Raw genomic sequence first — 72,089 nt, forward strand, 5'->3', positions numbered from 1 at the left:
ATCAAAGACAAAGAGAGAATCTGCAAGGCAGCAAGGGAGGAGGAGAAAGTAACATACAAGGGAGCCCTGATAAGGCTAGCAGCTGAATCTCAACAGAAACACTACAAGCCAGAAGGGAATGGCAACAAATATTCCAATTAATGAAAAGCAAAGGCCTACAACCAAGGCTGCTCTACCAACAAGACTCTCAATTAAAATAGAAGGGGGAAATAAGAACTTTCCCAGACAAAAGAAGGCTAAAAGAATACATCTCTACCAAACCAGCACTACAAGAAATGCTCAAGGGAGTGCTTTAAGAAGATGAAGGAAAAGAGTGAGAAACAGAAAAACACAGATACAAAGAGAAAAAATGAATTGGTTTCTATCAGCAATAACTCTCAATGTAAATGGACTAAATGCCCCAATCAAAAGACACAGGATAGCTGAACGGATAAGAAAACACGACCCACACATATGCTGCCTACAAGAGACCCACCTCAGAGCAAAGACCTACACCGATTGAGAGTAACGGGATGGAAAAAAAATATTCCAAGCAAACAGGCAAGAGAGGAAGGCAGGAGTAGCAATACTTATATCAGACAAAATAGATTTCAAATCAAAGGCCATAAAGAGAGACCCAGAGGGACACTTTATAATACTTAAAGGAAGAATCCATCAAGAAGACATAAACATTGTAACCCAACATAAAGACGCACCCACCATAGGGGCACCCAAATATATAAGGAAAATCTTGGAGGACTTCAGAAAAGATAGAGACAGAAACACACTGATAGGAGGGGATTTCAACACGCCACTGTCAAAAATGGACAGATCTTCCAAACAAAACATCAACAAGGATATTGTGGAGCTGAGTTATGCACTGAATCAAATGGACTTAACTGACATATATAATACCTTACATCCCAAAGAAGCAAAATACACATTCTTTTCAAATGCACATGGAACTTTTTCAAAGATAGACCACATGATAAGACACAAAGCAAGCCTCAGCAAATTCAGGAAAATTGAAATAATACCAAACTTTTTCTTGGACCAGAAGGGCTTGAAACTGGAAATCCACCTCAAAGAGAAACTTCAAAAACTTGCAAACTCATGGAGACTGAACAGTACACTATTAAACAATGAATGGGTTAATAATGAGATAAGAGAAGAAATCAAAAAAATTCTGGAAACAAATGAAAATGAACAGACAACAGTCCAAAACCTATGGGACACAGCAAAGGCAGTCCTGAGAGGAAAGTTTATAGGAATACAGGATTACCTAAAAAAGATGGAAACATTTCAAATAAAAGACCTAACACTACAACTTCAAGAACTGGAGAAACAACAAATAAATCCCAGAGCAAGTAGAAGGAAAGAAATAGTCAAAATTAGAGCAGAACTGAGTGACATAGAACAATTCACAGAACACGAAAAGAACAACTCAAAGGATAAACCAAGCCAGAAGCTGTTTCTTTGAACAGATAAATAGAATCAACAAACCTTTAAGCAGACTCATCAAGAATAAAAGGGAGAGGACCCAAATGAATAATATCAGAAATGAGAGAGGAGAAATAACAACTGATACCACAGAAATACAAAGGATTGGAAGAAACTACTATGAACAATTATATGCCAAGAAATTTGAAAACCTCAACGAAATGGACAAATTTTTAGAAAAGTATAATCTTCCAACACTGAAGGAGGAAAAAGCAGAAAACTTGAACAGACCGATAACAGCTGGGGAAATTGAAGCAGTCATCAAGAAACTCCCGGCACACAAAAGCCCTGGGCCAGATGGTTTCACAGGAGAATTTTACAAAACATTTAAAGAAGAACTAACCCTTGTCCTTCTCAGACTATTCCAAAAGATCCAAGAAGAGGGAAGACTCCCAGACTCTTTTTATGAGACAAACATCACCCTAATCCCAAAACCAGATAAAGATCCTACAAAGAAAGAAAACTACAGGCCAATTTCTCTGAGGAACATAGATGCTAAAATCCTCAACAAAATATTGGCAAACCGCATCCAGCAATACATTCATAAGATTATCCACCATAATTAAGTGGGATTCATCACAGAGATGCAGGGATGGTTCAATATACGTAAGTCAATCAATGTAATACATCACATAAATAAAAGAAAAGACAAAAACCTCATGATCATCTCGATAGACGCGGAAAAAGCATTCGATAAGGTACAGCACCCATTTATGATCAAAACACTCAGCAAAATGGGAATAAATGGGGCATTCCTCAACGTAATAAAGGCCATATATGAAAAACCTACAGCCAACATCATAGTCAACGGGTAAAATCTAAAAGCTTTCCCACTAAGATCGGGAACATGAAGAGGATGTCCACTTTCACCACTTCCTTTCAACATCGTATTGGAAGTCCTAGCCACAGCAGTCAGACAAGAGCAAGAAATAAAAGGCATCCAAATAGGAAAGGAAGAAGTAAAGCTATCATTGTTTGCAGATGACATGATAGTGTACATAGAAAACCCTTAGACTCCACCAAGAAACTACTCAACCTAATAAGTGAATTTGGCAAAACAGTGGGAGACAAAGTAAATATTCAGAAATCAAAGGCATTTTTGTACACCAGCAATGAAATAGAAGAAGAAATCAGAAAAAAACATACCATCCGATTTAGCAAGAAGAAAAATAAAGTACCTAGGAATAAATTTAACCAAGGAGGTAAAAGACCTGTATTCAGAAATCTATACAACATTGAAGAACAAAATTACGGAAGACAGAAATAAATGGAAGCATATACTGTACTCATGGACTGGAAGAATTAATATCATCAAAATGTTCATACTTCCCAAAGCAATTTATAGATGCAACGTAATCCCTATTAAGATACCAATGGCATATCTCACAGAAATAGAACACACATTTCAAAAACTTATATGGAATCATAAATGACCCCGAATAGCCACAGCAATTTTGAGAAAGAAACACAGAGTAGGAGGGATCACAATACCAGACATCAAACTATACTACAAAGCCACTATACTCAAAACAATCTGGTACTGGCACAAGAACAGGCCCATAGACCAGTGGAACAGAATAGAAAGCCCAGAAATAAGCCCAGGTATAAATGGGCATCTAATATTTGACAACGGGAGCAGCAGCACAAAATGGAGCAATAATAGCCCCTTTAACAAATGGTGTTGGGAGAGCTGGAGGGCTACATGCAAAATATTGAAATTTGATCATCAGCTGACACCATACACAAAAATAAACTCAAGATGGATAAAAGACTTAAATATAAGTCGCAACACCATCAAAGTCCTAGAGGAGAACATTGGCAGGAAACTCTCAGATATCCCATGCAGCAATTTTTTCACCGAATGTCTCCTAAAGCAAGGGACATAAAGGAAAGAATAAACAAGTGGGACCTCATCAAAATAAGAAGCTTCTGCACGGCTCAAGAAAACATCAGCAAAATGAAAAGGGAGCCAACTGTTTGGGAAAATATATTTGCTAATGTTACACCAGATAGTGGTTTGATCTCCCAAATATATAAAGAACTCACTCAACTCCACTCCAAGAAGACAAAAGATCCAATCAAAAAATGGGCAAAGGACCCGGGCAGACGCTTTTCCAAGGAGGAGATACAGAGGGCCCAGAGATATTTGAAAGGATGCTCAGCATCACTAGCCATCAGAGAAATGCAGATCAAAACCACTATGAGGTACCATCTCATACCGGTCAGAATGGCCATCATAAACAGAACAACAAACAACAGGTGCTGGCGAGGCTGTGGAGAAAAGGGAACCCTAGTCCACTGTTGGTGGGAATGCAGACTGGTGCAGCCATTGTGGAAAGCAGTGTGGAATTTCCTCAAAAAGCTGAAAATGGAAGTTCCTTTTGATCCAGTGATTCCCCTGCTGGGACTATACCCTAAGAATCCCAAAACACCAATTCAAAAGAACCTATGCACCCCAATGTTCATAGCAGCACAATTTACAATAGCTAAGTGTTGGAAGCAACCTAAATGCCCATCAGTAGATGATTTGATAAAAAAAAACTATGGTACATTTATACAATGGTATACTACCCAGTAGAAAGAAAAAAAGAACTACTAAACCTTGCGACAGCATGGATGGAACTGGAGAGCATTATGCTAAGCGAAATAAGCCAGGGAGCAAAAGACAAATACCATATGATCTCACCTATAAGCGGAACCTAACCAACAATACAAAGATGCAAAGAAAATAAGACCAGCAACACTGAAAGGAAAAGAAACCAACAGAGACAAGAGGTGAGGGGGGCACAGGAAAAGAAAGGGAATGGGAGGGTCGGGGAACATGTAGCAAGGTCTCATGGACAAAACCAAAGGGGAAGGATTGAGGGAGGGAGGTGGGGAGGGGGCAGGGGAAGGTGGTGGGGGGAAGGCAGAGACAAATGTATTTGAAAAAATATAGAAAATAAATTTTAATAAATAGATAATTAAATAAAACAAACAAACAAAAAAAAGAATAGTATAGGAAATGGAGAGGACAAAGAACTTGTATGTACGACCCATGGACATGAAGTAATGGTGGGAGGGAATATTGGTGGGAGGGAGATGCAGTGTGGAGGGGAATAAAGGGGAGAAAAATGGAACAACTGTAACCGCATAATCAATAAAATATATTTTTTTAAAAATCCAGCACCCATTTATGAAAAAAACAATCAGCTAAGTGGGAATAGAGGGATCATACCTCAACATAATAAAGGCCATATACAAGACACCTACATCCTACATCATACTCCCTGGGCAAAAACTAACAGCTTTCCTCTCAAGATCAGGAACAGGACAGAGGTGTCAGTTTTTACCACTTCTATTCAACATAGTATTGGAAGTTCTAGCCACAGCAATCAGACAAGAAAAAAAAGGCATCCAAATTGAAAAGGAAAAAGTAAAACTGTCATTATTTGCAGACGACATGACAGTGTACACAGAAAACCCTATAGTCTCCACCAAAAAAACTACTCAACATAAAAAGTGAATTTGGCAAAATAGCAGGATAGAAAGTCAATATTCAGAAATTGATGTTGTTTCTGTACACCAACAGTGATCAGAAAGAGAAACTAGGAAAAAACTCCCATTTACTATAGCAACAAGAAAAATAAAGTACCTAGGAATAAACTTAACCAAGCAGATAAAAGACTTGTACTTGGAAAACTATAGAATACTGAAGAAGAAAATTAGGAAGATACCAACAAATGGAAGCATATACCATATCCATGGATTGGGAGAATTAACATCATTAAAATGTCCATACTACCAAAAGCAACCTATCAAGTCAATGCAATTCCTATTAAAATATCAATGGTATATTTCAGAGATCTACAAAAAACCCAAAGACTTTAAAAATTAATATGGAACCAAAAAAGACCCTTCATAGCCTCAGCAATCTTGAGAATGAAGAATAAAGTTAAGAGGGATCACGACACCCAATATCAGAACTATACAATAAGACCACTGTAATCAAAACAGTCTCATACTGGCATAAGAACATATACAATGTTCTTATAGATCAATGGACAGGATAGAGAGCACCAAAACAAACCCATGTCTCTATGGTCAATTAATATTTGACAAAGGGGGCATAAGCATACAGTGAAGTAAAAATACCCTCTTCAATAAATTGTGTTGGGAGAACTAGATTGGTACATGCAAAAAAATGAAACTAGATCACCAACTTATACCATACATCAGAATAAGTTCAATATGGATAAAAGACTATAAATATAAGCTTTGACACCATAAAAGCCCTAGAGGAAAACACAGGCAGTAAAATTTCAGCTATTCCATGCAGCAATAGTTTTGCCAATATATCTCCTAGAGCAAGGAAAAACAAACAAATGGGACTACATCAAATTAGAAAGCTTCTGCATGGCTAAAGAAAACATCATCAAAATGAAAAGGGAAGCAACTGTACAGGGGAACATATTTGCCAATGATACATTCGACAAGGGTTTGATCTCCAAAGTATATTAAGAACTCATATGACTCAACATCAGGAAAACAAACCATCCAGTTAAAAAAAAATGGACAAAGGACCTGAATAGACACTTTCCCAAGGATGACATACAGACATATGAAAAGATGTTCAACATCACTAGCCATCAGAGAGATCCAAATTAAAACCACAATGAGATATCATCTCACACCAGTCAGAATGGCCATCTTTACCCATCAAAGATGGAGATGTACGTAAAAACGCTTCGTTTCCGCACACAACAAAAGGAAGGGTAACAACCGATTAAAAAAACAAAAAACAACTAGAACTTCCAGAATATCAAACCACATGGAAGTCCAACAACCAAGGAGTTAAAGAAGAAACATTCATCCAGACTGGTAGGAGGGGTGGAGACAGGCATGTGGGATGGAGAGGACACATAGAAAGGCAGCGGCTGGCAGACCAGGATTTCCCACATTCATGAGTGGATAAGCTGGGAGGAACATCTAGGGAGCAAGACAAACCATGCAACCCAGGGTTCCAGTGTGGGGAAATAAAGCCTCAAAACCTGTGGCTGTAAAAACCTGTGTTTGCTGCAGCACAGGAAACTCTCAGTCTCACAGAAGAGTCCATTGGATAGGGCAATTGGATCCTAGAATGATACAAGCCCACCCACCCAGGAATCAGCACCAGAAGGGCCCGATTTGCTTGTGGGAAACAAGGGAAGTGACTGAAAGCAGGCCTAGAGCCAAGCAAGCCAGGACGCAATATTGTTCCCTCTGTGACCCCACCCCCAACATAGTGCGGAGAAGTGGACTGCCCTACCCTAATGAATACCTAAGGCTCTGCCCCTTACAACAAAACAGGTGTGCCTAGACAAAGAAAAATGGCTGAAATGAAAGAGCAGATCAAAACTCCAGAAAAAGAACTAAGCAACCTATCAGATGCAGAGTTCAAAACACTGGTAATCAAGATGCTCACAGAAATGATTGAGTATGGTCAAAAAACGAAGGAAGGAATGAAGGCTATACAAAGAGATATAAAGGAAAATAAACAGGGAACCAACAGTGAAAGGAAGGAAAATGGAACTCAAATCAACAATTTAGAACAAACGGAAGAAATAAACACCCAACTGGAAGAGAATGAAGAAACAAGAATTCCAAAAAAAAAAAAAAATGAGGAGAGGCTGAGGAACCTCTGGGACAACTTTAAACATTCCAACATCCAAATCATAGGGCTACCAGAAGGAAGAGAAGAAGAGCAAGAAATATAAAAACTTATTTGAAAAAATAATAAAGGAAGACTTCCCCAATCTGGCAAAGGAACTAGACATGCAAGTCCAGGAAGCTCAGAGAGTCCCAAAGAAGTTGAACCCAAGGAAGAACATGACAAGAAACATCATAATTACATTAACCAAGATTAAAGCTAAGGAGAGAATCTTAAAAGCAGCAAAAGAAAAGGAGACAGTTACCTACAAAGGAGTTCCCATAAGACTATCAATGAATTTCTCAAAAGAAACGTTACAGGGAAGAAGGGACTAGAAAGAAGTATTCAAAGTCATGAAAGCCAAGGACCTACATCCAAGATTACTCTACCAAGCAAAGCTCTCATTTAGAATGGAAGGACAGATAAAGTGCCTCACAGATAAGATCAAGTTAAAGGAGCTCATCATCACCAATCCCTTACTATATGAAATGTTAAAGGGACTTATCTAAGAAAAAGAAGATCACAACTGATAATAAACTTACAACTATCAACAGCTGAACATAAAGAAAAACAAAAACAAAAACTAAGCAAACAACTAAAACAGGAACAGAACCACATAAATGGAGATCACATGGAGGGTTATCAGTGGGGTAGGGGATGGGTATAATGAGGGACAAAGGTACAGGGAATAAGAAGCATAATTGGTAGGTACAAGATAGACAGGGGGAGATTAAGAATAGTATAGGAAATGGAGAAGCTAGAGAACTTATATGTACAACCCATGAACATGAACTAAGGGGAGGGGTGAGGGGAATAATGGAGGGTGGGGGAGTGCAGAGCAGTGGGAGATAAAAGGGAGAAAAAGTTGGGACAACTGCAATAGCATGATCAATAAAATATACTTTAAAAATTTAAAAGAAAAGAAGAATGGCCATCATCAATAAATCAACAAACAATTGCTGGCAAGATTGTGGAGAAAAATGAACCCTAATGCACTGTTGCTGGGAATACAGACTGATGCAGCCACTGTGGAAAACAGTATGGAATTTCCTCAAAAATCTAAAAATTGAACTGCCGTTTGACTCAGTGATTCCACTGCTGGGATTATACCCTAAGAATCCCGAAACACCAATTCAAAATAACTTATGTATCATTATGTTCATAGCAATGTTATTTACAATAACCAAGTGCTAGAAACAGCCTAAGTGCCCATCAGTAAATGAGTGGGTCAAAAAACTGTGGTATATTTACACAGTGGAATACTATGCAGCAGAAGGAAAGAAAGAACTCCTACTCTTTGCGATGGCATGGTTGGAACTGGAAAGTATTATGCTAAGTGAAATAAGCCAGGCAGTGAAAGACAAATACCATATGATCTCAACTGTAAGTGGAACCTAATCAACAAAAACAAGTGAGCAAAATAGAACCAGAGACATGGAAATAAATAACAAGCTGACAGTGACCAGAGGGGTGGGGGAGGGGGATAGAAGAGGAAGGGGCAAGTCAAGGAACATGAATTGAGGACACAAGGGCACAGACAATGGGGTGGGAATTGACTGTGGGAGGAGAGGCGAGGCGGGACGGGATGGGGCAAGGAAGAGCAACAGGAAAAGGTGGGACAACTGTAACTAAACAATAAAAATTTTTTAAAAACTTCTGCTTGTTGGGAAACGTCCTTTCTGTTTTCAGAAACTGTTGTCTGGCTGACAGCCTAGAGGGCCCGTGGCTGGAGCTAATCAAGGAGGCCTTGGGAAAATAAGCCACTGAGGAGACAAAATCTGTCACCCTGGCAGGGGCGCAGTCCCTGCCTCCCTCTTATCACCCTGCTCAGTCCTGGGAGATGGCTGGTTAGTCAATGACAAGTAAGGCCCCTCAATGGAAGGGGCAACCTAAGAGAGGCACAGCCACAATGGGCATCAGGGACAAACTTGGGGGACACGGAGAAAGGGCAGAAAGACCCTCACCCCTCAGCTATGATATGGCCAGGGTCCTCACTCTATCTGAAAGAAGTCTCCTCATCTCTTGGAAACTCTGATCCCCTGCCTGGGTCAGGTTTGAAACAATACTAGGCACAGCTCTAAACTGGATCGGGTGGTTCCCTGGGGAAATCAGGCCCAGAAGTAAATTCCTTGAAGCATGCTTTATTTTTCCCTCAAAAGCTATGATAACCAACTCATGCTGGGAAGGAAATTTACATTATTCACAGATCCTGGCCTTCAACCCTTTGGCACTCTCCTGCCATTTGTTTTCTTCAAAACATCCTCTATTCTCTGTAAACATTAGCATACTGATGATGTAATGAGATCGCCTGTACATTTCAATTACCTAGACCCATTGATAACCCTTTCAATAAAAGCCTTTGGACACAGGGGCTTGGGGTCTTCTCTGCTAGAGGGAAGTGCCATCCCCTCTCCTGGAAGACAGAGAAGTGTCTGGGACGACTCACTTTATTTTCCCATCTGTGACAACCCTGGGACAGACTCTGTGGGACCAGAGTCCACACTCCCGCCTTCATCTGCTTTCATTTTGTATTGAATTTTTAGATAAGCAGATACATTATATATATTTATATATATTCCAATAGAGTGTGTGTGTGTGTGTGTGTGTGTGTATAAACATTTTAAGGAACTGACTCATGTGATTATGGAGGCTGACAAGTCCAAAATCTGCAGGGTAGGCCAGCAGGCTGGAGACCCAGGAAAGAGCTTATGTAGCAGTTCAAGTATGAAGGTCATGTGCTGGCAAAATTCCCTCTTGCTTGGAGGAATTTAGTCTTTTGTTCTAGTCAGGCCTTCAACTGATTCGATGAGGCCCACCCATGTTATGGAGTACAATCTGCTTTACTGAAAGTCCACATTAATCTCATCCAAAAACATCCTCACACAAACATTCAGAGCAGTATTTGAGCAAACATCTGGGCAGCATAGCACTCAGCCAAGTAGACCCATAAATTTAACCATCCCCATTCTTATGGATGATAATTTTTTAAAAAGCAAACAGAGCCCTGCTGAGGTGGCTCAGTTGGTTGCAGCATTGTCCTGTACACTAAAAGTCTGGGGGGTTGATTCCCAGCCAGGACACATACCTAGGTATGGGTTTGATCCCCACTTGGGGCATGTATAGGAGGCAACTGAGTGATGTCTCTCTCTCTCTCTCTCTCTCTCTTTCCCTCCCTTTCTCTCTCTCTCAAATCAATGGACATAAATGGACATATCCTTGGATGAAGATTGAAAAAAAAAAAAAAGCAGAATCCCCTCCAACAGTTACTCATGATCCAGGGTAAAGAATCAGAGCCATGTAACTCCTTTTAGAGATAATACAGTTCCTTTTACTGAAGAGTTTACCACAGTTGAGTGTCTTGCCCAAGAGCATAGAGTGCCTTAGCAATAGAGTTTGAAAATTATTGAGGTGGAACCATAGTAAGACAGGGACTGTCTGTAGTCTGCATGCTTTTTGAGAATAGGACTTTTTCTGCTTGATATATTCTATACCAACACAGTGCTTTCATAAAACAAGGATTCGATAAACATTTTGTTAAATTATTTATAGCCTCTGACTTTAAGGAATTTACAATCAAAATAAGAAAAACATACAAATTAAAATAAAACAAAGGAAAATTATACCATGAAAGAGATAAAACACAGTTCTATTAGTGTTTCAGGAGAGAAAAATATCTTATATAATTGAAAGATTTTGTCCATAATTCCAGGTGCCACGGCCATGCTAATGGGAAGATGCTGATCTCTCATGTAATGCCAGTGGAGGAGAGTGTGGTCAAACAAAAAAACAAATTAGGAAACTCAGCTTTCACCTTTATCCTGCCAAAAAATTCAGCTTCAAGATTTTTTTCTCCTATCAAACACAAGTCTGATGGCAAATCTAATGATTGTTCTCAAGTAATGAATCCACCAAGGAAGCTAGAAGAGGCCTACTTCCAGATAAAAGAACTCTCATTGATGTGGCAATTTCAGGACCAGGTTTGGGACTAGCTCTTGTGCTTCAAGCTGCAGGGCCACTCTGGACGTTCCAGTTGTCTCTGTATCTCCCCGTGTTCTTTACATAAGAGACAAGACAACATAAGCTTTTTTACTCCAAATTTATATCACCTAAAAGTGATGAAAAGGAAAGAAAAAGGTGGGATCTTTCCCTCAAAGATAAATCTTCCCCCTGAAATCGATAGAAAAACACATTTGAGAGGCTTCCAAGAAGTATAACTAAGACTCACATATGTAGATATTTTCCACTTTGGGGTAGAAACCCATTTTTCCAAAGGTTGAGGCGATGTCTTTGTTCAGTTGAAGTTTAGAGATGTCTTTATTGAGTTTGAGAATCCAGAGGAAAAAGACACGAAACTGTTAAAAGATAAACTCAGGCATATTAAACATTTTTAGAGTTATTTAAGCATGTATCCACTTGAATGGGGTGGTGCCAAACCAGAAATGGTTAGGAGCGCTCTGTTGACAGGAGCCAGGGGAAAGACATATGGAGAAAGCAGGGAAGCAAAGAAAGGATGTTTTTTAATTGGCTACAGCTTAAAGTCTAGTTTGCTTGTTGTGACTGGTTGTCTTTAGCATTCTGATTTTATAACTTCGAGGTATTTACAGGCATAGGTTTTGGTTTGCTTATGCAGGCTGCCAGTGGCACTAGATCTACAACCTAATAAGCCTCCTTGCTTAATTAATTTAACAAAACACTTGGATGGAGAGGACTAGATGGTCAGGAGACCCCTCCAGCAATGCTGGCCCTTCGCCTAAATACCTTAGCTGTGCCGTAACCAAACAAGACACCCTACGAAGACCCAGATCCCCGAAAAGCACCATTATCACAGGGCCAGTTCAGCCTCAGAACCACTCCATCGTCTTCCAGTAAAAGAGGGCTGCCAGATCTCCTGTTCCTCTGCAGTAGATCCCATCCTGCAAAATATTGTACATTTTATAACTGGGGGAGGATAGATAGGAAAAGTCCACACCAGATGTTGGATCATCAAATGTTATCGTTTTAGAACTTTCCTCATTCCCAGAGGCAAGCTTACAAGTCATTAATTCAAATGTTTATCTACATCAGTCTATTTTACCTGCAGAAGACTGGGAGTCTCTGGGCTATTCTTCATCAATGTCCTCCAGTTATTTTTCCCTAAAAGTAAGCTCATCTGTTTCCAACTTTTGAAAGACTGAAGTTGCATAGCCGGCTGGAACAAATAAGCTTCAGGTGGCTACTGCTCTGTCTGATCCTTGCAACACATCTTTTATTTTCACAAGAAATCTCCTAAGCTGAGTCTAGTGACCTAATTGCAAACATTTTCCTATTCATCAGTTACTTTAAGGAAAGCAGGTAGAAGAGAGTTTATGCAGGGCAGAGTTTCTGTTAGGACTAGAATTGCTCTACCTTTTTAAAATTTTTAATTAAATTCACTGGGTTAACATTGGTTAATAGGTTCATATAGGTTTCAAGTACACATTTCTGTGATACATGATCTGTACATTGCCTTGTGTACCCACCAGCCAAAGTCAGATCACCTTCCATCACCCAATATGTGGCCCCGCTTACACTCCCCACCCCACCCCAACTCCCTCTGGTAACCTCCATACTGTTGTCTGTGTCTATGAGTTTCAGTTTTATATCCCATATATGCATGAAGTCACTTGGTCCTTAGCTTTCTCTGACTGATTTATTTTGCTTAGCATGATATTCTCAAGGTCCACTGATGTTGTTGAAAATGGCAGTATTTCATCTTTTCTTATGGCTGTGTAGTATTCCATTGTATATAGGTACCACATCTTCTTTATCCAATCCTCTATAAAAGGACACCTTGGTTGTCTCCATGTCTTGGCCACTATGAATAATGCTGCAATGAACACGGGAGTGCATATATCTTGGCAAATAAATGTTTTCAATTTTCCAGGTAGATACCCAGGAGAGGAATTGCTGGGTCATATGGTACTCTATTCTTAATTATTTTAGGAACCACCAGACTGTTTTCCACAGTGGTTATACCAGTTTACATTCCCACCAGCAATGAATGAGGGTTCCCTTTTCTTCACAATCTCTCCAGCACTTGTTATTATTTGTCTTATTGATAATAGCCATAGAATTGCTATACTTTTAAGTCCTCTTCTGACTTCAATATATGTACTGTATACATATCATATATAGTATTTATATATAGAATATAGTTAATATTTATATACTTATATAATATTATGGTATAAGAAATATATTTGGTCTTTGTCTCCAATTCCTGGCACCAAGTTCCTAAAACCCTTGGAATTTCCTGAATGATAGGAGTGGTGTTTGTCATTTATAAGGAGCCCCTTTTGAGGGGACTTTTGGGAAGCCCTGAAGTGTAGGAGCTGGTTGACAGAGGAACCAACCATGTTATTAGAGGGTGGAAACTTTCAGCCCCACTCCTGACTTTCAAGGAGCAGAGAGGAACTAGAGATTAAGTTCATCATCAATGATCAGTGATTTAATTGATCATGCCTATAATGAAGCCTCCACAAAGCCCCAAAAGGATGGGTTCAGAGAGCTTCAGGGTTGGTGAACATGTGGAGGTATGCGCAGAGTGGCTTATGCCTAGAGAGAGTATAGAAGCTCTGTGCCCTTTGCCCCATGTATCTCTTCCATCCGGCTATTCCTGAGTTTTAAAATAAACTGGTGATCCAGTAAACAAAATGTTTCCTAAGTTCCCTGACCCACTTTTGCAAATTAAATCAAAACTCAGAAAGAGATCTTGGGCACCTCCCAGTTACAGTTTCTGCAGTGGGGGAAGGGGCAATCTTGTGGAGCTGAGCCCTTAATCAGTGGGATCTGATGCTATGTCCAGGTAGTGCCAGAACTGAGTTAAATAATAGGCCACATAGGTGGTATCACAGTTGCTTCATACATGGAAAACGCAAACCCACACATTTGGTGTCAGAAGTGGAGTAGTGTGTAGAACATTAAGAGTAAACACATACAGGAAGAAGTGTGTGTTTTTTTCCCTTTACCAATATACAGGTGGGAGAGTAGGTTTACAGCTGTTTGTATGGAAAATAATACAATAATTAATAATAAAACAAGAATAAACTCTGTGTTTCACATACAACTATAAACCTACTTTTGCCTGACCCCGTCTGATTAAATTTCCCAGTTCCTTGATCCCTCTGTCTACAGTTGGTGAAAGAGCTGTGTGTTAGTTCTGTTGCATTATCAAGGACTGCCCCTGGGCAACACTGATACAGGATTATAAGGAGCTAGGAAAATTCCTCAGCAAGTGGAATAGGGAAACAAATAAATAGCTGAACAAATTGGCGGAACAGTTTATAGCCGCATAAAAAAAGCGTTGTCCTTAGAGATAACACTTAGGCCTCAGTTGTGTTTCAGCTCCACGTCCAGAAAAGCAGCAAAACCAGATGGGTGACACCAGAACCAGATGCAATGACTAAGGACTCCCTGTCTGACACTGCCCAATCATTGGAGACTATGGCCCTGAAAGGGCACACCTGGAGAGCTGATGAATGTTCTATTGAACCCTCCTCTGAGACCTCCCCTAAGATTCCTGGCCCCTACCCCTGACCCCCTGCCCCCGCCAAGAGAGAGAGAGAGAATGGGACACAGACTCTGCGGAACAATATGAAGACCATGCAGGAAGAAAAAGGGAGAAAGGATTGTTGCTGGTGGGCCATGAGAAAGTGCTGTGTGGTTCTGAATTAAGAACTGGAGATCCTGGCTCTATGCTCCTACTGTTGAACACACAGCCGGGTCTTCCTGCGCAGTGCCAGCCTCAACCCTGCGACAAGATGGTAAAGATCAGAGTGAACGGATTTGGCCTTACTGGGCGCCTGGTCACCAGGGCTGCTTTTTACTCTGGCAAAGTAGACATTGTCACCATCAATGACCCCTTCATTGACCTCAACCACATGGTCTACATGTTCCAGTATCGTTCTACTCATGGCAAGTTCAAAGGCACAGACAAGGCTGAGAACGAGAAACTTATCCTCAATGGAAAGTTCATCTCCATCTTCTAGAAGTGAGATTCTGGCAACATCAAATGGGGTGATGCTGGTGCTGAGTATGTTGTGGAATCCACTGGTGTCTTCACTACCATGGAGAAGGCTGGGGCTCTCTTGAAGAGTGGAGCCAAGAGGGTCCTCATCTCTGCCCCTTCTGCCGATGCCCCCATGTTTGTGATGGGTGTGAACTATGACAAGTATGACAACTCCATGAAGATTGTCAGCAATGCCTCCCGCACCACCAACTGCTTGGCCCCCCTGGCCAAGGTCATCCATGACAACTTTGGCATAGTGGAGTGGCTCATGACCACAGTCCATGCCATCACTGCCACCCAGAAGACCGTGGACAGCCCCTCTGGGAAGCTGTGATGTGATGGCCGAGGGGCTGCCCAGAACATCATCCCTGCTTCTACTGGCGCTGCCAAGGCTCTGGGCAAGGTCATCCCTGAGCTGAGTGGGAAGCTCATTGGCATGGCCTTCCGTGTCCCCACCCGCAATCTGTCAGTTGTGGATCTGACCTGCTGCCTAAAGAAAGCTGCCAAATACAATGACATCAAGAAGGCAGTGAAGTAGGCACCAGAGGGCCCCCTCGAGGGCATCCTGGGCTATACCAAGGACCAGGTTGTCTCCTGCAACTTTAACAGTGACATCCATTCCTCCACCTTTGATGCCGGGGCTGGCATTGCCCTCAATGACCACTTTGTCAAGCTCATTTCCTAGTATGACAATGAATTTGGCTATAGCAACAGGGTGGTGGACCTCATGGTCCACATGGCCTCCAAGGAGTAAAAGACCCCTGGACCACCAGCCGCAGTGACAGGAAGAGAGATGCTCAGATGCTGGGGAGTCCTTGCCCCAAATCGATCACCGAACACACTGAGAATTTCTTGACCTCCAGTTTCCACCCTAGACCCCCTGAAGAGGGGAGGGGCTTAGGGAGCCCTGCCTTGTCATACACCATCAATAAAGTTCACTGTAGCCTTCCCCCCCGCCCCCCCAAAAAGAACTGGAGATCCTGGTGATGCAGCACATGGTTCTGGGAACTGTGAGGGGCCTGCCTAGCCGAGCTCCGGACTTCTGTTCTTTTTCCTCTGAAGGATGGTATCCCTGACTGGCCAAACTGGGCAAATGGGGGAAGGTAGGACTGTGTTGGTTTTTTTAAACAGATTTTGAGATTTTAACAGCATCATTTAGCCATTATTCAAAACTTACACAAGTTTTGAATATATAGTTGTTTTTGCCAAACTCTGCCATTGAGAGCCATAATTTTTAAGGGCAGCAGGCAAAGGACCTAGAACAGAGGGACCCCGGGGAAGGGGGTGCATTGTTCCAGTAATAGCATCTGGGGCTCCCCTCGACAAGGGGTCCATTATTCAGTAACAAGCTGGCCCTAGGCAGACCTGCTCAGGGTTAGGCCCCTGACTGGTAACACCACCACTGGGGACTCAAAATATCACAGAATCACTGTCCCAGGTTTAAGGAAAGGAGCTTAAAGACTACCCTAATTCCCAGAATACTAAAATCCAAATGAATGATTTGCCCATGGTCACTTAGTAAGTGGCTAAATGGGCTAATACACATAAAGCATCCAAAACACTGCCTGGCACATATGGTTATCCAACAAATTGAGAGCCAACTGGCGGTTCTAGCTTCAGGTTCTTAGCTTCCCAAACACTCCATGCTTATCGATTATACTAACTCCTTTTAATTAGACTGTTAAACATAAGGTATTCACTTGTGTAATGAACATTTTTTAACTGAGTACAGATTTAATTTACACACTTGGATTTGGCCTCTAGGTGCCCATTTTATCTTTAAAAAAGGATCCACCTGCTTGCAAATCAACATTTGGAACTCAGTAGGGTTGTTTGGGGTTTTTTTTTCCCCTGCTACAACTACCCTGAGCAAGTAAACACTATCCTTTCTTCTTTATTGAGAAAGCTAATAGGAATTGCTTTTACGCTAAGTACCAAGGGGACCCCCTTCTCGGGTAAAAGTGACCACGATAATCTCTGCTTCGCGATGCTCAAAATGATAGGACCACACCATTGCCCATGCCAGACGGCAAGCAGCTGTCTCGCTCTTGTCACTGCGCTTGCCTTCCTGTGACCCGACGCCCGGGAGTGACGTCAGGCCGCTGCTCGGCCAAGCTTCCCTCCGCCATGCTGAGCGCGGGCGGCGCGGGGCTGGCCTGGTGCCTGCGAGTCAGGACACAGTCGTGGCTGTGGGGTTCGCGGGGCCGCTACCTGGCCCTGGCGCGCCCAGTTTGCGCGCCCCACACTGGGGACCGCCATCCTTCCGTGGGGCGGGGGATGCGCTGGCGTCAGCTCAGCTTGTCGGCCGCGGCAGTCGTGAACTCGGCTCCCCGCCCCCTGCAGCCCTACCTGCGCCTTATGAGGTTGGACAAGCCCATTGGTGAGTGCGGGCGGGCGCGCGTACGGCGCTAGCGGGCTTGGGGCCGCTGGTGTAATGGAAATGAAGTACTAAAGCCGGGTCTTGGCCACCGGGCGCCGGGTACCCTCGGGGCAACCGAACCGGGCGGTTTGTCAGGTGGCCTGCCTTCACGCCCCTCTGAGTCCTGAGCGTCCGAGCCGCGAAAAAAGAAAAAAAAATTCGCTCATTCCACAATCCTTGTTTAAGTAGTGAGTAGAAGTCCCGTGCTCGTCGTGTCCCTGCATTTGCACAGATTTGCAGTGTTGTAGCACTTCCTTACTTTATGCTTGATCGTTCCCATAATCCTGTAAGGCTCCCAGTGCAAGTAGACAGTAAAGACACTAAACAAACTAAGGTTCTATAACAGAGCCAGAACAGATGAACCTAGTGTTTTAATGCTGGGTTCTAGGTCTTTGCCCTACACCAGCCGTCTCACAAAGATTTAATTAATTTGAATGCAGCACGTACCGCACTGCACTGTGTCTATCAGCTCACAATCGCCTCCTGAATATTTCCCTGATCTTCCTCTTTAAAATAACACCCACCACCTAACTGTCCCTTTACCTCTGTTTTTCTTTTAATAGCACTCTCCATTAACAAACCTTACACATTTATTGACTTCTCCAATACAGTATAAGCTCCACATAAATGGGATTTAAAAAAAAGAAATCTGGTGCCTAGAACAGAGCCTGAGAGTAGCATTGAATGAATTAATAAATTCCTACAGCATTGCCTAGCTTTAGAGATAGAAAGAGCTATAGAAACTCCCTGCTCTCAAGGAACTCCCAGCGTAGTTGAAAAAGCTGATTTAAGTGATATAGGTAGTAAGTACAGCAGGAAAGACTCAAGAAGAATATGTAACTCTAAGGACAGGTAGGTTTTGCAAAGGAGGGAAGAGTTCTTGATTGGTGGGGGAAATGTCTTCGGCAAAGATGGAAAGGTAGAGTGTTATTGGAACTTAAAGAATATAAGCTGATCTAGAACCCAGGTGCGTGTAGAAAATAGTGGGAGTACAGGCTGGTTAGGAGCTGGACTGAATAAGGATGGACAATGGGGAGGGAGTGGTAGAGGCTGAATTCCAGGTAGGTGATGGCATTCCCATTGCAGTGCATGGAAATACATTAAAATGTACAGATACATTTCCTCCACCTTTGCTGAGCCAAAACCGCAAATTAGGCTTCATTTTTGGTATTCTAGGCTTATGCACTACGTGTTTGGGACCATAGCACTAAGAGTTTACGGCAATCAGCAATTATAGTATAAAAGCAAAATAAGTGATGAGGCATAGCCGTGCCCATCATGGCATGGCCCCTTGCGTTGGGGGGCCAGATAGAAGTAGATAGGCATAAATTTTCAAGCCCAGTTCTAATCTAAAGCCTAACCATAAATCTCTTCTTTGGGTCTGTGTCACAGAGCTTCAGGCATCCAAGACAGGCATCCAAGACAAATCAACAGCTACTGTTATTCCCATTTCCATAAACCTCTGGTTTCTACTTTAGTGGCTAGACCACCCTACCACATGCTAAGAGGCTATAAATGGGTTGTGCATAATGCTCTGAAACCAGGCCTCTTGGGTTTGAATCTTCACTCTGCCCATTTGAGAGACTTCAATTAAGTTACTTTACCTCTCTGGGCCTTCATTTCTCATCTATAAAATGAAGATATTAATAATACTAATTTTGTAAGGTTGTTATGAGAACTCATGTATATGTCAAGTATTCAGAACAGTAGCCTGACAAATGTGCTCAGGAACATTAGCCATTATTACTTCAGAAGTGGGAATTGGAGAAGATTGGGTAATAGTTACTATGTATTGGATTGGCCAAAAAGTCCGTTTAGTTTTTTCTGTAATATAAAGGACACATTTTCATTTTCACCAATACCTTTATCGGTTTGGATATTTTGAGCATGTTGGCTGTCTGCCGCTATTGGCTTCTAGTGGGTAGAGGGCCAGGGGTGCTGCTAACCATCTTTCAATGCATAAGACAGCCCCACAGCAAAGAATTATTTGGCCAAAATGCCAATAGTACCAAGAAACTTTGCAAGCCACTTTGATACATTCGATCAGTCACAGCACCTTCTCCATACACTGTACAGATCTTTTTTTTCTTTTGCATTTCAATTGTTTTTACTTTTCTTGAAATAAAACATAATATGCCAAAAATGTTGCATATTTTCTTCCATCTTCAATATTAAAACAGCTGCATAAATATTCACCAATTTGATGTGTTTTTTTTAAATGCACGCTGATATGACAGCTGTCACCATACAATCTAACAAAATTGGTTCAGATGAAGTTAAAGACAACTAAGCACTACTAGAGCCATCCATATGGAAAAAACTAAACAAACTTTTTGGCCAACCCAATATTTTAGAAAAGACTACCTGCATGCTTTGGTTCTCAATAAGGTAATGATCACAAGATTTCTAAGATAACTTATTAGTAGTTCTGTGTGTCATTCAGTAAACATTTTTCAAGCCCCTCTGTTGATGGAAGAGACGTGGTTCTTCTTACTGACACGTGTAAGGAATTACAGATCAGCAAATCTGTTAGCATGCAATCAGAGTTTATTAATGATCTGTTGCCATGGAAGAGAATGGGCCTAGCTGAGGTGGAGAGGGGGGAGTGAAAAGCAGAGGCTCAGGGCAAAGCAGGGTGGCAAAAGTAAGGGCAGCTGAGGGCCGGGGTGGCACGCCCCCAGGTGTCCAGAGACCCAAGAGCACCAAGAAAATGAGTCTTGTTCTAAGGACTTACATAGTTGGTGGGATGGGTGTAAAAATGTTACATATTGATTAACGGGTAAGTGTGGTGCCAGTTTTCCTAGGGGGATGTGACTACCCAAACTTTTGTGTCGGGGTGTGTGGGGGTCTGTTAGCCCGAATCCTTATCTTGCTCCAGACCTCTTTTGTTCATCTTGTTGTGAAACAGATACGTGACAGGAGGCAGTTGTTTAAAGTTGGGCCAGTTACCCAAAGCTATTTATGAGCTCTTTCTGTAAGCATTAGGGACCCCCTTATAAAACACTATGTGTTTTAGTGTTTTTAAAAAAACAGTGTTTTATAAGGGATTCCTCTGCAGACAATTATCTTATAAAATAGATAATCATCAACAGAAGTAGACAGTTAACCAAAGGTGTTATATGGGCTTCCTCTTTGGGCACTGTGGATCCTCTCCTGCATTCCAGGCCTTGGGATGAAAGTAGCTTCAAGGCTTTCTTTCCCAGATAGTGGAAACGCTACATAGAATTTCAAGGACTTACCTCCTTCCTTACTAACATAGTGTTTATTATGGTGTTGGAAACCTGGCAATATTATCGGACCAGGCTCAGGACTACTGAGTTAGCTGGTGAGACAGGTCTCCCTCTTCTTCCCTGCCTTGGTTTACTATTCATTCTACCTAAGTGATAAAAGGTGTTCCCTGGCAACCAGGATGCTAGACGCTGGCCAATAACAGCAGTGCAGTCTCAGAGTTCTTCCTATGCTGTCTACTGCCTCACCTATGTATGCCAGAAACACTAAGTTGACAGTAGTAGAATTCAGGTTTGATACTTCTTCATTGAAATTCTTTTGTGGGGTGATTTTAAGCTTATTGTTCCACATGGTTGAAGTTGAATCTTGTTAATCTTCATAAACCAAAGTATGTTTTATTTTTCAGAAATAATTACAACTATATTATTTCAGGAAGTTTCAGCAGGTGGCACTCTTTCACTAAATTGGTGGTGTAATTTTTTTACTGCATTTATGGGTGGTTATGTTGTCTTAAAGGTAAGGTGTAATGAGTGAGTGACCATTTACATAGGTTCTTTAGTTTCCCATCACCTGCCAAAACTTGCTCATTTTATTTAATCTCCCAGAGAGAGTTTTCTTTTTCTACATTAAACCTATTTTTTCCTGAAACATATCTGGGTATAATGAAAATAGTGCTTATCTCATTGATTTGTTGTGGGAATCAAAAGTGTTATATGACAGCACCTGGCACATAGTAAACACTGTATATTTTTTATTATTGTGTTTTCATCAATATTGTCTTCTCATAACAACTCTGAAAGGTTGATCTTTTCCCTCTCATTTTTAGATGGTGAAGAATGATCCTTAAAGGCTAATATACTTTAGTGTCTGATGTCACTCCACTTACTAGTAGCAAACATCAAACAAGAGGTCTGACTTTTCCTTTCATTATAGGAATGCTTGTCATCTGTGGGGTGACCTACATATTCCTGTTAGTAAGTGAATTATGTCGTCTATAATACAGACTAAGGCCAAGAAAATTTTGTTCTTAACACAAAATGTAAAAGGCAGTTACACATCTCTCTAGAATCATTTTTTTAAATGGAACCTTCAGTTCTAATTGCACCAGGAAAATAATGCCTGTGAAGTGATTGTTTTTCTCTTCTGTCTGGGCAGGATCAGCTAGCTACTCCTCTGTCCTTCTGAGTTCTAAGAAAGTAGTTTAACCCATTGTTTTAACCTCTGCATCTGTTGCCTCATGTGTAAAATAGGAATAATAATAGTGCCTATTTTATAAGGGTGTTTTTGAGGATTAAATGAGTTTATACATATAAAGCATTGAGAACACTGCCTGGCATTTCACATTCAGTAAATGTTAGTGGAGGGGATCAGAATGAGTTGCTCAAAGATGTGCCTCTGTGGCATGGAGATTATTTTGAGCTGAAGGTAATCAAGGTTTTGCAGGTTCAAGAAAAACTTCTACCTGTCCCTTAAATTTTAAATAGGGGGCCTTGTCCATAACAAGAATTATTAACAAAAATAACTTATGACCTAATTAGAGGGTAGGGCAAGCATCTAATTACTGAACATCTGCTCTTTTTATCAATCTGTGAATTACCGCGCTTTTTAGAGCTTTTATTTATTTATTTATTTAATCCTCATGCAAGAACATGCTTATTGATTTTAGAGAGAGGGGAAAGGAAGGAGAGAGGGAGAGGAACATCCATGTGAGTGAGAGAGAAACAAGTGGTTGCCTCTCATGAGTGCCCAGCCTGTTCCCTGTTCTCCACCTGCTCCCAGGTGTCTGGCTAGGCTGCGGGTATCAGACTTCCTATATATGTATATAATTAAATATAGTTATTTTCTCTTGTTAGTCTGCGCCATATTGATTTCATTATTACACTAGCCAAAAGAATGTAGAAGAGTAAAGGAGACTTTATTCCTCCCCAACATTAGCTATTGTTATTCAGGTCTGGGCTGGCCATTTCTCACTTTTAGCCCCTCCTTGCCTTTTCTGCCATGTGAGTTTAAGCCCCTTTTGGAAGAGCCTTCCTGAGCCCGCCCTGTTCTCTCCCCAATGAACTTGGGTAGCACTCTTTTATGCCTTCGTAGGACCCTGTGCTTGCCCTGTTGTTGAATTGCTCTATTTTATTGTTTAACCGTTTTTTCCTTTTGATTTATAAGCTGTGCAAAGGCAGAAAGCAACTCTCAGTCACCATTGTATTCCCTGTTCCTGACACAGCCCTGGCACAAAATATGTGTTTTATAAATATTTGCAAATGAATAAAACTTAAGCATAAACATGATTATAAGGACTTTGTCTTTTGACTGTTTTCATACAGGATCTGATCTTTCCTTAACCACATATCTTTTTTCTCTTATATTGCTAAACAGGGAGGGAAAACTCAGAATTAATCTAATGGGCACCATATCCAAACATTTGTTGAAAGATTTTTTTTTGGAAGTAAGGTATCTATTAAAGTTCATGTGTGGAATTTTTTATTCTCACAATCTACAGTAGTATTCCCTTATGTGGTTTCACTTTCTGCAGTTTCAGTTACCCACAGTCAACTATGGTCCAAAAACATTAAATAGAATATTCCAGAAATATTCAATAAACAATAAGTTCCAAATTCCGTACCATTTTGAATAGATGCAATCTTCCATCATTCCCCACTCTGTCTGCCCAGGATGTAGGTCATCCCTTTGCCCAATATGTCCACACGATATATACTACCCACCCATTACTTAGTAGCTGTTGCAGTTTTGCAGTGCTTGTGTTCAAGTAACTTTTGTTTACTTAATAATGTCCCCAAAGCAAAGAGTAGTGATGCTGACAATTGGATATGCCAAAGAGAAGCCGTAAAGTGCTTCCTTGAAGTGAAAAGATGGAAGTTCTCATTAAGGAAAGAAGGGAAATTGTATAATATATGGTTGCTAAGATCTACAGTAAAAATGAATTTTCTATCTGTGAAATTATGAAGGAAAAAGAAATTTGTGCTAGTTTGTTTGTTATACCTCAAACTGCAAGTTATAGACCTCATATTGTAAAAGTTAAAGACATGGTATATGAGAAATCCTTAGTTGAGATGGAAAAGGCATTGAATTTGTGGATGGAAGAAATGAACAAAAAACACATTTTTTTTTTTTGCAAGTGCACAAACCTATTTAAGCTTAAAACCATTTTGTTATTTAAAATGTTTAAAATGAATACCTTTCAGAGTTATTTTTTTTTATTTTTTGTAGTTTTTTAAATTTATAAATTTTCCCCCTTTCCCCCTCTCCACTCTTCCCATCACCCCCCCGCCGCTGCCGCCCCCACAATCAATTCCCACTCTGTTGTCCAATGTCCATGGGTCATTCGTACATGTTCTTTGTCTAGTCCCTTCCCCTTTCCACCATTGTCCTCTTTCCCCATCCCCTCTGGTCACATTCAGTCTGCTCCATGTTTCCATGCCTCTGGTTTATATTGTTTGTTAGTTTATTTTGTTGAATAAAGTCCACTTATAGGTGAGATCATATGGTATTTGTCTTTCATCAACTGGCTTATTTCACTTAGCTTAATATTCTCCACTTCCCATCCATGTTGTCACAAAAGATAAGAATTCCATCTATCTCTTTCTTAAACGCAGATTGATTTTATCTATTTTTTAAATGTCAAAGTTAATTATAAAATATTAAAAAATTTAAAACATTATAAAGTCTCAGCAATTAAACCAACATGACACCAGCACAGAAATAATCAAGTAGATTGGTGAAATATAATGAGCATTCTAGAGACAAACATACCTAACAATGTAATATATGATTAAGTTGATATTTCAAATCAATGGGTAAAATAAGGCTTATCCAACAAATAAGGTTCATGGACCACTATTACTTGAAATAAAACAAATATAGAGCCCTATTTGACACATTACACAAGAAATATTCAGGTGAGTTAAAAATCAATATGTAGAATCTAAGGAGTTTGAGGAGAAAGTATGAAATTATATTTTTCTTACCCTGAATTAAAATATTCAAACCCAGAAGCTATAAAGTAAGATACTGACAATATGACTATATTAAACATTTAAGACTGTACAGTAATATATGTATAAAAAAAGTTAAAGAACAAGTAATAGAATAGGAAAGTATTTGTAACACATCTAAAAAGGGGTTAATGGTTTGTTTGGGATTTTTTAGGGAAAAAATTCTACAAACATTTTAAACCAAAAAATGGATAAAGAATACCAAGAAGTCATTTAAAGCTTTTTAAAAATAATGGAAATAGGCAAGTAATATACAAAAACAGGTTTAGTTTTAACAAATAATAAAGGAATAATTAAAATAACACATCATTGTCACAATCAGATTAATACATATTAAAAAATATTGGTAATATCAAGTATTGGTGACTGTGAAAGGAACTGAGTGTTCATAGACTCTTTTTCCTCATTTTCTTAAAGCAGTTCCTTTAGCATATTTTGCAGTGCTGGTTTGGTGGAGGTGTATTCTTTCAGCCTTTTTTTGTCAGGGAAACCCCTTATTTCGCCTTCCATTTTAATTGACAGCCTTGCTTGGTAGAGCAGTCTTGGTTGCAGGCCTTTGCTTTTCATGACTTGGAATATTTCTTGCCATTCCCTTCTGGCTTGCAGTGTTTCCATTGAGAAGTCATCTGCTAGCCGTATTGGGGCTCCCTTATATGTTACCACCTCTTTCTTCCTTGCTTCCTTTAGGATTCTCTGTTTGTCTTTGATATTTGCTATTTCAGTGATGGTGTGTCTTGGAGTGGGCCTCACTGGGTTCCTCTTGAGTGGGACTCTCTTTGCTTCCTGCACTTGTGCTTCCTTGGCTTTTTCTCTCCTCCAATTAAGGAAGTTTTCCATCATTACTTTTTCAAACAGGTTCTCTATCCCTTCTTCATCCTCTTCTCCTTCTGGTATCCCTATTATATGGATAGTATTACATTTCAGGTTGTCAGTATTACATTTCAGGTTGTCCTGCATTTCCCTAAATGCCTCTTCATTCTTTTTGAATCTTTTTTCATTTTCTTGCTCTTTCTGGGAGCTTTTTTCTACCCTGTCCTCCAGCTCACTGATTCGATCCTCTGCTTCCACTAGCCTGCTTTTGATTCCTTCTACTATGTTCTTCAATTCAGAAATTGTATTCTTCATTTCCTCTTGTCTCTTATTGATAGTTTCTATGCCCTTTTTTATGCTGTTATAGTTTGCAGTAAGTTCCTCGTAGTTTCTCTGTAGTTTTTGGTAATTCTCTCTGAGCTCCTTTAGAACCATTGTTTTAAACTCAGTATCTGATAGTTTACTTGCCTCTATTTCATTTAGTTCTCTTTCTGGGGATTCCTCCTTTCTCTTCAAGGCGGGGTGTATTTCTTTGTCTTCCCATTATTTGTGAGACTCGTTTTTTTGCTTTTGCTTCTTAGGTTGATCTGTCTTGATTTCCTGACTTTGTGGACTTCTATGGTAGGAGACCGCTGTTTTTACTCTCTGGATCTGCCTCTGATGATGTCAGATGTCATCCCTGTCTCAGGAAACACATCCTGACTGACAGCAGCATGTTGTGCCTGAAAGCATGAGCCTTTACAAAGCCTTCCACACAAGGGGTCCCCTGGAACAAGTGACCACATTCACATAACTTTTATTACAGTATATTGTTAAAATTGTCTTGTTTTATTATTAATTGTTATTAATTTTTTACTGTGCCTAATTTATAAATTAAGCTTTATCATAGGTACATATGTACAGGAAAAAATAGTACATACAGGGATTGGTACTGTCCACAGTTTCATGCATCCACTGGGGTTTTTGGAACATATTCCCCATAGGTAAGAGGGGACTCTTCTATATGGTTTTAATTTAATTTCATCTAGTTTTGGGCAAAAGGCCAAGAACTTAGCCCATTTGTGCATGTAGTTGCAAAATATTAGAAACAGGTTAATAATCTGTCTACACAAAACCATTTTATTGTAAATATACTAAAAACAGTAAAGAAAGTTTTACTAACTTTTTTGAGGAGGTAATACATGTGTGTGATACAAAATTCAGAAAGTGTAAGAGCGTAGAGTGAAGACTCAACCAACCAGTTCCACACCACAGACACAAGTTTCTAATATATTCTTCCTGATGGGGTCTATGAACATACTAACATTCAAGTGTATGTATTTGTTTTATCTGTGTGGGCACGCATGTATACACATACAGGTATTAAAAATTTTCAGGTTGTCTATAAGAGTTGGACTCTTTTGTAACCTCATCAGAAATAACATGAAAGTATCCGATTCTCCAGGAGACTTTGAGTTTTGCCGATCAGATAGGCGAAGAATGTTACCTCAGTGTAATTTTAATGTGTATTTCTCAAAGTTAGTTATATGTTTAAGAGCCATTTGTATTTCTTTCTCTGAACCTCTGGAACGTTTTTTGTCAGTTTTTCATTTGGACTATTTATTGATTTCCCTTCAGTTTCTAGGAACCCTGCATATTTGGGAAAATAGTCCTTTGTGATATGAATTACAAGTTTATTGTCCCAGTTTTGTCATGTGTTTTTGATTTTGTGTTTTTTACTTCTTTGGGATGTAGTGTTTAAACAAATGAAAGCAGTTAACCAACTTGAATTTGTACCTTTTTTGTCTTTTTTTTTTTTTTTGCTTAGGAACCTGGCTGCTGTATTTGCCATGTACCTGGAGCATTGGTTTGGCAGCTGAACCGGGTTGTTTTCCAGATTGGTACATGTTATCCCTCTTTGGCACTGGAGCTGTTCTGATGCGTGGAGCAGGCTGTACTATTAATGACATGTGGGACCGGGACTACGATAAAAAGGTAGCTTCATCCTCGAAAGGATCAGAGAGGCAACTCTAAATCTGCAGAGCAACATGGTGGCATCACTTTTGAATGCTGCATAAAGCAACAGGCTCATTTAGTGACCTCACTGAAATCCAGCATCAGAAGTGCCAAAAACAGTTGAATGAATAGCTGGTGTTAACAGAGTGCAGTGTATTTCTTCTCTGAGCACAAGAGTTGCCCTGGGGGCAGGGTGTGTACTGTATTTTTATGAAATGGAGTAGGATTTAGAAGGCCAGGGAAAGGATGTTAGGAGCGAAGTGAAAAATCCATCTGAACCTTTGAGTGTCTAAAAGAACTGTCTTCCACCCTGGCCGGTGTAGCTCTGTGGAGTGTCATCCTTCAGACTGAAAGGTAGCGGGTTTGATTCCTGGTCAGGGCACATACCCAGGTTGTGGGTGTGTTCCCTGGTTGGGGCATGTACGAGAAAGCAGCCTACTGATGTTTTTCTCTCTTTCTCTTTTCCTTTCTCTCTAGAAAGCAATGAAAGAAAAAATGTCCTCAGGTGAGGATTAAAAAAAATTAAAATATCAACAGTAAAAGAACTGCCTTCCCTTCCTTTGCAATGTATACTGGAACCATAACTATTCATATATAAATAAAATCTTGATTTAAATGAACATAGGTTACCTTATTAGTATTTGTTATAATTATTTCTTTTAAAAACATAATTTTATTACTTTTTTCTCCTTAGAAAAGTAATACATGTGTATACTGAAAAACTCATACAGCACAGAAATAGAATGGATGGGAAGTGCATGTCGTCCTTATCTCCTTCCCCAAATCCCCAGAGAGAACTTCAGTTAAAGTTTGATACCTTATATTCATCTGGATTATTTTCTATGCATACTCTATCGCATGTGTACAATTATTTCTTTGTTTTTCAACAGATTGTTATTTTCTCAAGGGAAAAGCCCATTTTGTTTGCCTTTTACTCTAGCAGCCATGCTATAACAAGCACAATATCATTAAATGCTTGAGTAAATAATCAAACTTTCAGTTTAAAAGAAACCCATGGTGAATTATATAAAGTAAATAATCATATACACAGTCATCTCTAGTTTGCCTTTCATTTAAGTCTGAATTTCCTTAAGCCACACCTAGAATGATTTTTAATTCATAGAATAGTACCACATCAATATATTTTTTTAATTCATAAAACATTTAATGAATACTTGCTGCATAAGACACAGTGACAGGTTCTAGGATTGCATTGTTGAAAGATAACATTCCTGAACTCACCATTTAGTAGTTGCAGTACAGCAGCACTATCATGAGAGTGGTGTCCACAAGGGAACTTACTGAAGACCACCTACCTCAGCCCCAGGGAAGGGGGTCAGAGAGAGCTTTCAGGGATTTATCTTTGAACTGTGTCAGAATAAGGTGGCCAAAAATAAAAACGGTGGGCTGGAGGGTGAGGTCACTAAGCAGAGGGAACATGAAATACAGAGGTATACCTGTGAAATAAAGAACATTATAAAGCAATCATGGGGATTCTGTATGGCCGGAGGGTGGGATAGTACCGGGAACTGCATAGTAAAGACCACCATATGCCCTGCAGATCCAGTTTGGATGCCTTGATCCATACCAGGAGATGCATTGATTTGGGGGTTCACACCTCCTGGTTGGTTTTTCATTCTGCATAACCATATGAATGGGGCATCTGGCATCTGTCACTTCAGAATAATTCTTGAACATGATTAGAGCACTAATATCCAAATCCTGGTTGTGATGTTGGACTGTAAAGTTTTATAAGATGTTACCCTTGGTAGGGCTTATAAAAGGCACATGGGATCTCTATATTTTTTAAAATACAGAGAATTAAAAAAAAAAACAGCTGCATATGAATCTACAGTTACCACAGAAGACAAGTTTAATTAAAAAAATATATATTCAAACCAGCTTTTCCCATCATTTCCCCCAAGCGATATTTTCTCTCTAGATAACAGGGAACTGATTGGATATCTTTTATCTCCTGCATGCTATTTTCCTCTCATTAGAAGATTCCAGATTCTGTATTGACATACAACGAAGTGCTTAAATGAGTGTTTTATAGCTATTGAGGTGGTTTTGCTAACATGAATTTTAAAATGTTATATGTATCTTTTAAAAAACTTGGCCACATGGTACTGCTTACCTCACAGTTTCTTAACTGTGAGGGTATCTGGATTAAGTGTGTTTTGCTGATGTATGTAATCTACTAGCCATGTGATAAACATTGGGTAGATAAAACATTGAAATAATATCAATCCACAGGTGTTGATATGGTTTTATAAGTTGTGAGCATTCTGGTTTCATAAAAACCACATAGAATATGTTTTGATCATCTTGTTACATAATTTTTAATCTTTTGATTGATTGCATATTGTCAGCTTCCAAATTTAGGTAAATAACTAACTGTACTGAAGGGCCAGTGTAATGCTGTGGTCAGTGAGACTGAACTGACTGTTGTTCTATCTGTGAGTTTGAAAAGTCACTGAGATTCTGCTTTAGTTTCCTAAAACTTAGAAATGGCAAGACCTTGTGAGTGGCTAAAAGACTGGATGGTTATAAGGATTCAGTGATGTGATGCTCTTAGAATAGTGCATTGTCAACAACCAGATACTAGTTGGAAGAATCATAATATCCTGAAACAAATAGAAGAACATAAATACTATTTCCAGCTGAAACAAGAGACCCCAAAGCAAGGCTGGAAGATCCAGCCTTAACAAAGATGAGTCATTACAGTTTGACAAACTTTTACTGCAGAGTAAAACATGCTAGGACTTGGGGCTGCAAGTCTTTTATGTAAAGAATAATATAGTGAATATTTTAGGCTTTGTGGGCCATACTGTCTTTGTTGCAGCTACCCTATTGGAGCATGAAAGCAACCACATACAAAATGTAAACAAATGAGTGTGTCTCTGTGTCAATAAAACTATTTGTGGGTACTGAAATTGGAATTTCATATTATTTTCATGTGTCACAATACTCCTTTTTAAAATTCATTTTGAACCATCTAAAAAAGTAAAAACATGTCTTAGTTCACAGGCTGTATAAAAAACAGGCAGTTTTGCTAACTCTTGCTAGAAATTGTACAAAAATATGTTGTATTAATAATAGTTAACATTTAATGAATATTTATGTTAGCTTCAAACACTGCATTTATTCTGTGAAATGGGTGCTGTTATTACCTCTTTTCTGTTTTTCCTTTAATGGGTATGTAACCTAAGCCCAAGAGAGATTAACTAATTTGCCAAAATTCATATAGCCAATAAATGATGGAATTGGATTCAAGAGCTGGTCTCTCTGATCTCAGATCCTGAGTTGGGCTTTTCTTTTTTTAAAACAATGTTGAAATTTTTAGTTACGTTTTTTTCTGTGGTTCAACTTAGAAATAATCATATTTAAAGATCACTTGGAAGGAAAAGAACAAATTAGTATATATTATTTGTTTACATAATTGCTCTTTCTGTTTGTATTCTCACAGTGGGTTTGCCCTTTATATTTCGGTGGAGGTAATATAAGATTACAGACCAATTCCTAAATAAGATGGCAAAAGCCCTCTAATTTTCAAACCCAGATAATCTGTGATTTTTCTTCACATCTGATTTCTGATTGCAGTGCTTTCCATACTCAAAATATTCACACAATATTAGCCTTATTTAACATGCACTGCAATTTTTCTTTCCTGAGAATTCTCACTTATTGTCCCTCTTTTCTTTGTGGAAATTGAACATGCACTTGCTGGTTAAGCTAAGTAGCTCAGTAGCTGGATAAGGAAGTCGCGTTATTTTGCTTGGGGATGGGAGGTAAGGGAATGAATGATGGGAAATTTTAGTTCTTTCCAAACCTACTTCAAAACCAAGTTCTGATTCTTGGCAGCACTTGCAGTGTTGATTTTACCTTTTATCCATATTTCTGCCGTGGTGCTTATCACAGACCAGTCTCTGGATGACGTGCTTAAATAAATTACTGAGCCATTACTTGAAGCAAAAGTATCTGTTTTTATGTGTTAAGGTTACAAGAACAGCAAGTCGCCCGATAGCTGCTGGAGACATTTCAATTTTTCAGTCCTTCGTTTTTCTCGGAGTACAGCTGACCCTGGCACTGGGTATTCTTCTATGTCTGAATTACTACAGGTATAGTAAATGTGTTTTTCATAATCATGTATAAAATCTATCCTTTGAAATGGAGGAAATAAGAATAAAATAAAATTGAGATGTCTTTATCACGAAGTTGTTTATTGGCTACCCATCGAGCATCTGTAAGTTAGCAAGTATAAATCACCACACACTATAAAATCACATATGTTTTCAGCCAAAGAAATTGAGATCAGAATTTAATTTATTCTAAACCACTTTGCACTACATGTTTCTAAGAGACACAAGGCACTTCATAGGTTTTTTAGGTACATGCATGGATGTGTGTGGATATAATCATTTTTAATCATTTATACAGGGGTGAGCAAAAGTAGGTTTATAGTTCACATGGGAAATAATACAATAATAAATAATAATACAAGAATAAACTGTTTTTGCCTACTCATAACTGTAAACCTGCTTTTGCCGACCCCTGTATAATTTTATTTATGCTGATCGTATCCCTGAAGTAGGTAAGAACAGAAGTGATTATAGTCACTATATGCAAAAAGAGGAACTAGTCTCTCCTAGAGTTATGTTTCTAATCCATAACAGATGAAAAAAGTAGAATTCATTTCTGTAGCTCTTAAACAGAGACAAAATCTGTGCATCAGAAGGCTGCTTACAAAGTGCTTCAATAAGACGAAAAAGAGGAGGGGTCAGCAATTGAGCATTACTTCATAAAGACTAGACTTAATTGTATACCTTGCCCTGCTACCATCAGTCATACGACAGCACTTTGGAAGGTTATTCCTAGAGGGGTGGTGTTAGGAGAGCTTTAAGGTACCTAGGGACATCTTGTGTTACTGTCCTTTCTTAGGTACTTTGTGATCTCATCCTCTTCTAGAGAATTAATGCCCAGTGTACAAATAGGGTAGAATACCTTGATTCTAATTCTCTGTTAGAATGTCTAGTTTCTAGCTGTCTTAATGTTTGAATACAAAACTTAGAGAGGCAGTAGCATATGGTGGGTAATTAGTTGCACTCCGGAGCCAGCCTGTGTTAGGTTTGAATCCTGGCCCTGCTATTGACTAGCTGTATGATAATTGGAAGATTACTTAATCTCTTCAAGCTTTAGTTTCCTCATCTGCAAAAAAACAAGTAGAATAAAACTACCTGCTTCTTAAGCTTGTGGTGATGATTATGAGGGATTATATGTAAAGCAGAGCAGTGGCCTAATACATGAAAGTATTACATGTTAGCCATTGTTACTATGTTTGGTTATTTTATAACACTTAAAATACTTTTTAATCATCCTTGATCCTAATCAAAGTCCAGGAAGAGAATTTTACATAACAAAAAATACAATTTTTAAGATTATTTTCACAATTAGTGTTACTCTTATTGCCCTGTGTGGTGATTTGGTGCTATTAATCTTTCTAATGGTTTTTCCTGATTTCAGCATAGCTCTTGGCGCATCATCCCTGCTCCTTGTCGCCACCTACCCACTAATGAAAAGAATTACCTACTGGCCTCAATTAGTCTTGGGTGAGCTTGAATTAACTACAACTATTTCCTTGGATACCATCAAACTATACTTTTTTAATTTTAATTTTTTTATTCCTCAATTACACTTGTCCCCATTTCCCCCCATTACTCTCCCCTGCCCTTCAAACTATACTTTTAGATATACTATTATATTTACATATATGCACATATAATGTGGCAGAGATAAAAATGTCAATTCAGTCACGAAATTTTCCAAAGAATAGATTTTCATATTTTAAAGGAGGACAATTAGCCATTTCTATCAGCTAAAAAATCTTTCATATTTATTAAGATTATCATCACTATTACTCTAAAATGCTCTTTTAAAAATCTGGATATGGGGACTTCCAGTTGAGATGGAGGCATAGATAGACACGCTTCATCTCCTTGTGCAACCACAGAAAGAATCACAAGTAGACCTCAAAACAACACCCAAAACCATCAGAAAATCGAGCTGTATGGAAGTCCGACAACCAAGGGTTTAAAGAAGCCACATTCATCCAGATGGGTAGGAGGGGCAGAGACATGGTATGGCACAGAGAGGCGGTGCTGGTGGAATGTATGGTGGGTAAAAATCAGGAGCGATACCTTGGGAGCAAGCAATCCCAGTCCCAGACCAGACTGCACGGTCCAGGGTTCCAGCTCTGAGAAGATAATCCCCATAATTTCTGGCTGTAAAAACCAGTGGGGGTTGGGGCAGTGGAGGAAACTTCCTGATTTTCAGGAGACTCAGCTTAAAGGGCCTGCGTGGACTTAGAGCTTATACAGCCCCACCCAGTCTGGGATTCACCACCAGGGCAACAGCTGAGAGGGCGTCAGTTGCATATGGGGAGTGGGTGAAATGACTTGAAATGGGAAGCGTAATTGGTGGGTACAAAATAGGCGGATGTTTAGAATAGAATGTAAAATGGAGAAACCAAAGAACTTACATGCATGACCCATGAACATGAACTGGGGGAGTGGAATACTGGAGGGAAGGGGTGTAGTGGGTGGAGGGGGCAAAGGGGGGAAAATTGGGACAACTGTAATAGCATCATCAATAAAATAATGTGCACACACAAAAATCTGGGTATGGTATGAAGAAAATTAGCTGCCTTGACCCTACCTCTCTGTTTAGGTGGTTGATCTAGATGCCCTGAAGACTTTGGAATAGAAAGCACTCTGCAGAAGAACAAGGGTTAAACAAATAAAGTATGTGTGATAGCTCATCTGGCCTCTCAGAGCTCCCTTTCTGTGAAGCCTTCCTTAGACATCCCAGGAAAAAGTTATAGCACTCTGGGTTCCCACAGCGCTCTGATGACCTCATTTCAACAGCACTAATAAAACAAGAAGGCACTCAGATTGAGAGCCTCCTCTGCCGCCTCCCCAGGAATAAATTGAAAATGCCTAAAAGACAGTGCATTCTTTACATATGGATGGCTCAGCATCTAACAGTATGTGATACCTCCCAGGAATTCAATAAATGTTTATTAATAGAAAGAGAGGAAGATAAAATATCTACTAGTCTTTTATATTCTTTGAATAATATAAAGTATTCCTTAAACTATTTTAGTTTTTTGAATTTTTTTTTTCCACTAAATAAAAGAAGAACCTAAATATACTCCAAGAAGTTGACGAGAGCCTGACTGGAAAGTTGTGATGGAATACTAATCTTAGAAAGAACCTCTCAGTGTTATGTTTCTTTTTATTAAAAAAAAATATATAGGCCTTTATATTCTCAACTGATCTGGGAGTCTTGTGGTAAAAGGAGGATAAGCACCTCCTGTCTATAAGATAATATTAAGAAAGCTGGTATATTTACCTAAAATATTTATTGAACGCTTTTTTTTCCTTTTTTTTTTTTTTTTCTGTGCGAGGAATCATACCAGGTACTAGGAAAATAAAAGTGACTCAAATACATTTACCATGATGCTCCAGCTGGTGTGGCTCAGTTGGTTAGACATCATCCTGCAAATTGAAAGGTAGCGAGTTGGATTCCTCATCAGGACACATGCCTGGGTTGCGGGTTTGGCGCCCAGTTGGAGTGTGTATGGAGGGCAGCCAATCAGTGTTTCTCATGTCATTGTTTTTTGCCCTCTCTTTCACCCTTCCCCACTCTCTAATAAAATTAAAAGACCACATTCACCTCTTGAAGGAGACAGTGATAAACAGACCATTGCAGTACAATGTACTGGCATGAGTGCTGTGGGACCACAAAGGAGAAGCTCCCGATCATTTGAGAAATTCTGAGTGGAAATAGGCCACTTTGGAGAAAGCATTTCTGAGAAAAGACGTTTGGCACCCATTGAGTTTGAGGTATCAGAGAGACTTGGAAGTAGAGATGTCCAGCAGATAGTTCAGTATCTAGTCTGAAGCTTAAGGAAGTGATCAGGCTTGCACATAGAAATTTAGGAGTTGTCAACATGTAGATGTTTGTTTCCAGTCCTCAGAGAGGGTTGGCTCGTAAATAAGGATTCCTGTCGACACTCTTGTTTCTGTAGCTTATAGGGGAATTAGAGTAATAATGAAAAGATCACAGGATTTTGGCCGAGATCTAAGTTCAGACACCAGCATTTACCATTCATTGACTGCTAAGTGCTGTACCAGGTAGGATAAATGGTCTCTTGAAACCTATTTATCAGGAGGGTATTCTTTTTCTTAGCGGTGCTATTTTAATTGTTCATTAACCTCTCTGAACCTGTTTTTTTAATAAAATATAGCTAATTATCACAGAGAGCTGAGAGGATTCAAGGGAGAAACATTAGAAAACAGCATACACAGAAGCATTTAATACATGCTGGTGTCCCTTCTTCCCTTTGGAACATTGAAGTATATTTAACTTTTCCTCTTTCTGTTTCACTCCCTGTAGGGTTCACTTTTAATTGGGGAGCATTACTTGGATGGTCTGCTGTCAAGGGCTCCTGTGATCCATCAGTTTGCCTTCCTCTTTATTTTTCTGGAATTATGTGGACTCTAATATATGATACCATCTATGCCTATCAGGTAAAGAAATGTCATCTTTTTTTCTTAATTTTGGTTTAGTTGGTTTTTTAAAAAACTAAGAACCAAACTAGAGGGGAAGTTTTTCTCCTTAAAAAATTCATTCATACTTCCTTGGTACCAACAAAATATTTGTTTCATGTGCATATTTACTAAGGAGATCAACCCATTTATTTTATTTTATTTATACTAATTTAAATAGTACTTACAATAGGCCAGGCACCATTTTCAATACCTTGCAAACACTAATTTAATCCTCATAGCAACCTGAGAAAAAGGTACTTTTGTTATCCCCATGTATACAGATGAGGAATCAGGCACAGGGAAGTAATTTGTCTCTGTCACGCAGTCAATAGATGGCAGGCCTGGGACTCAAAACTGGACAGTCCCCAGGGCCTGTGCTTTCAACTACTACCCTCTCCTGCCCTTCTGTTGATGCCTCTAATTGTATAATACTAGGCAGCTTTTTTACCTAATGTAGGTAATAAATGTTTCCCCAGATTTTCTCCTATGTTTTTTCATTATTACTTTAAGACTGCATAATAGCCCATTGATTTAACACACCATAATTTTAACAACTTGTCTATTTTGGCCATTTAAGTTACTTGTCAGTTTCTGTAATTATAAATAGTATTCTGACTACTAATGACTTTACGACTGTGAGCTTTTCAGCTAAATTTTTAGGAGTTGTATTAGTTACAACTCCTTTGTGGTCCCACAAAGGATATAAACATTTTTATAGTTTTTAATATTGCCTTTCATAACTTTAATAAAAATTCCTCTAACTTTTTTGGTTTATGTTCTTAATTTTCCTTTTATGTTTATGAACTGTGAAAAAAAATTTTGTCTCAGTATTTTTCTGAAATATGACTGTTCTCATTTACTTAAGAATATGTTGTCACTTAATGAAATTTTTTTGTAATATTTTAGTCTCGATTTCATCCTGCTTTCTTTCATTAACCCCTTCCCCTCACCACATGCATATTATGAAAAAGTTGCCGGATCTATAATCAGCCTGATTCTTGAAGTGAAACTTAAGTAACAGTTTAGAAGAGATGCCTATACATTTTGAATCTCAGGATAGCCGTACTCCAGTTAGATTAACTTCTTCAACAAAACACCATATGTTCATTGACATTTTTGTAGTCCACATAGCTAAAGTCACAGCTTGCACCCTCAAGGTGCTTGCAGTATGAAAGAGAAAACATGCCCACTCATTTGCATTTTGGGACTCCACAAAATAGCTATATGCCTGCAGGTGGGTGCAGAGTTCAGCATGCAGCCCCTGATGTCACAGGACCATAATTACAACAGCATATGGAAATGCATGCAGATAAAGTTGCTAGAGGAGACAGGACAGCTAGATGTGATTGTATCATCAAAACTAGTTCTGCTTAATAGAAAGGATGTGATGGGAGCAAGGCGTAAATTGAGTTTGAAGTGAAGTGTGAATGGATGTGGTTGGATGGTCAGTGAGCCTTTTTCCACATCTGATTTTTAACAAGAGTGAAACTAAAATGCACAGGAAATTATTGAGATGTGAGAACTCTACAGTAAGGGGAGGAGCTATGTAAAGAATTTGAATTGAGTTTTACTTCTAATATAGTAAAAGTACTGTATAGTTAAAAGTCATCATAGGATTATAAGCTCAATGACATGTAGAAATAGAGCTTGAAGATAATTTTAGCAGTAACATTTGACTTTGATTTCGCCTGCACATTCATTACTCATCAACCTGTGTTTCTGAGTTACTGTCATCTTTCACAGCTTATGGTATATCTTTATGTTTATATAGAAATGTTCTTTAACAGACAGTGGCCTCTGGATTTAGATAGCGGTGATGGTTGCACAACGTTGTGAATATACTAAAACCACTGAATTGCATACTTCAGAATGGTGAATTTTATGGTATGTCAATAAAAAACAATTTCTTCTTTCTGATGTTAGGACACGAGCGATGATGCTCTAATTGGTGTTAAGTCCACGGCATTGAGGTTTCGTGAAAACACCAAGCAGTGGCTTAGTGGCTTCAGTGTAGCAATGCTGGGGGCGCTGAGCCTGGTGGGAGTGACCGCTGGTCAGACTGCGCCCTACTACACTGCTCTGGCTGCTGTTGGAGCCCACCTGACTCACCAGGTTTGACCATCTTATTTTTTTCTAGGTATAAATCATAAATATTCTTTAAATGAAATGGCCTCTGTATTTACCAAGCAAAGTACTTCTTAATTTTTTTTTTCTCAAATACATTTGTCTCTGCCTACCCCCCACCACTTTCCCTTGCCCCTTCCCTCCCTCCTTCCCTCTTGTCTCTGTTGCTTTCTTTTCCTTTCAGTGTTGCTGGTCTTATTTTCCTTGCATCTTTGTATTGTTGGTTAGGTTCCACTTATAGGTGAGATCATATGGTATTTGTCTTTCGCCCCCTGGCTTATTTCGCTTAGCATAATGCTCTCCAGTTCCATCCATGCTCTTGCGAAGTTTAGTAGTTCTTTTTTCTTTTTGCTGCATAGTATTCCATTGTGTATATGTACCATCATTTTTTGATCCAATCATCTACTGATGGGCATTTAGGTTGCTTCCAACACTTAGCTATTGTAAATTGTGCTGCTATGAACATTGGGGTGCATAGGTTCTTTCGTATTGGCATTTTGGTGTTCTCAGGGTATAGTCCCAGCAGGGGAATCACTGGATCAAAAGGCAGTTCCATTTTCAGCTTTCTGAGGAAATTCCACACTGCTTTCCACAATGGCTGCACCAGTCTGCATTCCCACCAACAGTGGACTAGGGTTCCCTTTTCTCCACAGCCTCGCCAGCACCTGTTGTTTGTTGATCTGTTTAGGATGGCCATTCTGACTGGTGTGAGGTGGTACCTCATGGTGGTTTTGATCTGCATTTCTCTGATGGATAGTGATGCCGAGCATCCTTTCAAATGTGTCTGGGACCTCTGTATCTCTTTCTTGGAAAAGCGTCTGCCTAGGTCCTTTGCCCATTTTTTGATTGGATCATTTGTCATCTTGGAGTGGAGTCGAGTGAGTTCTTTATATATCTTGGAGATCAAACCTCTATCTGATGTGTCATTAGTGAATATATTTTCCCATAGGGTTGGCTCCCTTTTCGTTTTGCTGATGTTTTCTTTCGCCGTGCAGAAACTTCTTACTTTGATGAGGTCCCACTTGTTTATTCTTTCCTTTATGTCCCTTTACCAAGCAAGGTACTTAAAACAAGCACTTGGCTTGAACTGCCTTAAATTGCCCTCTCCCCTCCCAGAATTTATCATATAAAAGAGTTAGCTATATTATTTTAGAGAAATAATTTAAAACTAGATGTAGATTTTTTCCCCCTCTGATTTTTCTGGAGTTTCTTCTGATTTATGTCTAGAAAAATTTTAGCTGTGTCTGAGGGTACAGGTTAAACTGAGTTACTACGAAAGCAACTGATCACAACTCTTATTTTAAAATGTGGGCTTCCAGTGATGCTAAGAAAACTAAGTATTCTTTGGTTTTAATTCCACTAGCACAGAGACCAAGGCCAGATACGTCGTGAAGTTATAACATATCAGAGTTCTGCTTAGATAGTTAGAAACTGTCATTTCAGGATGTGGATCCAGCACCCCAGCCATCTACAAGCTGATACTGTGAATCTACATTATTGACTTGTATAAAATGAATGAACTAAATCTAATTTTAGTTAATAAATTGGTTGTAAATGGTGTATTTTTGCAACAGTGTTACTTTTTTCTTTTAAACAGAGGATTTAGATGATCTGTTTTGTACACATTATTTGCAAGTTACTTGTCAGTGTAAGCAAGACTTGTATAATAACATTGGGTGAAAGAAACTCAAGTCTGGTGTCTATAAAGTAAACACTATGCTATATCACCTGCATTATTCTCACTAAGAAAGCTAAAAGATTAATTGGGGATTCTCAGATGTAATTATTTTCCTCCTTAGAATTTCCCATCATCCTCTTTTCTTCATAACTCAGCTCCATAGGATTATCACTATCAGTTAATTGTCTGGCCAAAATAATAGAGATTTAACAATATTTAAGCCCCTGGATATTAGTGGAGGAAGGCGAAAGTATGACAAATATTACAACTATTTGGAACACACTTTATATTCTCAGTTGTGTTTGTGGTCCTCTTTCCAGTCCTTGACATCATTAAAACTATTTTATGATGGGCATAGCCTTCCAGTATTTGAAAAGGAAATCATGACAATTTTAAGTCTGCTGGCCATGGTAAGAAGAGTTTGGAAAATGCATGTTGCTGACACTTAAGCCTAGGGAAGAGTAAGTCAGGGACATGAGACTTTGCTGATACAGTTGCAGGATTGCCATGGAGAAATAGGAGTATGTTTGTCCTAGGTCACCGACTACAAATCTAGGTTGCTAGGATTCCCTTCTCTATGTGGGGATGGGAGGGAAATTTATATATGTATTGGGGTATTTTTTATTATCATAAATAAGTGGGGAGGGCTCTCAACAGGCATTTAGTGTGTGATAACCAGGTATATTAAATACCTTTCAGCGTGCCAGACAGCCCTTACACAGTAGAGCTGGAGTGCCCAAATATGACTTGTTCTACTGTTGAGAAACTTTGCTCTGAAGAATAAAGCTAGAACTGGAGGGTAGTAGCTATAGGAAGCAGATTTTAGATCAATTAGTGGAAGGAAGAACTTTATAAATAGAACCAAAAATAGCATGGGTTGCCTCTCAAAGCATTCATGCACCAGTCATGGGGAAGTTTTTGGGATACAGATGATACCCAGTGAGAGATATGGTAGATTTGTCTACACTGGGAAACCATTTGGGATACTTTAAGGGTTTCCCATTGCTTATAATTCTATAACAGAAGTGCTGATATTTTCTCTAATAATGTGTTTGTGATGCCAAAAAGTCCATATTAGTGCTAATACGGTATTGTCTTCTTCCCTCACAGATCTACACTCTAGACATCCACAGACCTGAGGATTGTTGGAATAAATTTACCTCCAACCGAACAGTAGGGCTAATACTTTTTTTAGGGATTGTCTTTGGGAACTTGTGGAAAGAAGAGAAGACAGATGAAACAAAGAAAAATAAAGATGGTAGAATAGAAAATAACAAATGAAGTTTATCTAGGAGTTTTTAAGTCAAACTTTTACAAAACATTCTCAGGTCTGGTTATAACAATTAGATTTGAATAAGAGCGTTACACTATGGTAAAGAATTATGAATCAGAAGATGATGACTTCAAGCTTATTTGCCTGAGTTTTAGTTCAAGTGTTTACCAGCAAAATTCTTCCGCTGTCACACAGACCTGGTACCCTTCAGGATTTGAGATGACCTCGAGTGTTTAGGTTGATATGTTCTTCTGCTCTTTGTAATTCTGATTTGTAGTTATGGGAATTGTATGAGTTTTGGCACTTTAAAAGAAACCTGACATATATTTCATCTAAATGAATGTCTGTAGAAAAATAAACTGTATTTTTAGGGAAAAATAAAAGCTGCCACAGAAAGTGTGACTTACTCTTTATTATTACCTTTACTCACTGTCAAAAGCTGTAATTCAGAATGTGTGTGTGTGTGTGTGTGTGTGTGTGTGTGTGTGTATTTGAAGATTTATTTGAATATATATATTTGAGGAGAATTCAAGTAAATAAAATTTTTTTCCTACTATATCCATATATACTGCTGTCGTTACCAAACCGAAAGTTTATTTGGGAGATCAGGTCTCTGTGCAGCCATAGTGACCAGAATGGGCAGACAGGCAATCACCAGGGCACTAGTTTAATTTCTATTTGTTTCGTTTTTATCGGATTGTAATTTATAAGATAGTCGCATATTGGTTAAGTGTACAGCTCCTTTGCCCCCTTCAGAATGTTCTCAACACAACCACCCGAGTGATTTTCTTACAACCTATGTAGGGTCATGTCATTCCTCTGCTCAGAACCCTCCAGGATCTTCATAGCAGACTCAGTACAAACTAAAAGTCCTGCTACCTACAAGGCCCTCCAAGATCTGGCCTTGTCTGTGACTCATCTTCTCACACCCCTTTTCAGGTCCCTGGCCTCCGCATTGCCCCTCAGCAGCTGGACAGACTTCTTTGTCTGCAGTGCTTTCCTTGAATTATGTCTTAAGTCCTTCACTGCAGGTTGTTTCCAAAATATTACCTTCTCAAAGAGGCTTTTCCTAGCCACTGTTTCTAAAATTTCACTTACAGATGCTACCAACACTTCCCATCACCTTGCTCTTTAATGTTTTTTTTCTCGTTAGAACTTAACCACTATCAACCTAAAATGTGTTTTACTTATTTATGTGGTTCTCGTGGACAGTGGGGTGTGTGGGAAGGCAGTCATTTGCCCATGCTACTTGTCGGCAGCAAGTAAAGGCTAAATAAATAATGATGCAGCTGACAAAGCACTTACCAGCCACTGATAAATGGGCAGAGGAAAATTTATTTTAACTGTTTATTCAGCAAATACTGGTCCACTGATAGTGTTAGACTAATGACAATAAGAGCAGATGTGATTCCACTGTTACAGCAGCAATGATTTGAAGTGGAGAAAAATAGACACATTGTGCCTTACTTTTAGGGAAATATGGTTGGTTTCTATTTTATGTTACTCTTTTTTAATTTTTTTTTGTTCAAATACATTTGTCTCCATTTTCCCACCACCACTTGTCCCTGCTCCTCCCACCCCCACCTCCCACCCTCAATCCTTCCCCACTGTGGCTTTGACCATGGGTCCTTTATGCATGTTCCTTAGTTTGACCCTCCCCTTTTCTTTTTCCCCATTTCCTGCCTCCCTCCTTCCCTCTCATTACTGTCAGTTTCTTTTCTCTTTCAATGTTGCTGGTTCTATTTTCCTTACTCCTCTGTTTTGTTGATTAAGTTCCCTTTATAGGTGAAATCATATGGTATTCGTCTTTCACCCCCTGGCTTATTTCACTTAGCATAATGCTCTCCAGATCCATCCATAGTGTCGCGAAGGATAGTAGCTCGCTCTTTCTGCTGCGTAGTATTCCATTGTGTAAATGTACCATGTTTTTTTGACCCACTCATTTATTGATGGGCAGTTAGATTGCTTCCAGCCCTTGGCTATTGTAAATTGTGCTGCTATGAACATCGGGGTGCATAGGTTCTTTTGAATGGGTGCTTTGAGATTCTTGGGGTATAATCCCAGCAGTGGAATTGCTGGGTCAAAAGGCACTTCCAATTTTAGCTTTTGAGGAAATTTCAAACTTATCCACAGTGCCGCACCTGTCTGCATTCCCACCAACCCGTGCACTAGGGTTCCCTTTTCTCCACAACCTCGTCAGCACTTGCTCTTTGTTGATTTGTTTATGATGGCCATTCTGACCTGTGTGAAGCGGTATCTCATTGTCATTTTAATTTGCATTTCTCTGAGTGCTAGTGATGCTGAGCATCCTTTCCTATGTCTCTGGGCCCTGTGTTTGTCCTCCTTTGAGAAGTTTCTGTTCAGGTCTTTGCCTGTTTTTTAATTGGATTGTTGTTTGTCTTCCTCGAGTAGAGTCGTGTGAGTTGTTTATATGTTTTGGAGGTCAAACTCTTGTCCCAGGGTATCATTGGCAAATATATTTTCCCATACGGTTGTTTCCCCTTTCATTTTGATGATGTTTTCTTTAGCCTATTTTATGTAATTCTAATACTGTATAGGAGAGAGAAAATTTAAACCTATGTTGTTTTCTGTTGTCTTAAAAATGTCCTATATATATTTTTTCCTTTGGAAAAGACTGCCTTGGCAAAATTTGCACAATCTTTCTAAAAAATACAGTAATAAAAATACAGAGCTTAGGCAGAAGGGATACACCGTCAACAAAAGAGGTGAGAATCAAGAAAATAAATTTTCTTAGGAAAGGGTTATTAATTTTTAAAGTATACCATTTCTCATGCATGAAAATGTTCATCTCTAAATGGTTTTTCCCAGGCTACAACCTTGGAAGAATGTTGGGCAAGATAAATAGGGAAAGAGTAGGCCTATGTTTGAATCCTCCCTCACATCAGCTGGGAGACAAACCACCCTCAGTCACCACATTTTTTTTTTTTTTTTTTTTTTTTTGCTGCTAGAAAATTTTTATTTATTTTTTACTTTATTTTCGTATGTTTAAATCATGTTTATTCTATTACTGTTGTCTCAATTTTTCCCTCTTTGCCCTCCTCCACCCGTCTCACCTGCCCCCCTCACCCACAGTCAGTTCCCACTCTGTTGTCCATGTCCATGGGTCATTCATACATATTCTTTGTTTAGTCCCTTCCCCTTCTTTCCACCATTGTCCTCTTTCCCCATCCCCTCTGGTCACTTTCAGTCTGCTCCATGTTTTCTTGCCTGTAGTTTATTTTTGTTCCTTATTTTATTTTGTTGAACAGATTCCACTTATAGGTGAGATCATATGGTATCTGTCTTTCACAGACTGGCTTATTTCCCTTAGCATAATATTCTCCAGTTCCATCCATGATGTCACAAAAGGTGGGAAATCCTTTCTTTTTTTAAATGCAGATTGACTCTATTTACTTTTTTAAATGTCGAGATCCATTATAAAATATTTAAAAATTTAAAACCATTATAAATTCTCAGCAATTAAAACATGACACCAGCACAGAAATAATCAAATAGATCAATGAAATAAAGTGAGCATTCTACAAACAAATGTGTGTGTTTGTATATATCTATATATATATGTGTGTGTGTCTAACAATGTAATATATGATTAAATTGATATTTCAAATCACTGGGGAAAATAAGGCTTATTCCACAAAAAAGGTCCATGGACCACTGTCACTTGAAATAAAATATAGAGCCCTGTTTCACACATCATACAAGAAATAGGTGAGTTATAAAATCAATATATGAAATCTAAGGCGTTTTTGGAGAAAATTCAAAATATTCTTATCCTGAGGTAATATATTCAAACCCAGAAGCTATAAAGTAAAATATTGACAATATAACTATATTAAACATTTAAGACTATATTAAAAAAAGGACAAGTAATAGAATAAGGAAGTATTTGCAACACATCTAAAAAGGGGTTAATAGTTTTTATTCTTTTTTGGACAAAAATTCTACAAACCTTTAATCAAAAAAAAAATGGATAAAGAATACCAAAAAGTCATTTAAAGCTTTTTAAAAATAATAGAAATAGGCAAGAAATATACAAAACAGGTTTAGTTTCGACAAAGTAACAACATCGTCAAAATCAGATTACTAAGTATTAAAAATACTGTCAATATCAAGTATTGGCAACTTTGAAAGGAACTGGGTATTCATAGACTGTCTTCTTAAAGCAGTCCGTTAAACATATTTTGCAATGCTGGTTTGGTGGAGGTGTATTCTTTTAGCCTTCTTTTATCTGGGAAACTCCTTATTTCGCCTTTCATTTTAATTGAGAGGCTTGTTGGGTAGAGCAGTCTTGGTTGTAGGCCTTTGCTTTTCATGACTTGGAATATTTCTTGCCATTCCCTTCTGGCTCGTAGTCTTTCTGTTGAGAAGTCAACTGCTAGCTGTATTGGGGCTCCCTTATATGTTACTTCCTGTTTCTCCCTTTCCCTCTTTAAGATTCTCTGTTTGTCTTTGATATTTGCCATTTTAATGATGATGTCTTGGAGTGGGCCTCATTGGATTCTTCTTAAATGAGACCCTCTGTGCTTCCTGAACTTGTGTGACTTTTTCTCTCCTCCAATTAAGGAAGTTTTCCATCATTATTTTTTTAAACAGGTTCTTTATACCTTCCTCGCCGTCTTCTGGTATCCCTATCATTTGGATATTATTATGTTTCAGGTTGTCCTGCATTTCCCTAAATTCTTCATTCTTTTTGAGTCTTTTTTCATGTTCTTGCTCTGGGAGCTTTTTTCTACCATATCCTCCAGCTCACTGATCAGTCTTTTGCTTCATTAAGCCTGCTTTTGATCCCTTCTGTGTTCTTCAATTCAGAAATTGTAGTCTTGATTTCCTCTTGTCTCATTCCTAGTTTCCATGTCCTTTTTCATGCTGATATAGTTCACAGTAAGTTCCTCATAGTTTCCCTGTAGTTTTTGGTAATTCCCTTTGAGCTCACTGAGCTCACTGAGCTTTCTTAGAACCATTGCTTTGAACTGAGTATCTGATAGTTTACCTGCCTCTATTTCATTTGGTTCTGGTCCTGGGGATTCCTCCTTTCCCTCCAACTGGGATATGTTTCTTTGTCTTCCCATTATTTGTGAAACTCTTCTCTTTTGCTTCTACTTCTTAAATTAATCTGTCTTGATTTCCTGACTTTGTGGTGTGAACTTCTATGGTAGGAGACCACAGTTTGTTTTTTTTGTCTCTCGATCTACCTCTGATGATGTCAGATGTGACTCTATCTGACCTTAGGCAGTCTGAGCCTTCCAGGAATCTACTGTCTGTGGCTGTCTCCTTCAGCTATTAATCTAGTCCCTCTGCGCTCAGAAGGCTGGGTTAGAGACACCACAGGTAGGGGCAGAGTTCCTCCTGGGAGCAGGGTTGTTGGGTCCTCTCAAGCTGCTGCTGTTCAGGGGAGTAGTCTCCCTTAACCAGATAGCTGCTACCATATGGGGGAGGAATCAGCACCGGGATTCTGCCAGCTACTCTCTCAGTTCTCTCCCCAAAGCCTCCACCTGCAGTCTTTCCGCAAGTGTCTCTAGACCAATCTGCACCCCCTTTAGCCAGGGATCTACTATCTGTGGCTGCCAGTCTGCACTCAGCAGGTCCTCACCACATTCTTATCTGCCAAACCTGGGCTGTATGAGGATTAAACAGAGTTGACATGTTAAAAGCCTGTTATGGATTGAATTTGTATTGTCCCAAACTTATATTGAAGTCCTAATCCCTGAGTAATTTAGTAAAGTGTAACTGTATTTGGCAATAAGGTTTTTATGGAAGTTATTAAGTTTAAATGACGTCATTAGGGTGAGCCCTAAACCATTATGACTGGTGTTCTTACCAGAGGAAATCTAGAGACACAGAAATGCAAGACATGTACACACACAAAGAGATGACTGTCAACATGCAGGGTGAAGACAGCCAGTCATCTGCAAGCCCAGGAGAGCAGCCTCAAGAAACCAACAGTGCTAACACCTTGCTCAGACTTCTGGCTCCAGAACTGTGAGAAAATAAAGTTCCATTGTTTACGCCTCCCAATCTGTGGTATTTTGTTCCAGCAGCCCTAGTAGGCTTAATACAAAGCCCCCATAGTGATCCTAGCACAGAAAAGACTGCAATAGAGTTCACTAGGAAGCTCTCCCTTTTTCAACCAATCCAACTTTTTTTGTCCTAAAGCAGCACAAGTTTTAGCCCTTACAGTGTCCACAACAGTGACAGGGTAAATAGAACCCTCCAAAGATTCCCATGCCCTAATCCCCAGAACAAGTATGTATATTACCTTATATGGTAAAAGGGCTTTGCAGATGTGATTGAGAAGGACTTGTGATAGGGATAGTAACCTGGTTTATCCAGGTGGCTGCAAAGTAATCATAACGGCCTTTATAAGAGGGAAGCAAGGGAGTCAAAGTCACTAGTAGGAGACATGACAATGGAAGCAGGAAGTTAGAGTGATACAAGGAAGGAGTCATGAGCCAAGAATATAGGTGGCCTTTAGAGGCTGAAAAAGACAAGGACACATTTTCCCTTCGAGCAGTGGTCCCCAACCTTTTTGGCACCAGAGATCAGTTTTGTGGAAAATAAGGTGGCAGTGGAGTGGGGAGGACTTAGCTGAACTTCGATAGCTCGCCCATTAGGGGGCAGTGGGGCAACAGGAGGCGGAATTCAGGTGAGCTTCACTTGCTGGTAGCTTGGGCTCCTAACGGTCTGTGGAAGGGTTGGGGCCCCATGCCTTAGAGCATCTAGAGAAAACCAGCAGTCCTGACAGCTTTATCCCAATGAAACTGAATTTGGACTTCTGACCTCTAGAATTTTAAGATTATACAAAATATGTGGCAATTTGTTATAGCAGCAACAAATAAACTAATACAACTATTCAAGCTCTGACCTGCCCCCTGAACTGCAGAAGCACTCTGTTGGTACCTGTGGAGGAGTTGTGAGTCCTGAAAACAAATTACCTGGGTTGTAATCTCTGCTTTAATACCTATCACTTGGATGATGTTGGATGACTTACCTGATCTCTCTGTGGTTCAGTTTCTCAAATGAAGCTAATAGTACCCTTCTCATAGATTTAAATATCATGTCTCCAGATAGGATAAAGATTTCATAACTGCGATTTTATCTTATTCAATAAAATAATCCCAATACATCACACTGTAGGTAGTCAATACATATTTGTGATTTATTGTCCATCAATGAGCTAACTAAATACTTTGCCAGACTTGGTGTTAGATTGAATAGTTAATGTTCAGCGACAGAAAATTTCACAGTGTGAGGCACACTAATAAAAATTTCTTTCATGTACACATGATTAAAACCATGTAAAAATATAAATAATGAAGACTAAGGAACAAAAATAGATATGTCATGGGTAATAGGTTGTCATAATATTGCTTTATTATAAAAAATTGGCAATGGACCTAAATGTCATGCTTCTTTTTTTCCCAAATACATTTGTCTCCTCCTTGCCCTCACCACTTTCCCCTGCTCCCCTCCCCCCTCTCCCTCCCTCAATCCTTCCCCACTTTGGCTTTGTCCATGAGTCCTTGCTATATGTTCCTTGACTTGCCCCTTCCCTTCTTTTTTTTCCCCCACCAACCCTCCCTTCTTCCCTCTTTGTTGGTTTCTTTTTCTTTCAGTGTTGCTGGTCTTATTTTCCTTGCATCTTTGTTCTATTGGTTAGGTTCTGCACATAGGTGAGATCATATGGTATTTGTCTTTGGCCCTCTGGCTTATTTAGCTTAGCATAATGATCTCTAGTACCATCCATGCTGTCGCGAAATGTAGTTCTTTTCTTCTTTCTGCTGCGTAGTGTTCCATTGTGTAAATGTACCATCATTTTTTGATCCAATCATCTACTGATGGGCATTTAGGTTGCTTCCAACACTTAGCTATTGTAAATTGTGATGCTATGAACATTGGGGTGCATAGGTTCTTTCGTATTGGCATTTTGGTGTTCTTTAGGGTATAGTCCCAGCAGGGCAATCACTGGATCAAAAGGCAGTTCCATTTTCAGCTTTCTGAGGAAATTCCACACTGCTTTCCACAATGGCTGCACCAGTCTGCATTCCCACCAACAGTGGACTAGGGTTCCCTTTTCTCCACAGCCTCGCCAGCACCTGTTGTTTGTTGATCTGTTTAGGATGGCCATTCTGACCGGTGTGAGGTGATACCCCATGGTGGTTTTGATCTGCATTTCTCTGATGGATAGTGATGCTGAGCATCCTTTCAAATGAGTCTGGGCCCTCTGTATCTCTTCCTTGGAAAAGTGTCTGCCCAGGTCCTTTGGCCATTTTTTGATTGGACCATTTGTCTTCTTGGAGTGGAATCATGTAAGTTCTTTATATATTTTGGAGATCAAACCTCTATCTGACCAACCACTAGCAAATATATTTTCCCATACAGTTGGCTCCGTTTTCATTTTGCTGATGTTTTCTTAAGCCATGCAGAAGCTGCTTATTTTGATGAGGTCCCACTTGTTTATTCTTTCCTTTATGTCCCTTGCTTTAGGAGACATATCAGTAAAAAAATTGCTGCATGAGATATCTGAGAGTTTCCTGCCAATGTTCTCCTCAAGGACTTTGATGGTGTTGCAACTTATATTTAAGTCTTTTATCCATCTTGAGTTTATTTTTGTGTATGGTGTTAGCTGATGATCCAATTTCAATTTTCTGCATGTAGCTGTCCAGCTCTCCCAACACCATTTGTTGAAGAGGCTATTATTACCCCACTTTATGCTTCTGCCACCTTTGTCAAATATGAGTTGCCCATGTAGATCTGTGCTTATTTCTGGGCTTTCTATTCTGTTCCACTGGTCTATGGGTCTGTTCTTGTGCCAGTACCAGATTGTTTTGAGTATAGTGGCTTAGTAATATAGTTTGATGTCCGGTATTGTGATCCCTCCAACTTTGTTTTTCTTTCTCAAAACTGCTGCGGCTATTCGGGGTCATTTATGGTTCCATATAAATTTTTGAAATGTCTGTTCTATTTCTGTGAAATACATCATTGGTATTTTAATAGGGATTGCATTGAATCTATAAATTGCTTTGAGTAGTATGGATATTTTGATGATATTAATTCTTCCAAACCATGAACATGGTATATGCTTCCATTTATTTGTGTCTTCCTTAATTTCTTTCTTCAATGTTGTATAGATTTCTGCATGCAGGTCTTTTACCTCCTTGGTTAAATTTATTCCTAGGTACTTTATTTTTCTTGTTGCTAAATCGAATGGTATTTTTTTTCTGATTTCTTCTTCTATTTCATTGCTGGTGTACAAAAATGCCTTTGATTTCTAAATATTGACTTTGTCTCCTGCTGTTTTGCCAAATTCACTTATTAGGCTGAGTAGTTTTTTGGTGGAGTCTAAGGGTTTCCTATGTACACTATCAAGTCATCTGCAAACAACGACCTTTACTTCCTCTCTTCCAATTTGGATGCCTTTTATTTCTTTATCTTGTCTGACCACTGTGGCTAGGACTTCCAATACTACGTTGAATAGAAGTGGTGAAAGCGGGCATCTTTGTCGTGTTACTGATCTTAGTGGGAAAGGTTTTAGTTTTTGTCCATTGAGTATAATGTTGGCTGGAGGTTTTTCATATGTGGTCTTTATTATGTTGAGGAATGCCCCATTTATTCCCATTTTGCTGAGTGTTTTGATCATAAATGGGTGCTGTACCTTATCAAATGCTTTTTCCACATCTATCGAGATGATCGTGTGGTTTTTGTCTTTCCTTTTGTTTATGTGATGTATTACGTTTGTTGATTTGCATACATTGAACCATCCCTGCATCCCTGGGATGAATCCCACTTGATCATGGGGGATCATCTTTCGAATATATTGCTTTATGTGGTTTGCCAATATTTTGTTGAGGATTTTAGCATCTATGTTCATCAGCGAAATTGGTCCATAGTTTTCTTTCTTTGTAGGGTCTTTATCTGGTTTTGGGATTAGGGTGATGCCTGTCTCATAAAAAGAGTCTGGGAGTCTTCCCTCCTCTTGGATCTTTTGGAATAGTCTGAGAAGGATAAGGGTTAGCTCTTCTTTACATGTTTTGTGAAATTCTCCTGTGAAACCATCTGGACCAGGGCTTTTGTGTGTCGGGAGTTTCTTGATGACTGCTTCAATTTCACCAACTGTTATCAGTCCTTTCAAGCTTTCTGCTTCTCCCTCCTTCAGTGTTGGAAGATTATACTTTTCTAAAAATTTTTCCATTTCATCGAGGTTTTCAAATTTCTTGGCATATAATTGTTCATAGTAGTTTCTGACAATCCTTTGTATTTCTGTGGTATCAGTTGTTATTTCTCCTCTTTCATTTCTGATATTATTTATTTGGGTCCTCTCCCTTTTTGTCTTGATGAGTCTGCTTAAAGGTTTGTTGATTTTATTTATCTTTTCAAAGAACCAGCTCCTGAATTTATTAATCATTTGAATTGTTCTTTTCATCTCTATGTCATTCAGTTCTGCTCTGATCTTGATTATTTCCTTCCTTCTACTTGCTCTGGGATTTGTTGTTGTTTCTCCAATTCTTGAAGTTGTAGTGTTAAGTCATTTATTTGAAATGTTTCTATCTTTTTTAGGTAGGCCTGTATTGCTATGAACTTCCCTCTCAGGACTGCCTTTGCTGTGTCCCATAGGTTTTGGACTGTTGTATGTTCATTTTCATTTGTTTCCAGAATTTTTTTGATTTCTTCTCCCATCTCATTATTGACACAGTCATTGTTTAATAATGTGCTGTTAAGTCTCCATGAGTTTGCAAGTTTTTGAGGTTTCTCCTTGAGGTTGATTTCCAGTTTCAAGCCCTTGTGGTCCGAGAAAAAGCTTGGTATTATTTCAATTTTCTTGAATTTGCTGAGGCTTGCTTTGTGTCCTATCATGTGGTCTATCTTTGAAAAAGTTCCATGTGCATTTAAAAAGAATGTATACTTTGCTTCTTTGGGATGTAAGGTTCTATATATGTCAGTTAAGTCCATTTGATTTAATGCATCATTCAGCTCCACAATATCCTTATTGATGTTTTGTTTGGAAGATCTGTCCATTTTGACAGTGGGGTGTTAAAATCCCCTCCTATCAGTGTGTTGCTGTCTCTATCTTTTCTGAAGTCCTCCAAGATTTTCCTTATATACTTGGGAGCCCCTATGTTGGGTGCGTATAAGTTCACAATGTTTATGTCTTTTTGATGGACTCTTCCTTCACATATTATAAATTGTCCCTTTGAGTCTCTTTTTATGGCCTTTGTTTTGAAATCTATTTTGTCTGGTACAAGTATTGCAACTCCTGCTTTCTTCTCTTTCCCATTTGCTTGGAATATTTTTTTCCATCCCTTTACTTTCAATCTGTGTAGGTCTTTTGCTCTGAGGTGGGTCTCTTGTAGGCAGCATATGTGTGGGTCATGTTTTCTTATCCATTCAGCTACACTGTGTCTTTTGATTGCGGCATTTAGTGCATTTACATTGAAAGTTATTATTGATAGAAAATTATTCATTTTTTCTCTATATACCTGTGTTTTTCTCTTTCTCACTCTTTTTCTCCATCTCTTGAACCAGTCCCTTTAGCATATCTTGTAGTGCCGGTTTGGTGGAGACGTATTCTTTTAGCCTTCTTTTGTCTGGGAAACTCCTTATTTCCCCCTTCTATTTTAATTGAGAGCCTTGCTGGGTAGAGCAGTCTTTGTTGTAGACCCTTGCTTTTCATTACTTTGAATATTTCTTGCCATTGCCTTCTGGCTTGTAGTGTTTCTGTTGAGAAGTCAGCTGCTAGCCATATTGGGGCTCCCTTATATGTTACTACCTCTTTCTCCCTTGCTGCCTTGAGGATTCTCTGTTTGTCTTTGATATTTGCCATTTTGATGATGATGTGTCTTGGAGTGGGCCTCATTGTGTTCCTCTTGAGTGGGGCCCTCTCTGCTTCCTGGACCCATTAGACCTTTTGTCTCCTCAAATTGGGGAAGTTTTCCATCATTACTTTTTCAAAGAGGTTCTCTATTCCTTGCTCCTCTTCTTCTCCTTCTGGTGCCCTATTATGTGGATATTATTGCGTTTCAGGTTGTCCTGCATTTCCCTAAATGCCTCTTCATTCTTTTTTAGTCTTTTTTCCATTTCTTGTTCTTTCTGGGAGCTTTTTTCCTACCTTATCCTCCATCTCACTGATTCAATCCCTGGCTTCATCTAGCCTTCTTTTGATTCCTTCTACTGTGTTCTTCAGACCAGAAATGGTATCCTTCACATCCTCTTGTGTCTTCTTGATAGTTTCTATGTCCTTTTCAAGGATGATATAGTTTGCTGTAAGTTCCTGATAGTTTCTCTGCAGTTTCTCATAGTTATTTTTGAGCTGGCTGAGCTCTTTTAGCTTCCTTAGAGCTATTGTTTTGAATTCAATATTTGATAGTTCACTTGCCTCTATTTAATTTAGCTCTCTCTGTGGGGATTCCTCCTTTCCCCTCATTTGCAGGGAACTTCTTTTTCCCATTTTTATGAGAGTCTTTTTTTTTTTTTTTTTTTTTTGCTTCTGCCTCAATTGATTCATCTAGATTTTCTGACTTTGTGGATTAAACTTCTATGGTAGTAGGCGGGTCTTTTATTCATTTATTTTTTCTTTACTTTTCTTTCTGATTCTGCCTCTGATGGTGTCAGTTGTTGACCCTGTCGAACCTTGGGCCATTTGTTTGAGCCTTCCAGGAATCTACTATCTGTGTCTGTCTCCTGTGATAGTCAATCTGGTCACTCTGTCCTCTTCTGTGAGGCTTAGGCACCACAGGGTGGAAAATGCCTCCTGATGGCAGGACTATCATGCCCTTATAGGCTGCTGTCTCTCATGGGAGTGGTCTGCCTGAGGAAGATGTAGATCATGGACTGGGGAAGAGTCAGCTCCGGGAATCCCAGGTTACTCCTCCAGTTCTTTCCCCAACACCTCTGTCTCCAGTCTCTCCTCTAGGGTCTCTATGCAGCTGTGTGTCCTCTTTGGCCAGGGATCCTCTATTTCTTCCAGTCAGTCTGCACTGAGCTCTCAGCCAACATGCACACAAGCTGTGTGCAGAGCATGCAAAAGGCAAGTTTATCGATTCACTTAATCCTGAACGAGATGGTAGCTGCAGAGTGGGAGGTGAGTTATCATCAGGGCTCCACTGGCGACCGTCTGAGGTCTCTTCACAAAGTTTTCCTCACCAATCTTTTCTCAGGCACCAGCCCACTCTGCTGCTGCCTCTACCCAGAGATCAAGGAAGGCAGCTGCCACTGCAAATTTTTGCATTGGCCCTTTAAATGTCTCTTTGCATCTCTAGCCACCTATCTCTGGCAGAGAGCGCCCCTAAGCTTTTCGGGGTTGCATTTTGTCTGTGTGTTTTCCTGGATTCAGCTGCTGTAGTCTAGGGGTCCCTCTTTATAATTCAGACCCTGTTCTTCTCAGGGGGGTCCAACTGGCCGTTTCAATGTCCCTCTGGTGCTGGTGCCCGTGGGCGCCCAGCCTACCCTCTCGAGCCTCCACCGCACTTCTCCCCCATTCGGATGTGTGAAAGTTGATTCCACTGTGTGTCCACAGCTCCAAGGCTCCTCTCCTTCTATCATTCCATTGTTTTCCAGGTGATTTCTCCACTACTTAGTGGCAATTCCAGTTTGGTCTTGGGAGGAGGTCCACATGACTCCCATTCACTCCTCTGCCATCTTTTTCTCCCCTAAATGTCATGTTTTAAAGTAGTCTATGAATGTATCCTTTACTTATTCCACTATTATTTTTACTTTTTAATATTTACATTTTAAAAATAGACTTCAGGATAACATTGTAGCCCCTACAAAGCAAAGATTGTTACTATTATTTTAATAAGTTCCAGAATAAAGGATTGAGTATTGAAGGAAGGCCTGTAACTGCAGACTCTTACTTCCATGTCTTCCTTTAAATAATAATCCTTGTCCACATCTTGAAAAGTATTACAGCCCTAAGAAAGAAAGCAAACCCCAACAGAGCATTGAGGTTGAGACATCCTCTTGGTTACCAGTAAGTCACACTGTAAAACAGTCATATCTCCATCTTCCTATGAAGCCAACATAGTTTCTTAACCAATGATGTCCTAAAACTTCTTGTAATGTTAGTTTCTTTAGCAATAATATCCTAATTTCTCCCATAATATTAGGCAATGGGTTGCCACACCTTGCTCATTATCAGAAATGTAAGACTGGGAATAGCAATGGCACCTTACTTGTCCTCAGGAATGACTTATAAAGGACAGGAAATGAAAAGTTGCCCAGTTACCTTTTCTTTTTTTAAACATTTTTTTAAAAGATTTTATTTATTTTTAGAAAGAAGGGAGGGGAGAGAGAAAGAGAGGGAGAAAAACATCAATGTGTGGTTGCCTCTTGTGCACCCCATGCTAGGTACCTGGCCTGCAACCCAGGTGTGTGCCCTGACTGGGAATTGACCTAGTGACCCTTTGTTTTGCAGGCTGGCACTCAATCCACTGAGCCACAACAGCTAATGCTCTGCCATCTTTCAAAAGCAGTATTTACTGCATTCTTTCCTAATGTAAAAGTAATGTGTATATTGTGGGAAGTCTAAAAATACAGAAAAACACAAAAGGAGAAAATAAAATTCATTTTCAGTATCATTATCCAGAGATATGCACTATTAGCAGGCTGATAGTCTTTTAGAATTTCAATAGGCATATAAACATATTTTTAATAAAATTGGAGCCACACTGTATCTCCTTTTCAAAATCTACTTCTTTTACTTAATGTTTTCCAATGTCATTAATCTTTCAAAATATGAGTGTTTATTCATTGCATAGGTTTTTTAATCATATGCATGTACTATTATTTAATTAATCCTATTGTTGAATACATAGACTTATTTTTTCCTCCATTACAAACACTAGTGCTATGAATAGATTCATATCTTTGGACACATCTCTGATTATTTCTGTAGGATAAATTCCTGTAAGCAGAATGTCTCTATGTTCGTACTTCCAGGGATTGGAGGGCAAGGGTAGAAATTTGGATGTGATGTGCTTATTATTAAGGTTTTAGATATATTTTCTCAAATTACCTTCAGAAAGTTCTATATTTCTACCTGCAGATTCTAGCCAACACTAAGACATCATTTTTTAATCCTTGCCCATTACGTAGGCAAGAATAATACATTATTCTGCTTGTGTTTCTGTGGATACTAGTGTAAACAAATATTTTTCAAAATGTTTAAAGGACATTTCTTCTTTATGAATTGCTTGCATGTCTTGCCCATTTGGTTATTGCTGGTAACGCATGTTGCCTTGTTCATATCCCCAACATTTGATATTTGACACACTTAGATTGTGTTCTCATTTTACGAGATCATCATTTTATTAATAGTTAAGGAATTTTCTATTTCATGCTTTAGACAGAGCTATCTTTTCCAGGGATGAAGTAACATTTTTAACATATTTGTAGTTGTTCATGTGTACTATTCAATCATCAAATATTTATTGACCATCTCTTAGGTCTCAGACATAGGCTATTTGCTGCAGATGCAGGAATTACTTAGGTAAGCTCACAATATGATATATATAGAGCTGAGCTGTCCAAAACTGGTAGCTGGCTTCATGAGGAGGTTAAATTCTTGAAATATGGCTTGTCTGAATTTAGATGTCCTATAAGTGTAAAATGCACACCAGATTCCAAAAATCTAGTATGAAAAAAATGCACAGTATCTTATTAGTAATTTATTGATTTCCAGCAGAAATCTTTTTTTGGACATTGAGTTAAATACAATATAATATTAAGGTTAATTTACCTGTTTCTTTTTACTTTTTAAGTGTGGCTACTAAATAATTCTAAATTACATTAATAGCTAATATATTATTTTTTATTTTATTTTTATTATTTATATTAAAAAAATTTTATTGATTGTTCAAATACATTTGTCTCCATTTTCCCACCACCACTTGTCCCTGCTCCTCCCACCCCCACCTCCCACCCTCAATCCTTCCCCACTGTGGCTTTGACCATGGGTCCTTTATGCATGTTCCTTAGTTTGACCCTCCCCTATTCTTTTTCCCCATTTCCTGCCTCCCTCCTTCCCTCTCATTACTGTCAGTTTCTTTTCTCTTTCAATGTTGCTGGTTCTATTTTCCTTGCTGCTCTGTTTTGTTGATTAAGTTCCCTTTATAGGTGAAATCATATGGTATTCGTCTTTCACCCCCTGGCTTATTTCACTTAGCATAATGCTCTCCAGATCCATCCATAGTGTCGCGAAGGATAGTAGCTCGCTCTTTCTGCTGCGTAGTATTCCATTGTGTAAATGTACCATGTTTTTTTCACCCACTCATTTATTGATGGGCAGTTAGGTTGCTTCCAGCCCTTGGCTATTGTAAATTGTGCTGCTATGAACATCGGGGTGCATAGGTTCTTTTGAATGGGTGCTTTGAGATTCTTGGGGTATAATCCCAGCAGTGGAATTGCTGGGTCAAAAGGCACTTCCAATTTTAGCTTTTGAGGAAATTTCAAACTTATCCACAGTGCCGCACCTGTCTGCATTCCCACCAACCCGTGCACTAGGGTTCCCTTTTCTCCACAACCTCGTCAGCACTTGCTCTTTGTTGATTTGTTTATGATGGCCATTCTGACCTGTGTGAAGCGGTATCTCATTGTCATTTTAATTTGCATTTCTCTGAGTGCTAGTGATGCTGAGCATCCTTTCATATGTCTCTGGGACTTGTGTTTGTCCTCCTTTGAGAAGTGTCTGTTCAGGTCCTTTGCCTGTTTTTTAATTGGATTGTTTGTCTTCCTCGAGTAGAGTCGTGTGAGTTGTTTATATGTTTTGGAGGTCAAACTCTTGTCCCAGGGTATCATTGGCAAATATATTTTCCCATACGGTTGTTTCCCTTTTCATTTTGATGATGTTTTTTAGCTGTGCAGAAGCTTCTTATTTTCATGAAGTCCCATTTGTTTATTCTTTCCTTTATGTCCCTTGCTCTAGGGGATATATTGGTGAAAATATTGCTGCATGGAATATCTGAGAGTTTCCTACCTAGATTCTCCTCTAGGATGTTTATGGTACCATGAATTATATTTAAGTCTTTTATCTGTCTTGAGTTTTTGTGTATGGTGTAAGTTGCTGGTTGAATTTCAATTTTTTGCATGTAACTGTCCAGCTTTCCCTACACCATTTGTTGAAGAGGCTATTTTTATTCCATTTTATGCTTCTGCCCCCTTTGGCAAACATTAATTGACCATAGAGACATGGGTTTATTTCTGGTCTCTCTATTCTCTACCATTGACCTCTGTGTCTGTTCTTATGCCAGTACCAGACTGTTTTGATTACACTGGCCATGTAATATAGTTATATATCAGGTATTGTGATCTTTGCTCTTTCTCAAAATAGCTGGGGCTATTCAGTGTCGTTATGGTTCCATATAAATATTTTAAATGTTCTATATCTGTGAGATAAAAAATTGGCATTTTAATAGGGATTACAATGAATCTATAAATTGCTTTGGATAGTATGGACATTTTAATGATGTTAATTATTCTAATCCATGAACACAGTATATGCTTCCATTTATTTGTGTCTTCCTTAATTTCTTTCCTCAGTGTTGCATAGTTTTCTGCCTAACGTCTTTTACCTCCTTGGTTAAGTTTATTCGTAGGCACTTTATTTTTCTTGTTGCTATAGCAAATGGGGTTTTTTCCTGATTTCTGCTTCTGATATTTCATTGTTGGTGTATAAAAATGCCTTCAACTTCTGAATGTTGACTTTGTATCCTGCCACTTTTCAAATTCACTTACTAGGTTGAGTAGTTTTTTGGTGGAGTCTATAGGGTTTTCTATGTATACAATCACGTCATCTGCAAACAATAATAATTTTACTTCCTCCTATCCAATTTGGATGCATTTTATTTCTTTTTCTTGTCTGATTACTGTGGCTATAACTTCCAATACTATGTTGAATAGAAGTGGTAAAAGTGGACAACCTTGTCTTGTCTCTATGTCATTCTGTTCTGCTCTGGTCTTGATTATTTCCTTCCTTCTACTCACTCTGGGCTTTATTTGTTGTTGTTTCTCCAGTTCTTGAAGATGTAGGGTTAGGTGGTTTAGTTGAATGTTTCTGTCTTTTTTAGGTAGGCCTGTATTGCTATGAACTTCCATCTTAGGACTGCTTTCACTGTGTCCCATAGTTTTTGTACTGTTGTGTATCCATTTTCATTTGTTTCCAGAATTTTTTTTATTTCTTCTTTGATCTCATTATTGACCCATTCATTGTTCAATAGTATACTATTCAGTCTCCATGAGTTTGAATGTTTTTGAATTTTTTCCTTGAGGTTGGTTTCTAGTTTTTCTAGTTTCAAGCCCTTGTGCTCTGAGAAAATGCTTGTTATGATTTCAGTTTTCTTGAATTTGTTGAGACTTGTTTTGTGTTCTGTCATGTGGTCTATGTTTGAAAATGTTCATGTGCATTTGAAAAGAATGTGTATTTTGCTTCTTTGGGATGAAAGGTTCTATATATGTCAGTTAAGTCCATTTCATCTAATGCATCATTCAGTTTCACAACATCCTTATGGATGTTTTGTTTGGAAGATCTATCCATTTTTGACAGTGGGATGTTAAAATCCCCTACTATCAGTATGTTGCTGTCTCTATCTTTCTTGAAGTCCTGCAAGATTTTTCTTATATATTTGGGTGCTCCTATGTTGGGTGCATATAGATTTACAATGTTTATGTCTTCTTAATGGATTCTTCCTTTGAGTATTATGAAGTGTCCCCCTGGGTCTCTTTTTATGACCTTTGTTTTGAAATCTATTTTTTCTGATATAAGTATTCCTACTCCTGCCTTTTTCTCCTGTCCATTTGCTCAGAATATTTTTTTTCCATCCCTTTACTTTCAGTCTGTGTAGCTCCTTTGTTCTGAGGTGAGTCTCTTATAGGCAGCATATGTGTGGGTCATCTTTTCTTATCCGTTCAGCGACCATATGTCTTTTGATTGGAGCATTTAATCCATTTACATTTAAGGTTATTATTAATATGTACTTATTCATTTTTTCTCTTTGTACCTGTGTTCCTCTCTTTCTCACTCTTCTTCTTCATCTTCTTAAAGGAGTCCCTTTAACATATGTTGCAGGGCTGGTTTGGTAGAGATGTATTCTTTTAGCCTTCTTTTGTCTGGGAAACTCCTTATTTCGCCTTCCATTTTAATCAAGAGCCTTGTTGGGTAGAGCAGTCTTGATTGCAGAGCTTTGCTTTTCATGACTTGGAATATTTCTTGCCACTCCCTTCTGGCTTGCAGTGTTTCCGTTAAGAAGTCAGCTGCTAGTTGTACTGGGGCTCCCTTATGTGTTACCACCACTTTCTCCCTTGCTGCCTTTAGGATTCTCTGTCTTTGATATTTGCCATTTTAATGACGATGTGTCTTGGAGTGGGCCTCATTGGGTTCCTCTTGAATCGGACCCTCTGTGCTCTCTGGACTTGTGGGACTTTTTCTCTCCTCCAGTTAGGGAAGTTTTCCATCATTACTTTTTCAAACAGGTTCTCTATCCCTTCCTCCTCTTCTCCTTCTAGTATTCCTATTATATAGGTATTATTACATTTCAGGTTGTTCTGCATTTCCCTAAATTCTTCATTCTTTTTGAGTCTTTTTCATTTTCTTACTCTGTCTAGGAGCTCCTTTCTATCTTATTCTCCAGCTCACTGATTTGATCTCTGCTTCATTTAACCTTCTTTTGATCCCTTCTTCTGTGTTCTTCAATTCAGAAATTGTAGTCTTGATTTCCTCTTGTCTCTTATTGCTAGTTTTTATGTCCTTTTTCATGTTGATATAGTTTGCAGTAAGTTCCTCATAGTTTCCCTGTAGTTTTTGGTAATTCCCTTTCAGCTCACTGAGCTCACTGAGCTTTCTTAGAACCATTGTTCTGAACTGAGTATCTGATAGTTTACTTGCCTCCATTTTATTTAGTTCTCTTTCTGGGTATTCCTCCTTTCCTTTCAATTGGGGGATGTTTCTTTGGCTTTCCATTATTTGTGAGACACTTGTTTTTTGCTTCTGCTTCCTAAATTGATGTGTCTTTACCTCCTGACTTTGTGGTGTGGACTTCTATGGTAGGCGACCAGTCTGTTCTTTCTGGATCTGCCTCTGATGATGTCATCTGATGATTTCATCTGTTGATCCCATCTGACCTTATGCAGTCTGTTCAAAACTTCCAGGAATCTACTGTTTGTGGCTGTCTCCATCAGTTGTTAATCTGGTCACACTGCACTCAGCAGTCATGCTTACGCACCACAGGACAGGGCAGAGTCCCAACTTGGGGCAGGGCTATTGTGTCCTCTGATGCGTCTCCTACTCAGGGGAGTGGTCTGCCCCAGCAATATGGCTGTTGCCATATGAGGGAGGAGTCAGCACCAGGACCCCGCAGACTATTCTCTAAGTTTTCTCCCCAAAGCCTCCATCTCCAATCTTTCCTCAAGTGATTCTAGACCATTCTGCACCTCTTTAGCCAGGGATCTGCTATCTGTGACTGCTGCTCTGTACTCAGCAGTCAGACTTATGCAGCATGGGGCCCGGGCAGAGTCCCTACTGAGGGCAGGGTTATTGTGTTGTCTCACGCTGTTGCCTTCAGAGGAGTGGTCTGCTTGAGCAAGATGGCTGCTGCCACATGGGGGAGTCAGCAGGAGGATCCCATGGGCTACTTTCTCAGTTCTCTCCCCAAAGCCTCCTTCCCCAGTCTCTCCTCAGGCGGCTCCAGCCCACTCTTCCCCCACCTTTGCCATAAACCAGGTAAGTAGCTACAGATAAAAAATTATGCATTGGCCCTTTAAATGGGTCTTTGCATCTCCAGCCACCCTGCTCTGCCAGAGAACAACCCTGCTGCCTTTTGCAGCTGGCTGTTATCTGTGTACTTTTTGGACTCTGTGCTGTAGACTGGAGCTTCCCACCTGTGGTTTGGACCCCACTTTTCTCCAGGGGATCCAATTGGCCATTTAAATATCCCTCTGACAACTGCCACCTGTGGGAGCCCAGCCTGTCTTCTCAAGTTTCTACTGCACTCCTTATGAGTTAAGTTGTGTTAAAGCTGATTCCTGTGTCTCTCTGAGGTTTTAAGGCTCCTCTCTCACTATTATTCACTTGTTTTTTTCCAGGTGATTTCTCCACAATTTACTTGTAATTCCAGATTGGTCCGGGGAGGAGGTCAGTGTGACCTCCATTCACTCTTCTGCCATCTTGAAGTCCAGTAGCTAACATTTTATTTTTGATATATAATAGTACACAAAATGAGATTAGCAGTATTCAAAAGGTTTGATCTACAAAAATTACAGAACTTGGAGCTTTAGTTTCCTGTTCTGCTAAACATAGGGAATAAAATTTAACTTCACTTGGCTGGAGTGAGGCAAAACTGATAAATTTCCTGGCACATGATAAAAACTCAAAAAAAAAAAACTATCTTTCTTTTATCCCCCTACTCTCTTGCTTTAAAAGATAAACAGCTATGGGAGAAGAAAAGAAAAACATTGTAATAATCTAGCATGTCAGTTCTTCTAAATTTTATGCTACCAAAAGTATTATCTTTCTATCTGTCTGGATGTTCTTTCATGAGTAATTTGAGAAATAGATAATAGAAAGATGACAGATGGATTGACATTTGGATGGATGGACAGATGAATGGGTAAACAGTTTACAATGCCACCCACAGAGCATGAGGTTTCCCTTTTCTCCACATACCAACACGTATTTGTAGACTTTTTGATGAGTCATTCTGATAGGTGTGAGATGCTATCACAGTTTTGATTTGCATTTCTCTGATGATTTGTGATGTTGAGCTCTCTTCATATGTCTGTTGCCCCTCTGTATGTCCTCTTTGGAGAAGTATCTATTTGTGTCCTCTGCCCACTTTTTAATCAGATTGTTTGTAGCTTTTAATGTTAAGTTGTATGAGTTCTTTTTATATTTTGAATATTAACTCCTTATCAGAGGTATCACTTGCAAATATTGTCTCTGTTTAGTAGGCTGACTTGGTCAAGGGCAACAGGAACAAAAATAAATAAATGGAACTACAAAAAACTAAAAAACTTTTGCACTCTGAAGAAAACCATCAACGGAACAAAAAGACATCCTATTCTTTCTTTTTTTTCTTTTTTTTTTAGAAATTTCCATTCTGTTTTCCATAATGGCTGCACAAATTTACATTCCCACTAGCAATGTACAAGGGCTCCCTTTTCTCCATGTCCTCTTCAGCACTGGTTATTTCTTGTCTTTTTAATAACAGCCATTCTTACAGATGTCAGGTGGTCTCTCATTGTGGTTTGATTTTCATCCCTGTTAATTAGTGATGTCAAACATCTTTTCATGTACCTGTTGGTCATCTGTATGTCTTTTTTTGAGGAAATGTCTATTTAGATCCTCTGTCCATTTAAAAATTGAGCTGATCCTGACAGGTGCAGCTCAGTGGATTGGGCATCATCCTGCAAACAGAAAAGTTACAGATTTGATTCCCAGTCAGGGCACATGCCTGTGCTGTGGGCCAGGTCCCCTCCTCCCCGAGTTGGGGACATGCAAGAGGAAACACATCAGTGTTTCTCTCCTTTTTCTCTCTCCCTTTCCCACCCTCTAAAAATAAATTTTATAATCTTTTCTAAAAAATTGAGTTGTTTGTTGTTGTTTTTGTTGAGTTGTATGGGTTCTTTATGTATTTTGGATATTAACCCCTTATTTATTGCATATATGATTTGCATATATCTTCTCCAATTTAGTTGGTTGCTTTTTTTGTTTTGTTGATACTTTGCTGCACAGAAGTTTTTTAAGCTTGATGTAGCCCCATTTGTTTACTTTTGCTTTTGTTTCCCTTGTCTTTGCAGTCATATCTGAAAACAAAAATAAACAATAACAAAAAAAAAACTTTGTTAAGGCTAATATCAAAGAGATTATTTTTTTTCCCCACTAGTAATTTCATGATTTCAGGTCTTACATGCAAGTCTTTATTCACTTTTGAGTTAATTTTTATGTATGCTGTAAGATATTGGTATAGTTTCATTCTTTTGCATGTGGCTGTCCAATTCTCTCAACACCATTTATTGACGAGACTGTCCTTTCTCCATTGTATGTTCTTTTCTCTTTTGTCATAAATTAATTATCCATACATATGTGGATTTATTTGGAGGTTCTTCATTCTGTTCCACTGGTCTGTATATCTGTCTTTATGCTAAAACTGTACCGTTTTGATTACTACAAATTTATAATATAGTTTTAAATCGGGGAGTGTGATTTGTTTTTCTTTCTCAAGATCTCTTTGACTATTTGGGATCTTTTGTAGTTTCACACAAATTTTAGAATTACTTATTTTCTTTATCATCTGTCCTCACTATCTAGAATCTAAGTTCCATGAGGGCATAGGTGTTTTCTGTTTTGATTAATACTTTATCTCCAATGCCTGGAATAGTGCCTAGTATAGAGTAAGCATGCAATAAACACTTGTTGAATGAATCATGTATGCAAATCTTCTAACAGCATATTTAAATATTGTTATTACTTGCTCATTAAAATATTGTTATTCATTGCAGGCTTTTTTGGCATTCTTTTCCCTCTCCAAACTATTTTTCTTGCTGGAAGTCATACAGGAGAAACTATACACATAAAAGCTAGCTGATTTTAAGTTTCTGTTTTTGGAGAACAGTTTTAACATTTAGTTCCTAAGCCTGAGTTTCTTCAATGGTTCTTTATTAGGGGTAAAGGAATGTAATACAGAAAATGGAGGTCTTGTTAAAATTTTAAAGGAGATAGACAACCCACTAATAAAGTATAAAGTCAAGGTAAAAAAATGGAAAGTAATTATGCAAATACTAATTAGATTTCTGTTTGTTTACTTGTCAGTTTAAAACTCCAAGAATCTTCCTTTTAAAATTAAAGTTATTCATTATTTCTACCCTTTGCATTTCGTATTGTAAGGTCAGTAAATTATCATGACTCTTACTGCCTTAACGCTGAGGCAATGAAATATGAACACTACCTGTGAGAGAGTTACTGGCAGTCAGGTCGGATCCTGCTGTGGAAATGCCTTATAAACACACATTGTCTTGGGTTTTCATTATTTCCTTGAAGAGAGATGAGAACAATTTTAACATTTTGGAATCAAGAGCGAGTGTTAGTATTTTAGCACTAAAAATAAACACTATAAATATTGTAAACAAATTCACTTGAAAATGTGTTACAAATGAAACTTCTAGCACAAATTAACTAATTACTAATCGAAAGTTGTTGACATCTCAAGACATATAAAAGAATGTAGAAAAAGAGCATATGGTTTTAGAATTTTCCCCCACTTATACATTCATCTTCCTGATTTTCTTCATTTTGTTTCTGGCTGGTCTTTATTACATGTGTAGATAAGCCCTGTTCTAAAGTCAAATGTGAATAGAAGTACAATAACGCATGCAAATGTGTTCCATGAAGAAGGAACAGCAAGTATAAATCCTTGAAATAGGGACAAACCAAGAAGATTCCAGGGAAAAGTTCAGATTTATGATCTTATTTCTATGACTGTGCCACCTTATAACAAATGGTGGTGAGGATGCTGCTGGAAATGCAAAATAGTGTTGCCACTTTGGAAAATAGTTTGTCAGTTTTGTATTCAATAACTATGCATTTGCCGTATTTACCCAAGGGGGGAAAAAAGTTAATTTCACACAAAAATCTGCACATGAATATCTATAGCAGCTTGATTCATAATCAACCCAAACTGGAAAAAAATCCAAAATGTTCTTCAACTGGTGAAGTGTAAACAAACTAGGAGACATATATAATGGAATACTACTCAGCAATAAAAAGGAACAAACAACTGCTTCATGATGCCACATAAAAAGATCTCATATGCATTTTGCTAAGTACATGAAAGACTCCAAAAGCAACGTACTGTAGGGTTCCATTTATAGAACAATCTTGAAAAGGCAAAACCATGGGGACAGAAAACAGATCAGTGGTTGCTAGAAACTGGAGGTCAGAGGAGAAGTTGACTAAAAAATGACATAAGGGAATTGGGGGTGGGGGGGTAATAGAACTGTGTATAACTTGATTACAATGATTTTACACAATCATATATATTTTTCAAAACTCATTAAACTGTATGCACACATACAAAAGTGAATTTTACTGTATATTAATTATACCACACACAAAGTGAATGGAGGTCATTTTCAAGTTGGAGTAAGAATAATCAAATTGCAACCACATTGTTGCCATGCTAATTAAATTAGGAGTTAAAGTTCTATTGCTGTAGATATGTCTACATACAGACTTATATTCCAGAAAAGCCACCCATTTTTTGACACCTACGTTCATATCATCAATATTTATCAAATACCTATTATATGCCATACAATGATCTAGGTTCTGAGGATATCTTTCAGTGAAAAAGTTGTGTCCCTACCTTCTTGGAGTTTGCATTTTAATAACAAATAAGTAAATGCATAGAATAAATGTAGTAAATATATATAGTGTTTAAAATAATATAACGATATAGTGGTAAAATTGTTATAAAGAAGACTAAAGCTTGGTAAAGGGTAGGAGTTATGGGGAAAGTATTCTATTTCTGATAGCGTGTCAGAGAAGAAATTCTGGATAGTTGAACAGGGGCAAGAATGTTTCAAGAAGAAGGAACCACAAGAGTCTCAGCCTTGAAACAGGGATGAATAAAGAAGATATAAACAGCAAACTGAAGACCAGCTTTCTGGTCTTGCTTCCATAGTCCATAACCATGCCACACTGTAAATTCAGATGATTTTTACACTTATCAAAAGTATAAAATATTGGGGAAAACTTGGTCTATTCCGCCCAAAATGATAACTTGAAAGTACAATCATGCACAACTACTGGAAAAAAATTATAAAAAGGGGGAAACAAAACAATTGTGTCAATGATCTTAGTTGCAAACTGGTCAATCTGGGCATACAAGTTATGGGGAGAACATCAGGAAGCTCAAAGAAATGAAGAACCAGTTATCGATTTATTGCCTCTCAGCTCTAAATTCAACCTTCGTTATCTGCTCTACAATCATGGACATGGACCCTGTTAAGGATTTCTTTGGCAATGACCAAGATAGTTTTGTCAGTAGAGCATGCTAGAGGGACACTGCAGGAGGAAGGGGTTCCTCTCCCTGATTTCGGGTGTTTCTATTTGCTTCTTGCATCTACAGGCAGCTGTTGGTAGCATTTGTGGGGACATCCAGTAATGCTCCTCCCCAGCAGTTGTAACAAATTCACATACTGAAGCTCTAATCCCCAGTAACTTAGAACATGATTGTATTTGGATATAGGTTCCTTTTTTAATTTTTTTAAGTATATTTTATTGATTATGCTATTACAGTTGTCCCACTTTTTTTCTCCCCTTCATTTCCCTCCACCCTGCACCCCTTCCCACCAGCATTCCCCCCGCCACCTTAATTCATGTCCATGGGTTTTGTATATAAGTTCTTTGGCTTCTCCATTTCCTGTACTATTATTAACCTCCCCTTGTCTGTTTTGTACCTACCAATTATGCTTCTTACTCCTTATACCTTTTGCCCCCTTTTCTACCCTTTCTCCTCCCCACTGATAACACTTCCTGTGATCTCCATTTCTGTGATTCTATTCCTGTTTTATCTGTTTGCTTAGTTTTTGTTTTATTTCCAGTTTCAGTTGTTGATAGTTGTGAGTTTGTTATCATTTCAGTGTTCACAGTTTTGATCTTCTTTTTCTTAGATAAGTCCCTTTAACATTTCATATAATACGGGCTTGGTGATGATGAACTCCTTTAACTTGACCTGATCTGAGAAGCAGTTTAGATTTCCTTCTGCTCTGAATGACAGCTTTGCTGGATAGAGTAATCTTGGATGTAGGTCCTTGCCTTTCATGCCTTTGAACACTTCTTTCCAGCCCCTGCTTGCCCATAAGGTTTCTTTTGAGAAATTAGCTGATAGTCTGATGGGAACTCCTTTGTAGGTAACTGTCTCCTTTTGTCTTGCTGCTTTTAAGATTCTCTCCTTATCTTTAATCTTGGGTAATGTGATGATTATGTGCTTTGGTGTGTGCTTCCTTGGGTCCAACTTCTTTGGGACTCTCTGAGCTCCCTGGACTTTGTGGAAGTCTATTTTCTTCACCAGGTTGGGGAAGTTCTTTTTCATTATTTTTTCAAATAAGTTTTCAATTTCTTGCTCTTCTTCTTCTCCTTCTGGCACCCGTATGATTCAGACATTGGAATGTTTACAGTTGTCCCAGAGATTCCTCAGCCTCTCCTCATTTTTTTGAATTCTTGTTTCTTCATTCTGTTCTGGTTGAATGTTTATTTCTTCCTTCTGCTCCAAACCCTTGATTTGAGTCTCAGTTTTCTTCCCTTCACTGATAGTTCCCTATATATATATTTTTATTTCACTTTGCATAGCCTTCACTTTTTCCTCTATTTTGTGGCCATACTCTGCCATTTCTGTGAGCATCCTGATTGCCAGTGTTTTGAACTCTGCATCTGATAGGTTGGCTATCTCTTCATCACTTAGTTGTATTTTTTCTGGAGTTTTGATCTGTTATTTCATTTGCGCCATATTTCTTTGTCTCAGTACTGCTGTTACATTGTAAGAGGTGGAGCCTTAGCTATTAACGGGGGGGGGGGCAGGGGCAACCCTCTTTGCTGCATTGTGACACTGTGTGTGGGGGAGGGGTCAGAGAGGGAACTATGCCACTTGCTTAGCTCTCACCCAGCTTTCAGTCACCTTCCCCACTACCCACAAACAAATTGGGCCCTTCTGGCACTGATTCCTAGGTGGGTGGGTTTCTAGGACCCTGTAGGTCTCTCCAATGGACCCTCCTGTGAGGCTGGGAGTTGCTCCTGCTGCCACGACCCTCACAGATTTTTATAGCCAGAGGTTTTGAGGCTTTCTTTTCCCATGCTGGAACCCTGGGTTGTGTGGTCTGTCTTGCTCCCCAATTGTTCCTCCTGGTTTACCCGCACCCAAATGTGGGACCACCCCATAGAGATGAATGTTTCTTCTCTAACACCTTGGTTGTCAGACTTCCATACAGTTCAATTTCTGGCAGTTCTGGTTGTTACTTATTTTTAAAATGCTTGTTGTCCTTCTTTCGGTTGTGCAAGGAGGCAAAATGTATCTATCTACACCTCCATCTTTGCCGGAAGTCTGGATATGTTTCTTTAAAGGGGTAATTAAGGTTAAATAAGGTAATTAGAATGAGCCCTAATCCAATATGACAGGTGTCCTTGTAAGAAAAAGAAATCACACAGAGGGAAGACCTTGAGGACACACTGGGAGGTGGCCATCCACAAACCAAATAAAAAAGGTCTCAGAAAAAAACAACACTGACAACACCTTTTTCTAGGACTGCTAGCCTCCAGGATTGAGGAAATACATTTCTGGTGTTTAAGCCAACCAATCTACACCTTTTTTTTTTTTTTTAACGGCTTAAGATGTATTTTAATAAGTTGATGCTGCATTACTGCTCCATTTTCCAGAAAAACTCTAGAAGTATCAGGGACAAATCAAACATGGTACACCAATTTAAAAAATGCACAGCATAACTACCTAAGATAGGCAAGGCTAAGAGCTACTGTCCGACATTCAGCATACAGCAACCCTGTTCCCAAGATTGTACTAGGCCTATCGAGAAAAGCTGTGAACAGCGACATCAGACACAAAACAGCTATTTCTGGGTCGTCCTTACCCAAGAAAAAGATGGAGGCAAGTTAACACAATAGTCTTTTTAAAGATATACTAAAATGAAAATCCCTAAGAGAAAAATGTCTTCCTTAGGACATGAAGGGATAATATATGGGCTATAACAGAACCATATACATGTTATCTGTGACCTCTGAGGATATTTGCCTGAATTCCCAACTGGGAGTGAATGGAGGGATGGGCCTAAGGTCATTGGGGGATGCTTGTGAGGTTTTTGGGGTGTGTGTGTGTGTGTGTGTGTGTGTGTGTGTGTGTGTACACACAAAGGAGGAATGATTAAGATTAATGGGGGCTCTAACTGCATCCACTTTGCCATTGTTCCCTCCCTCTCAGGCCCTCAATAATCACATGAGATTTCAGGAATGCACCACAGAAATATGACTAAATGATATACCACACAGAATTCATTTGTTAAATATCACCCCTCCCTTGCCCTCTGCCTCCAGTGTACTCCCAAGAGTAGTACAGGCAGGGAAGACTTAACTATTGGGAGCAATCCCTCACGCTTTTCCAGGATAGAATTCTGGCTAGTCCAAAAAGGGTCCTTCTCTTACAGGTTTTGGGAAACTAGACAATGCAATTTTATTAGTATCAACGAAGTTTGTTTGGAGCAAATTCAGCTCCAGGAGCTGCATGGTTGAATGCAGGAGAGGTTCCACCAATTGCCCCTATTCCTTCCACTGTAGTAGCTTGGCTGAAGCTTTCAGTAGTTGGTGGGGTCAATCCCAAGGTTCCATCTGGCATCATAGTGGCAGGTCCTGAAGGAGTTGGGGTACTAGCAGGCACAGGAGCAGGAGGCATGGCGCATCTGCTATTTATGCCCGTAGCACCTCCCATAGCCATCTGGCCCATTCGTATCTCCTGCTCTCTCGCATCAGGGAAGGTTCCCTTGAATCCTTCCTGCTGTCGCTGCATCATTTCTTCCTGCTGTCGCAGCATCTCTTCCTCACAGCACCTGTGCTCCTCCTCCTGCCTAAGCTCAGTCGCTTTCGTTTTTGTACTTCTTGGTTGTGCAGCTCTTCCATCCTCCGAAGTTCTTGACGCCTCATCAGATCCTGTCTCATTAGCATGACCTGGTGCTCATGGCAAGCAGCCTCCATCTCCCTCTCCAGTTTCTCGTGAGCTTCCTTGATGTGGTGGTCCACTTGGTCCTGCTGCTGTTTCTCCACCTCAGTAAGTGCCTTCCAGCGCAGTGCATACTTATACTCAAAGGAGCCAGGCTGTGCAAATCTAGGTGGCTGCTCCCACCCCTTGTGAAATTGCTGGTTCTTTATAACCAGCTTCTCTGAAACTTCCTCTTCATCATCTAACTGGTCCATGGGCTCCACAGTCACAGGGCGAGGAAATTTAGCAGGAAGGAGGCTTCACTGCATCTGTCCAGAGCTTTCTGAGCAGCCGGCTTCCCTGAGAATTCAATGATGCCTTTTCCTGAGGACCTTCCTTGATCATCCACAATGATGACAGCCCTCTCCACTTGGCCAAACACAGAAAAGGCTTCCTCCAGCAGTTCGTTGGACACATACTGAGGAAGGTTTCTAACTGTAAGGGATGCGCTATGGCAGGCAAAGTGCACACACAGCTGCTTTCCACAGAGTGGCATGTACAGCACTTTTTTATGATAGCCCTAGTAAACTAATATACCAGCTGTGCACATAAAGACAAGTTCTCAGTGACCACCTTACTGCAGCCCTCCTGACATCAGGCCTCATGGCCCCAGCTGGCAAATGGATTCTTGATGTCCTAAATCCCTGCAGGCCCGTCACCAGCCTTCCTTCTGCTGCACTCTAGAGCTGTGTGTCAACCTTGCCCACATGCTTGCTAGTCTTGACTGTGGTTTACTGGTGAGGCTCAGTCTTCCTGCCCACAAGAAGAGTATTTCCTGTTTGTCTAATAACTATAGACCAGTTCTGGTAGAGAGCCACTCAGCAACTTGGCCATCAACCAGTGGGCTGTAACCACTCCTGCTCTAAGAAGGTTTGAGTCCCAGTTTGAGGAGAGAGACCCCTTTCAAGTTTGTTTCTTCCTTTGGTTCTTTTCTCAGCTCTAGGATATTCTTTTTTATTTTAATTTAATCTTTATTGTATTTTTTCCATTACCCGTTAGTCCCCTTAC

General features: G+C 39.2%; 2 protein-coding genes and 1 pseudogene across 2 annotated transcripts in view; 2 read left to right on the forward strand and 1 right to left on the reverse strand.

Annotated features, from left to right (window-relative positions):
* The first annotated feature begins 14,925 nt into the window (after window positions 1–14,925).
* On the forward strand, window positions 14,926–15,927 carry LOC129085207 (glyceraldehyde-3-phosphate dehydrogenase-like; annotated as a pseudogene).
* Window positions 15,928–17,288: 1,361 nt separating this feature from the next.
* Window positions 17,289–41,724, forward strand: COQ2 (coenzyme Q2, polyprenyltransferase). The gene is made up of 7 exons (XM_054591802.1): window positions 17,289–17,553; window positions 27,448–27,614; window positions 31,635–31,756; window positions 33,159–33,244; window positions 36,093–36,226; window positions 38,171–38,359; window positions 41,160–41,724. The coding sequence occupies exons 1-7, from the start codon at window positions 17,301–17,303 to the stop codon at window positions 41,328–41,330; spliced, it is 1,122 nt and encodes a 373-aa protein (XP_054447777.1). The 5' UTR covers window positions 17,289–17,300; the 3' UTR covers window positions 41,331–41,724.
* A 28,844-nt stretch (window positions 41,725–70,568) lies between these two features.
* LOC129085401 (non-POU domain-containing octamer-binding protein-like) overlaps window positions 70,569–72,089 on the reverse strand; it is a gene marked incomplete at its 5' end in the record, with an annotated part of 1,737 nt that continues 216 nt past the window's right edge. The window contains 3 exon segments of the mRNA XM_054591810.1: window positions 70,569–70,960; window positions 70,963–71,325; window positions 71,328–71,579. Of these exon segments, the coding sequence (XP_054447785.1) occupies window positions 70,569–70,960; window positions 70,963–71,325; window positions 71,328–71,579 (1,007 nt within the window).

The sequence above is a fragment of the Pteronotus mesoamericanus genome, unplaced genomic scaffold (genome assembly GCF_021234165.1).
Source record: "Pteronotus mesoamericanus isolate MK-2021 breed Mesoamerican mustached bat unplaced genomic scaffold, CSHL_Meso_final scaffold_232, whole genome shotgun sequence".
NCBI lineage: Eukaryota > Metazoa > Chordata > Mammalia > Chiroptera > Mormoopidae > Pteronotus > Pteronotus mesoamericanus.

Bases quoted from the DNA above. Each gene is read 5' to 3' on its own strand.
- COQ2 (XM_054591802.1), top strand. From the start codon at position 17,301: ATGCTGAGCGCGGGCGGCGCGGGGCTGGCCTGGTGCCTGCGAGTCAGG. The intron at 27,615-31,634 runs GTAGCTTCATCC...TTATGTGTTAAG, and splicing joins ACCGGGACTACGATAAAAAG to GTTACAAGAACAGCAAGTCG. The intron at 31,757-33,158 runs GTATAGTAAATG...TCCTGATTTCAG, and splicing joins CTATGTCTGAATTACTACAG to CATAGCTCTTGGCGCATCAT.